The 72,089-nt window shown below is 37.0% G+C and overlaps 5 protein-coding genes across 5 annotated transcripts; 1 reads left to right on the top strand and 4 right to left on the bottom strand.

The window, feature by feature from the left end:
• Positions 1-17,260: 17,260 nt before the first annotated feature.
• On the bottom strand, positions 17,261-17,826 carry LOC110892940 (uncharacterized mitochondrial protein AtMg00810-like). The gene is made up of 2 exons (XM_035981276.1): positions 17,324-17,826; positions 17,261-17,267 (listed from the first exon to the last, which is right to left on the bottom strand). The coding sequence occupies exons 1-2, from the start codon at positions 17,824-17,826 to the stop codon at positions 17,261-17,263; spliced, it is 510 nt and encodes a 169-aa protein (XP_035837169.1).
• A 19,241-nt stretch (positions 17,827-37,067) lies between these two features.
• Positions 37,068-38,260, top strand: LOC118485049 (nuclear receptor corepressor 1-like). The gene is made up of 3 exons (XM_035981275.1): positions 37,068-37,341; positions 37,523-37,768; positions 37,857-38,260. Exons 2-3 carry the CDS (start codon positions 37,564-37,566, stop codon positions 38,258-38,260), a joined length of 609 nt encoding a protein of 202 aa, XP_035837168.1. The 5' UTR covers positions 37,068-37,341; positions 37,523-37,563.
• Positions 38,261-44,301: 6,041 nt separating this feature from the next.
• LOC110895046 (polygalacturonase At1g48100) lies at positions 44,302-50,914 on the bottom strand. The gene is made up of 7 exons (XM_022142305.2): positions 50,244-50,914; positions 48,498-48,629; positions 48,172-48,396; positions 47,742-47,786; positions 47,441-47,648; positions 45,849-46,039; positions 44,302-45,205 (listed from the first exon to the last, which is right to left on the bottom strand). The coding sequence occupies exons 1-7, from the start codon at positions 50,574-50,576 to the stop codon at positions 44,810-44,812; spliced, it is 1,530 nt and encodes a 509-aa protein (XP_021997997.1). The 5' UTR covers positions 50,577-50,914; the 3' UTR covers positions 44,302-44,809.
• Positions 50,915-58,195: 7,281 nt separating this feature from the next.
• LOC118485048 lies at positions 58,196-60,603 on the bottom strand. Its single transcript, XM_035981274.1, has 6 exons — positions 60,304-60,603; positions 59,868-60,210; positions 59,576-59,674; positions 59,027-59,498; positions 58,756-58,939; positions 58,196-58,456 (listed from the first exon to the last, which is right to left on the bottom strand). The coding sequence occupies exons 1-6, from the start codon at positions 60,475-60,477 to the stop codon at positions 58,196-58,198; spliced, it is 1,533 nt and encodes a 510-aa protein (XP_035837167.1). The 5' UTR covers positions 60,478-60,603.
• A 3,035-nt stretch (positions 60,604-63,638) lies between these two features.
• Positions 63,639-67,959, bottom strand: LOC118484717 (microtubule-associated protein 70-3-like). The gene is made up of 4 exons (XM_035980583.1): positions 67,370-67,959; positions 67,227-67,247; positions 63,863-64,052; positions 63,639-63,783 (listed from the first exon to the last, which is right to left on the bottom strand). The coding sequence occupies exons 1-4, from the start codon at positions 67,505-67,507 to the stop codon at positions 63,749-63,751; spliced, it is 384 nt and encodes a 127-aa protein (XP_035836476.1). The 5' UTR covers positions 67,508-67,959; the 3' UTR covers positions 63,639-63,748.
• Positions 67,960-72,089: the final 4,130 nt, after the last annotated feature.

Genomic DNA, 72,089 nt, shown 5'->3' with positions numbered 1-72,089 from the left:
GGGTATTACTGGCCCGGCATGCACCTGGACGCCGTCAAAGAGTTACGCAAGTGCATCGACTGTCAACGTCATGCTCCAAAAACCTTGCGGCCAAAAAACAACTTAGTCCCCGTCACAACCGCATGGCCCTTTCAGAAATGGGCAATTGACGTTGTGGGACCTTTCCCTGACGCTCCAGGTGCGGTTAAATTTATCATAGTGGCGGTTGATTACTTCACCAAATGGGTGGAAGCAAAACCACTCGTCTCAACCACTGCTATGATAACAAGAAAGTTCATTTGGGAACACATCATCTGCCGTTTCGGATTACCAATGTGCATTGTCACCGATAACGGCACCAACTTCGCTGCCGACGAATTTCAAAAATGGCTAGAAGAACTACATATTGAGCACATATTCTCATCAGTCGCACACCCGCAAGGGAACGGCCAAGTCGAGAGTACCAATAAAAGCCTAGTCGAAGGGATCAAGGCACGGTTGGGAACGGCCAGGCGTGGCTGGGTCGATGAACTCCCAAGTATCTTATGGGCTCACCGTACAAGCCCAAAAACAAGCAATGGGGAAACACCCTTCAGCCTAGTCTACGGTTCAGAAGCGGTGATCCCCGCAGAAGTAGGTCTCCCCTCTCCTAGAATGTTGGCTATCGAAAAACTAGACAACAACATGGAACGCAGGATCGATTTGGACCTCTTGGAAGAAAGGCGCGAAAACGCTGCCATCAACGAGGCCAAATATAAATCCAAACTTGAAAAGTACTACAACGCGCGCGTCCGCGTTTGTACTTTCAACCCAGGAGACTACATCCTACGCGACAATGAGGCATCTAATGCCGAGCGCCCAGGCAAACTCGCCCCCAAGTGGGAAGGACCCTACCTCATCAAAGAGGTCTTAGGGAAAGGCGCGTACAGATTGCAAACACTACAAGGCGAACCTATCGCACGCACATGGAATGCACAACAGCTTCGACGCTGTTATATGTAAGCCGTGTTCTCACATTTCTCTATGTAACCTATCGGGCCGCAGGCCATTTGCAAATAAATAAATAAGCAATTTTATACATTATTGTTTGTTATTACTATTACAAATGCGTGTTCCACTTTGCGGTATCCCAAAAACAGATTGGCAAAATCTTCATTCGCGATACCCATACAAAGTGGTAACCACACACAAATATTGTAATAGGCCAGCAAAAGGCAAAAAGACTTGCATGTTCATCCGGCCGGATAAACAAGTTTTTGTTAAACACTTAACACAATTCCTGAGCCCAAAAAGGCAAACAATGGAATTGACGCGGACTCATACGACAAAGGTATGGAGTACACTTGACCCCATTCACAAATGGGTAGAGTTCCGGATATATAAGCTTTTACAAAGCTTAAGAAATTCTAAAACCCTCACACGGTAAATAACAGAATTGATGCATACTCATACAACAAAAGTATGGAGTATACTTGACCCCGTTCATAAATGGGTAAAGTTACGCATACATACGTTCAGACATGCAAGAATTAAAAACACTTGTATAAACTGAACAAAGAAACTTTGTATTCAAAAAATTCAAGCACCTAACATGATGCTTAAATGAATTTACATAAAGTCCCTATCCTATACAAGAGGAATACAAAAAGGAGGCACAATAGCCAACCTAAACCCTATTTTGTACCGCTGGTTCCCGCATCTCCTCCGGCACCACCAGCGGGTTCTTCCTCTCCCGCATTCGGATAAAGCATCCGCAAGCGGTCAACATAGTCCGCAACCTCCAAACAATCGTCCAGTTCCCCTACACAGGCAAGGGGCGTATCATAAAAGGAGGCTACGACCGCTTTCAGGCGACCTTCGGTATCCACATCACGGAACCCGGATGCCTGATCAGTATAACCACCTGCGGATAATACATTGATATGCCCAATGCAGCGGTTATAACCAGCCTTAAAGCCAGCATCGCGCGCACGTTCCTTAACCAGGTCCAAACCAGATGCGGTCTCAGGGGCATTCATGATCGCCTCAACAATCTGCAATAAAAGGATCATAAGTCTTGGATACTAACCCAAGCAAATACAAAGGCAACGGATACTTACACGCGCGATGCCGTGAGTCCGCAACCACTCACGGTCAGCTTCCAGCTGGTTAAAAGAGGACACCAAGGCATCCTTGGCCTCAGCAGCGGCGTCAGCCCGCTTCTCCGCAGCAGACACGCGGGCAGTAAGGTCTGTAACCGCGACCTCCCAGGCCTGAACCTCAGCCTGTTACAAAAACAGCAAACAGTTCACTCGATAAATATTTTCAAAACAATAAAGGACGAAAGTAACAAAGTTAAAGAAACGTACCTGCAGACTGTCAACAACTTTGCCTAAACGAATGCGCTCCGCATTCGCCTCTTCAAGAGCCTTGGAAGAACGGCTCTCCTTCTCTGCGGCCTCTTCAAGGGCCTGTGAGGCACGAGCCCCGGCTTCTTTGGCCTCTCCAAGCGCCTTCAGGGCGTCGGCCTTCGCCTGCAGCGCTTTAACAGAAATGGCCTCAGCCGCAGCCTTCTCCTGGCTCAAGGTAGCGTTCGCTGCCTTGGCATTTGTCAGCTCCTGCCGAGCATGAAACAGAATGTCATTCTGCTTAGCCCACGATGCATTCCACTTCTTGCGCTCATTGGACATTTTTTCATTCCAACTCTTGCGCTCATCAGCAAGAAGTTTAGCAAGGGTACGCACCTGTTTCAGCTGGGCAGCGACAGCCCATTCAGAAGTCTGTTTCTGCTGCTCAAAAGCAGCCTTGTCCTTCTCGAGCTGCTCCGCACCCGCACGAGCAGCCTCAACCAACTTCTCCGCCTCGGCCCGCATGCGAGCAGCTTCTTCTTCGCGGCGGCCCAGCACCTTATAATCTTCCAAAATGGCATTTGCCACAATGGAAGTCCCTACCAGCATTGATGAAAGCTGGTTAATACGCAGCTCTCGGGGCGCGGCACGGGCACGCTCGACTTCAAAAGGGGTGCCCAGACCACCCAGAATCTCCCTACATGCCGCAGGGTCGTTAGAAATATCGTCCCCCTGCATAACAGTCCAGGGGGGTCGGTGATACACCATACTGCGACCCGGGGAGTATGTGCGGTAGTAATACTCCAATTCAGACTCCCCAGGCTGAATTGGAGGCCCGTCATAACCCGCACCACCAGCAGACGAGCCGCTACCCTTCTCCCCAGCAGGAGACTTCTGCGGCTCAGCATCCTGCTGCCGCACCTCAGCATCAGACTTCTGCTTACCGGCATCTGAAAACCTCAAGTTCAATCCATCACCCTCATCAGGAGAGATCAGATTGTCCGAGGAATCCACAGTGTCAAAAATCCGGTCAGCAGTCGTCTCCACCGTCTTCTCCAAGGGGGGATCGCGAACCGGCCCAACAAAAGGGGCCGTAGGCTCCTTGGGCGCGACCGTCTCCTTCGATACACCCGCACCCGCAGCAGCGGTATGCGGAGGAGACGCAGGGAAGTCGAAGAAAGAATACCCCGCATCTCGGGATTCTGCAATACAAAGAGCATTTAATGAGTATTTCCCACCCATTGTACATACAAAACAAGGAAAAGGGATATACTTACCAGCAGCAACTGCAGGTTTCTTCTGCGCCGGAGCAACTCTCCTGGCCTGCAGTCTCCGCCGTTTCGGTTCACCACCACCAGCAGCTTTCTGCTCTGGTCCCCTTTTCTCTCCAACAACGGGGGGAACCACAGCAGTTCCACCCGCAGCCGCACCACTACCTATAACACCCAAACCCTCAAGGGTGTCAGATACTACGACGTAATCGGTATATCCCCGAGAACAAGATTGATAGGTACATGCGGCTTCAAAAACTGAAGAAGGGGCAACTGAGCCTTCAACACTCCCCTTGCCACGACCCCGCACGGTCTTCTTCACCGTTTTCTTCTCCACAGTCTTTTTGGGGACACGTTTCTCAAACTTCCCCAAATTCGCAAGGATACCTGGATTAACACAGTCAACAGAACCAGTCAAAAAGATAAACTGAAAAAACTAATGCCACGTAAGACGTACCTCTTGCGTCTCCCGGAACCGGAGCATCCAGCACCGCTTTCGACGGCACGCGGAAGTTCTTAAGAATTTCAAGGTTGAACCCTTTCTTCAGCTCAACCGCAATCAGTTCAACCTGGCCCTTGAAATCGGGCTCAAACATCCTCCACAAGCCAACCGCATCCGCTGATACATGCATGCAGGTTACTACAAAGACTTGGGAAATAAGGAAAATAACAAGGTGTAAAGAGCTTACCACCACCCTGTTCCCGCAAAACGGGCCTTTCCTTCCTATCCGGTCTGGAGAGCATCATCCGCAATATCCACAGTTGATCATTATCCAACTTCTTGAGTTCAATAGGCCGCAGCCTAGAGAACCAGTCCACGGTCTTCGCGGAAGCAACAGGAATATCTTCATCAGAAACTCCAACGTTGACATTCCTGAAAGACATGCTAGCATAGACCGCACAGGCTTTCACGTAGAAGAACCTTTTCTTCCAGCCTGTCACACCCTTAGGGGGCGTCATCAACTTCAGACTCCCATGCCGTTGAGTAAACGAGAAAAAACCGGTGTTCACCGTCAACTGGTAGAACCGCCGGAAATTCTCCACTGTAATGGGCAGGCCATGGGCACGGAATGTGTATTCAAAATTCCTAATTCGGAACATTCCGAAAGGACTAAGTTGGGAGATATGGAGGTGATAATACTCCAATACCTCCGCAACAAACACCGTCACCGGCAATCTAAGGTTGCCGTCGTTGAAAAAATCAGCCCACAAGGTTATATAACCGGCCGGAGCATCGGCACCGGTGTCCCCCACTTGTGGGTAGGTAGCATTCCAATCTTTGGCCATCTGCACAGTGGCCATCAGGGTTTTAAAACCACCCTTTGACCACTTCAACACCGGTAACCCACCACCGGGAACGTCAACGTCATCATCTTCATCTTCATCAGCCGATACTACCGGCTGTTCAGGGTTTTCACCCTCCACATTGTGTGGATTTGATGGTTCAGCCATCAGAAAATATCAAAAATATGAAGGAACGTGAGTCGAAAAACCAAAACCCTCACTGGAACTTCAAGGAATTTCGTCGGAGAAGACAAAGAACAGGTTTTCTCTCACCGGCAAATTTTTGAAATTTCAAACAAGTGAGGGGAAACCACGAACGGTTTCCCCTTATATACCCATCGCAATTAATGCGGAGGGAGAAAACAAATGATCACGTTCAAAAAGGGCGAATCGTATGGCACCACGTGTCGACCGCCGTTTCCGCTGACGGTTATCACGCGCGCGTGGCCGCCCACGCGCCTGACACAAGAGACGTTTACACTCTTCGCTACAGTGCATTTAATGCCTCGGGCAGTGCAAACGTCCTTTCATTTCAGCACATGCCAGGAAGATCTCACCAACTTCCACCAACTCACACGTGCGTCCAGCCACGTATGCAACATAAAGCGACTACATTATCCAATTATAAGCGGCATGCGGTTTCTCTGGTATACCGCACCATAACCCATACCGCATGTCGTTTTTTAACATACCCCTAAAAATAGGTAAAAATATATATCTCTACACTATAAGGGGGTATAATACCTATCCGCACTACCCACGAGCACACGTGGAATATGCGGACATGACACACACGAGCCCGTTCAGGTGCGTCAGATGCTCAGAACCAGCGCTGGCCGTTGGACTGAACCGCATCTCAGACACAGGGGAACCGCATTGCCTTCATTCTCTTCAAGCTTCAAATCCCTCCTGTCCGGTTCACAACCGCAGAGGGTACATGAACACCTTCTTTAACAAAAGGAAGGAAGGGAATGCACGCGAACGCACATCAGCAACCCTGTCTCCTGAACCTTCAAGAGCTACATCCAAGCCACACCCGCTTCGAGCAAATGTGGTAATGCAAAACCACAGACACTCACGAGGAGCTACGGACATAACCATAGCTTCCGCAGAGTGGTTGCTACGGAAGAGCCAAGCTCACTCCACATCACCGAACAATGCTACTGCAAGGCAAACTCGGTATTGGAGCGGGAAGGTAAGTGGCTCCAAAACGAACGCAGAACAGCGCTCTAAATAAACCCTCATCGAACAACAAGCGTCCGAACAGCGGTAACAAGTCTGCTTATGACTTTGTTAGCCCGACTATGGGCCGCATAGAATAAACAATGGTGGGCATACCCTTGCCTATGACCATGTTTATTTACCCATAGTACGAATATACATTGTTCGACCAAACATGGCCAACAATGACGCAACGAGGTAACCGCAAAGAACGTGCGGTTACTAGAGAGCTATGACGATAAACACGAAAACCCAACAAAAAAGGGATCGTCGTCTCATAACTAGATGCTGAACATAGAGCTTGAGCAAAGCACTTGCAAGCATCAACAACTCTTGATCCCAGTCTCAAAGATTGGTCCAAAAGTTTCTTTTCTTCTTCATGCACCAATTCAACAATTGGTATGAAGAAAAGACCACCTTTAAAGGATGGGAAACCTCCACATACCTCCGAACCACCATCTCAGAGGTTGGTTCGAAGTTTGTGCAGCATTACTAACAAGGTCTCCAAGTGACCTTCGGCACAACAACAGGTGGCAGGCCACCTGGTGACATAAATCGGCTGAGAATCTCGCATCAGACGAGATTCCTTCACCGATACGGAAGAGGCGTCAGATGACCCTTCCGGACCTCCAGCTTGATTTACATACAGAAAAGACCACACATGGTCTAGGATCTTCTCCAGACTCCAAACTACCTTCCAAACACCATAGTCCAGTACTCCTCCCACATACACCTTGTATGTGGCAGCAACACTAGACTGGGGGGACTTGAAGGGGTATGGTCCCAGATCTCGCGTCAGCATCGACCGCGAGTGACCATTACCCTTATCAAAACCCCCACTAACTAACAACCTACTTGTGCCCATGCGGGAACGCGTCGACACAAGGGTTGAATCCAATCTATCTAGTAACAAAGGAGGACTTACATGGAACATGAGAACGGTAGAGTGATGCGACATAGCATCACATCTGGTGTATGAAAACGGAAGTATTCACAGCGATGCGGCATCGCACCGCATCCAGTGAACACTTCTATCAATACAGGAAAGCCTTACCTTAGGCATAGAAGAAGATGAACGTAGCGGTACGGCTGACACCGCACCATACGGACATTTTCGTCACGACAAGGGATGCAGGCAAGACGACGATGCGGCTAGCACCGCATCTCGCGTATTCCTTGATCACAAGTAGGAGACGCGGTAACTTCAGATGTTACCGCACGTAGCGATGCGGCTTGCACCGCATCCTATGCACTAAAGCAAGTGGTACTGACACCACAGTGCAAGTGGCACCAATGGCAGTTACCTGTCAGAGCTACGTAAGCAATGGACTGACGTGGCGTAACCTCCATAACCGACGAGCCTGACACACCTGAAAAGGTGCAGCACGTCGTCAGTCCATCCATCATCATCCTCCTTCACTCCTCGGCTATAAATACCAACCCCAAACCAGGTTTGAGGTATCTTCTCACAACTCTCTCACTACTACTACTATCTTACTTTGCTTCCCAAGCAAACTACTGATTCTCACGCCGGAGAGTGGTAACAAGGAGCACCCCCCACCCCATCCTCCTTGTTACGAGTCACGGCTTGTTTCCTTGTGCAGGAGATCAACCACCGGTGATCCAGCCAGCGATTCTCGAGAGGAAGGGATTAACCCTTCTTGACGAGACCAGTGTGTTAACCCTGCCCGGTTAACCATTGTTTCATCAGAAGTGTTATGCGAAATTAGAGAGAGAGGAAACTGAAGATATTTGAAAAATTTTTGAAATGGGGGTCAGTTAGGAGATATTTATAAAAGATTTTAGATAACCAGCGAAATTTCGCCGCACTAGTTGGATTTTAAAACAATTTTAATTTCGCTCGTTAATTTCAAACTTTCTCGTAAAACGTGCCCAGTTTTGTTTAAAGCATTATAAAATACGCAATATTCACAAACTTGATGAAAATTGGGCCATTTTGACTCCGAACTTCGAATTTTCAGCTCTGGGGAGGGGTTCCATTTGATGCGGACATTCGACGCTCGTCGACTTACCTGCAGAAGATCATATCGCCAACACTTGCCAATTTCTTATTTATTATTATTATTATTATTGTTATTATTATTGTTATTATTATTATTATTATTATTATTATTATTATTATTATTATTATTATTATTATTATTATTATTATTATTTACTAACCAGGGCGTAAGAAAAACTGCCAGTATGTTTGTCCGCTTAAATCCATGCATCCTTCTTTCAACATGCCTTCGGAGAGCGCTTTTATCATGTTTTCGGTAATATTGACAAGTCTTCAATGGCCCCCACACAAGCTATTGAGAATAGAGACATACCCCCGCGATCAAGGTATGCGCAAAGATTCCTCATAACAGGTGAGTATATTGGTTTCATTCTTTTCAACGATAGAGCGGAGATCAAGTCTGTACTTTCATACAACAGAGATCCCAACAACTACCGAGGGCTGAGACAGATAGTTTGGTGAACAGGTCAGTACTTCCGTACAGCAGAGAGACCAAACTAATCTATCTAAAGCTTTGGCCAAATTTGGCACTTATTATGAAAGGGTTTGGCCTACTTTTTTATTTTTTATTTTTTTAGGCACTTATTAGGAAAGGATATCATAGCGTCTAGGTCAGCATGTATCTGGATGCAGCAGAAGAGCAACTATGATATCCCCGAATGAAATACCAATATAAAGACCCGAGATCTCAGACTTTGGCAATCTATCAACGCAAGATTTAAGACCATTAAGCCATATGCCGCAACGTGTTACCCACTGTGATGCGTAATGCTTGAGAAAAGCCAGAATCCTTGTGTAGACATTATGTTTTGCTCCCTAACAACAGTTTACTCGTCGGTGTTGCTGAATCTACCGACACGTCGTTGCTTGGTACCCCGATTTCTTTTTGTTTTCTGTTTTGCAAGAAATGACAAAGTGTTAGCAATTTTCTATCATTTCCTCCAGCAGGGGTCAGACATAAGCATCTGATCTTGGATTTTCTGGAAATATTCTCCCTAAAATCTTTATTTTCGTGAGTCATTTGCCCGAAAATAAAATTTTTTAAACAGAAAATCTTTTTGGTGAGAGACGTTTTTCGATACTTGTTTTACTTTCAACAAACGTTTTTTTAAGATAGAGTATTTACGGACAATTTGGACCACAAGATTCATTTCCATTCAAGGAAATTAACCATTTCCAACCAGGTTTGTTGGTGCACTACATCTGCTGATTACGTCTTGTATCGAGTCATTAGTCTTAAATGTTAGATCTGGGCACAATATACGAGAAATAGTGAGATTGTATAGGTTTATAGGGTTTGGACCGCTCATAGGTACATGGTGATAGTGGGCCGCTTATGTGTCCTAAGGATGTGGACCGCTCATGTGTCAACATGTGGACCGCTTTTATGACATGTATATGGACCGCTTATTGGGCCTGTCCAATAAGCGGTTCCAGTAGTCTATAAATACCCTTAGAGCGATCTCATTTGTAACGATTCCTGATTTTCGTACCGAAGTGCTGCCGGATTGAAAACAGGTTGTACTCATCGTCAAATCAATAGAAAAGGAGTTTAAAGTGATATACTAGCTATTCCTACGTCATTTACTTGTTTTCCGCACCTGTACTTGACGAAAACACCTCTGAACGACTCGTTCGGGTCTGCATACGATCCTACAAGTGGTATCAGAGCTTCAGGAGGAGGAGTTCTACAGGAATTAGCTGGAAATTGCCGAAAATTCTGTCTTCTACTCATTCTTTTCAGTTTCAGATACTTTTCACGGTCAAAACTTACTCAAAATCTCAGGAATTGTGCGCGATGGTATAAAGACAAACCCTTGAAAGTTTGGGGTTGAAATTCAAAGATTTAGTGGGTCAAATTGTTGTCCGAATTTGGATCGCTTTTCTGGAACAAATCTGGATCGCTCATTGGACCGTGGTTGAATCGCTCATCCGTACGTATTTAGGACCGCTCATTCGGTCGGATGACTTGAACCGCTCGAATAGCACACTGTTGAACCGCTTATTCATACATTTTCTGAACCGCTTATTCGGTCGAACAACAAACTTTTGAACCGCTCAAACAACAACACTTGAACCGCTCGAACATCATTATGTTGGATCGCTCATTAGGTTGAATTCTGATTGGATCGCTTTTGAGACATTCTTTGAACCGCTTTTCTGTCAGTGATATTGAATATTGTGCTAAATCATCATGAGTTCTGAATTTTACAACGCCTTTGCTACATCGACTACTCCAGCCGCGATTGCTCAAGCCATGAATCTTGAAAATGAGACGGGAACCACCCAGAAACCCCCGAAACTGTTGAGTATTGAAGAATACTACGGGTGGAAAGATCGTTTTGAAAACTGGGTTCAGGCAAATCATCTCAGATCGTGGGAATGCATATTGGAAAAGTACACATTGCCTCGAACAGAATTGCAAGTCATTAAACAAATTTCTGAATTCTCAGAACAAGAACGTGCAATGTACAGAGCAGAGAAAATGATGATCAGTTTGTTACAGCAGGCGATTAAAGAAGATATATTCATTCTGTTACAACACGACAAAACTGCGAAGTCAATTTGGGATGCTCTTAAAGTGAAATTTAAGGGTAGTGAAAGTATGATCAAAAGCAAGAAGGCATTGCTTAAAAAGGAATTTGATTTGTTTAGCAGTTTGCCGGGAGAGGATACTAAAAAGCTGATTAAGAGATACTGCCACTTAGTGCGTTCGTTATCGATGTTGGGAGTTGAAAAAGGTCGTGAGGAATGGGTTGATAAGTTGGCTGACGCGTTACCTCAGAAAGAGTGGGGAACGTATTTGATGATACTGAAAAACACGGGTGTTTATGAGAAACTTACAATTGGTCAGTTTATTGAGAAAATTGAGAGTCAGGATCTTGAACAGCAAAAGATCGCGAGGATGAATAATCCTAGTGGTCAACAAGATGTTAAAATGTACTATAAAGGTAGTATTCCAGTTTCTGAAGCTGAAAGAAGTCCGAAAATTCAAACCGCTTTCAGTGCTGGTGATTCATCTGAGAAAGTTGATCAGGGTTCAAACAAGAGCAGCAGCGGGTTTTCATCGTTTCCGAGTGTGAATCCGAAAGAGACTAACACAAGCTTTCAGTCTCAGAGTACAAAAACCGGAAATGGATATATAATTCAGTGTAACATAGCTCTCAATCTTCCAGAAGGTCAAAGCTTTTCTGAAGACACTGCTAAAGACCACATGGCACTTCTGGGTTCAGTTCTTTTATCTTATGAAGGTCTTGTTGCTGGTCGGATTGGAAATCCTATGCTCACCAAAGAGGATTACGACCAAATAGATGCCGAGGAAATGGAACTTATGGATATCAAATGGTGTCTTGCAAGTGTTCTTCGTCGGGCTGAGAAATTCAAAACCATTACCGGGAGAAATGACTTTCTTGATGCACATGTTTCTACTTTAGGTTTTGACAAATCTAAAGTTACTTGTTTTCGATGCAGGGAGAAGGGCCATTTCAAGCGGGAGTGCAAAGGAAAAGAAGCTAGCGGAGCACAGAATCCATTCGGGAAAGATGATTACTACCGCAAAGCTATCTATCAACAAGTTGGTCAATCCCAGGAACCTCAGACAGCTCACGGAAGAAAAATTGAAGATCCCAAGAGAGCATGTTTGGTAGATTTCAGCTGGAGTGACTACATATCATCTGAAGCCACAGCAGAACGAGTTATCGATCAAGATGATGAGAAACTACCAGAGGGTTTCAGTTGGGATATGTTCGTAGATGAAAAGGGAGGTTTTAAAGCTTTCATTGCAAAGATCGTCCGAGAGCCAAATTTGTTTGCTACTTGGATGAGATCTATTGGAGAGAATGTGTCAAGTGGAGATGAAAAATCTGTGTCGTCTGATGATAGTTCAGATAGTACTAATGGAATCTTAGAACATTCTGGAGATATTTCAGATAATTCAGATGAAACTGTTCAAAAACAAGATGTTGTATTTGACAAAACACCATCGGATTCTGATGTATCAGATGGTGATTCTGATAAGTCTGTACATTTTGATCGTTCACCTGATCTAAGCAGCAGTGATGATGAGGAAGAGAAACATATAAATATTGCAAAATCTCAATTGTCTCCTAATAGTTTTCATTTCTATTTTGCAGAAAAAATGGAGAAACTAGCGGAGGAACGAGCTGAAAAAGATAAACAATCTGAATTTGAAGGTGAATTTCAGAATGTTGAAAGTGTTGCTGAGAAGATTACTGAAACCGTGAAAGAAGAAAAGGTGATCGAAGTGGAAAAGGTGATCGAAGTCGAGAGAGTGGTAGAAGTTGTGAAAACAGTCGAAGTTGAAAAAATAGTTGAAGTCATCAAGCCCTGTGAGAAGTGTCTAGAAGCTTGCAAAGAGTGTGCAGCAAAAGATGACATCATAGCTGAGTACGAGAAAAAGAAAGAGCAGTTATTGTTCAATCTCAATTATGTGAAGGAATCGTACGATGTGTTGAACAAAACAGTAACTGGTCTCCAAAAGACAAACACAGAAAGAGAACAGGCGCTGACAATGATGAATGCAACTTTAATGTCGAAGCAAAAAGCTATTAATTTCTACATTGAAGAAAGTGCCAAATGGAAGCAAGAGTTGGAGAAAGAAAAGATTGAAAATGAGAGGATTAGGAGGTTATTGTTGAGCTATTCTACCTCTGATTATGTTATTGATCGAGTTTACCCGACTGTTGCAGGTATGGAAGCTTTTCAAGCAGAGAAGCCGAAAGAAAAGAAAGATTGTGGTAAGAAACCGACCGTTAGCTATAACAAGTGTCTGCCTCCAATTTGGGATGGGTATTCACCTAGGAAACCAAATGAGGAACAACTTGCAAAAGCAGTCAATATACAGCTTAAAACCGACACAACTGACGTTTTACCAGAAAATATTGATGTGACGTTTACCTCGTCCGATACTGATCATGAGTCTGTTCTAATCAAAAAGGTGGTCGATCAGGTGTTGGATACTGATGAGGAGACAGAGTCAAAATCTGAGTCTGAAGGGTCAAAGTCGTCAGTCAACAGTCAAAATTCGTTGGTTAAACAGTCTTATAGTAAAGAGTTTTTGTTATCAAAAGCTGATTTGAATGATGAAGCATTCGAAGTTGTTTATACTTTGAATGGTTCTGACAAATTATATTACAACAAAGAGTTTCCAATTTTAAGTGTTAAAACAGATCTAATCAACAAAACTTTTAAACTAATAGAGGTTAATATTCCTGAGTTAAAAGTTTTAAAAAATTTTGAAAAACCTAAAAAATATACTTCCAGAGTTCAACAACGTTTAAACAAGAAAAAGGGTTACAATTCTGGTCCTGGTTTTCCAAAGAAACCTAACCAAAATTGTAGCTACAAAAAGAAAGGTTTAGGCTTTATTCCACCAGAAGATGATAAAAATATGAAAAATTCTAAAAAGAAATCTGAATTTGTGACAGGTGGAAGCTCGGAAGATGAATAGCAGAAACCATTTTGGAGACAAACTAACAAAGAGTTTCTTGCTGAAAAGAGAAAGAATGGAACTGGAGTATTTCATCCGAGAAATGGTCAAACCTGTTTGAAATGCAATGAAGCTGGTCACATTGCATCGGATTGTTCGAAAGATATCAAAGCAAAACAGGGAGCTTCTCAGAAGATGAAAGACAAAGTTGAAGAAAAAGCTGAGAAATCCAAAATGTTTAAGAATTCGAAAAATGAAGTTGGAGAATGCTCAAAGAAAAAGAAAAAGACAACATTTTACAAAAGACAAGGAAATGACAACCAAGTGTGGATTGCGAAGAAAGGTGAAGTGAAAGTCGGCAGTGAATCTGGTTCCACAAAGCCAGAAGAGCCACAAGTTATGGAGAAAAGTTCAGAAAATGATGATGTTCTTCCATCATTGAAGTTTGAGGAGGTTATGAAGGAAATTGGAAAAATTGAAATTTCAAATCAATTTTATGATGATGAAAAGGAATTTGATGTTGAGAAAACATTCAACGGAAATGTTAAGAAGATATTTGAGAAAATGTTGAGTGGAAAAGCTAAAGGGGTGAAATATTTTTACGCAACTAAAAAGGCGACATACAACCCTACAGCTGAAGAGTTGAAAGTCCTCAAGTCTGAGAAGACTTGGAGGGAAGTTTGCTTCCCATAATAGTCAAAGGACTACGCCGGAGATCCCAAGTTTATATCGTGGATCATGAATCGGCATTTTTCTAGTATTTGAGAAGTTTGAATGATTGTGTTTAATGCTTGAATGTTTTGTTTACAGGTTGAAGGACTACGCCGGAGCTTCCAGGTGGGTAATTGCGAAGCAGGAATCGGCATTTTGGTTGAAAAATGGTGATGTAGACGTAATATTCCTACACGTGGTAGTTGTTGGGTATCTACAAGTGGTAATCTTGATCCCACAAGTGGTATTTGTGGTTAAATTTTTTTAGATGCTTGGATACTGTGAAGTGAGTACATTTACAAGTAGTACAGAAGGTTCTTAGAGGCAAATGGTAAATCAGGGACATTAAATTGTACTTGATTTACTATATATGACAAAAGATAGACAAGATGATGAACCACATCCCCGTTTTTAAAATTGATAAACCTACAAGTGGTTGATATCAACACAAATTCATTTTCCGAAAAAATCATTTTGATTAAAACAAACTAAAATGTTTTGAAATCTAAATGAGAAAATGATTTGTGATAGGGGGAGTTCTGATTGTTTATGCCTAGTGAATGGCGAATTGAGGAGATTCGATATCGGTTGTCAAGTTTCTGTATAGTTTGTTTTCCTTTTATGTTTTCAGTAGGTCATATTTTTAGAAGTTTTCAAATTTTCTTTAAAATATGTTTGCATTTTAGGGGGAGTAGGGAAATTTCAGAAAATCCAAAAACATCAGAAAATTTGAAAAAGCCAAAAACATGATAAAATCAAAAATGAGTTTTGTTGCGAAAAAGAGGAAATGATAGTACATCAGTGGACTATCACGGCACGCTAAAGAAATGAAAAGTTAAAAAGTGTTAAACAATCTTACTGCGGATGTGTCAATAGATTTTCACACATTTAGTAAATTGAAACGAGATATAAACCTAAATCAAACTTGCTTAATTCGTGGGTAACTATTCTTGGATATATGGGTAACCCCCGAAATCTTGTTTGAAAGGTCCCGTATTCTGAGATACTAGGTCTTTATACTCAGTGATATCTGGGGTATTATCCCGAGACTTCTGCTGTATGGAAGTACTGACCTAGTCCCCGGATAATACTTTCTGCAAATGCTTGAAAAAGCGCCGCCCTCAGCATGCTGATGAAACAATAAAATTGATAGTCGCTGCTGTTGAAATGCAAAAAGATCCTCTAAAGGGGACCCACCAAAAGTCGAGCCGTCATCTCTCTGCTGAACGGAAGTTCTGACCTGAGCTCTCACGGTTTCGCATCTACCCTTTACAGATATCATCTGTGGTATACTCACCTGTAAGACTGAATATTTGGGATCTGGATACGGGAGTATATTCAAGTGGAGTGATACACAATTAAGTTTAAGTTTCTAAAACATTAAATATCGTATCTCGAATCGATTGAAATTTGTGTTGAGAATTTAAGAGGACAAACATACTGACAATCTAGGTAAATTGTTTAAAGCTTATAATGAAATCAAGCTTAACGGTGTTGGTGATTTGTCTCACAAACTGATATGATCCTCTTGCACAAACTCACAAAAATATTGTTTGTAAATAGTTTATTTCTGCATTTTATGTTCTCTCTTTGAAAAAATCCAAAAAGATTTTGTGTGTGTTTTAGCATAAATTTTTGAAAAATTCAAAAAGATTTTCGACAACTGATGTTGGAAAACTGATTTTCAAAATTCCGTGTGCTAAACATGATGAGCAAAATTTGAGGGGGAGTGTTTGTGTAAATCTAACTGTTTTCGATAAATCTAACCTTCTTCAAGTGGTTCATCATAGATTGGTGAGAGAGAGTCATGGGTTGATGCACAGGTTGTTGATATGTGATGAATCTAGGAAATTTATTTCTGGGTTAAGATTGTGCAGGAATCAAGAGATCTGATCAAGAGAATTAAAGCGTTTTTAGAGCTAGGTTATTTGATTCCGAAAGCCTGTGAAGATCAGACAACGATCCTGAAGATGTTGCCGAAGATCAAAGGTATGCCAGCAAATCGAGAGGGGGAGTCTGTAGAAAGAGAGAGAAAAGCTCGAAGACTGATCAAGACTGAAGATGTGAAGATACAGCATGGTGTGACTCGATAGTCGACTCCATCAACATCTGAGGGGGAGTCTGTTGGTGCACTACATCTGCTGATTACGTCTTGTATCGAGTCATTAGTCTTAAATGTTAGATCTGGGCACAATATACGAGAAATAGTGAGATTGTATAGGTTTATAGGGTTTGGACCGCTCATAGGTACATGGTGATAGTGGGCCGCTTATGTGTCAAGGATGTGGACCGCTCATGTGTCAACATGTGGACCGCTTTTATGACATGTATATGGACCGCTTATTGGGCCTGTCCAATAAGCGGTTCCAGTAGTCTATAAATACCCTTAGAGCGATCTCATTTGTAACGATTCCTGATTTTCGTACCGAAGTGCTGCCGGATTGAAAACAGGTTGTACTCATCGTCAAATCAATAGAAAAGGAGTTTAAAGTGATATACTAGCTATTCCTACGTCATTTACTTGTTTTCCGCACCTGTACTTGACGAAAACACCTCTGAACGACTCGTTCGGGTCTGCATACGATCCTACAAGGTTACCAGCTGGTTGAATCGGGTTTTATCAAAGGCCTTCGTGAAAATGTCGGCCCGCTGTTGTGTTGTATCCACTGGCACCACTTGAATATACCCCTTCTCGTAGGCATCTCGAATTGCGTGAATTCGAATTTCAATATGCTTTGTTCTGGAGTGGTGGATGGGATTCTTCACAATTCCCAGACATGCCTCATTGTCGATGAATATAGGAGTCTTCATGATGTTGATTCCATAATCCAACAACTGATTTTGTATCCAGAGAACTTGTGAACAGCAACTGTAGGCCGCAGTGTACTCTGCTTGAGCGGTTGAGGTGGACACCGTTGTCTGTTTCTTGCTTTGCCATGAGATCAAACGATTTCCCAAGAATTGACATCCTCTTGATACAGACCTGCGATCTACTTTACATCCTGCATGATCACTGTCAGAATAAGCAATAAGATCAAAATTACTATCTTTAGGATACCAAAGACCTAGTTTCGGAGTTCCTTTGAGATAGCGGAAGATGCGTTTCACAGCAGTTTCATGTGATTCTTTGGGATTTGTCTGAAAGCGAGCACAGAGACAGATAGCCCACATAATGTCAGGCCTGCTAGCAGTTAAGTACATCAGAGAGCCGATCATGGAGCGATAAAAGGACTTGTTCACTAGTTTTCCTTGAGGGTCTAGAGTAAGCTCCGTCTGAGAGGCAAACGGGGTGCTGGCAACTTTACAATCGTTCATGTTGTCCTTCGTGAGAATATCCCGAATGTACTTGGCCTGATGAATGAGAATCCCATCCTCTTTTTGCTTCACTTCTAACTCTAAGAAGAACGTTAGCTCTCCCATCATGCTCATTTCAAACTTTGCCTTCATGACGATCTCGAGTTCTCTACACAGCTCCTCGTTGGTTGACCCAAAAATGATATCGTCAACGTAGATTTGAACCAGCATTACATCTTCTCTGATTCGTTTAGTGAAGAGGGTCATGTCAATCGTTCCTCTGGTGTATCCACACTCCAACAGATAAGTTGACAAAGTCTCGTACTAAGCACATGGAGCCTGGTGAAGACCATAGAGGGCTTTGTCCAACTTGAAGTAACGACCTGGAAAATGAGGATCCTCGAACCCTGGAGGCTGACATACATAGACTTCTTCCTTCACCTTCCCGTAGAGGAAAGCACTTTTTACATCCATCTGAAAAACTTTGAAATTTCTGTATGATGCATATGCCAGGAATATTCTGATTGCTTCCAATCTTGCAACTGGAGCAAAAACTTCTTCGTAATCAATCCCTTCCTCTTGACGGAAACCTTGCACCACCAATCTAGCCTTGTTCTTTACAACCACCCCACGATCATCCATCTTGTTCCGAAAGACCCATTTAGTACCAATTGGAAACTTTCCTTCAGGTAAATCTACTAACTCCCAAACTTTGAGTTTGCGAAATTGAGATAACTCTTCCTGCATGGCCTAGACCCAACTGGAGTCTTGAATAGCTTCTTCGATGTCACGTGGTACGGATTGCGAGAGAAAGGCTGCATAAAGACTTTTGTTGATGCTTGACGATTGGCCGCGTGTACGTACTCCTTCTTCAACTGCACCTATGACATTTTCAAGAGGATGATTGCGATTTGTCTTGTATCCTGCATTTGTCTGAGACTCAATCTGCTGCGGAAGGTTGGTGAAGTGTTCGTCCACGTAAATTATTGGTGGGTCATCTTCTTGAGTTGGTTCATCCACATTCGCCTGTGAAGAAGAAGCACCGTTCTCTGGGGTGTTCTTAGGCGAAGTGTCACCAGTTGCTTCATTCACAGAGAGAAGTGGATCAGCAGACGAAGGAGAGAAACGAGTAGTGAACAGAGTAATAGCAATATCTGAGGAGTCAAACAGAGGTTCAACTTGAGCATTTTCAACAGGTTCTGCCTCTGGTGTATTTTCTGGAATTTCGAAGGTGTTGAAAATCACACCCACATCATAGAACCAATCAGGGGTACTTCCAGTGTTGGTATAGTTTCCTTCTTGAAAATCAACATAATATGATTCAATCACCATTTTCGTTCTTTTGTTGTAGACTCTGTAGGCCTTCTGTGTGGATGAATATCCCATGAAGTAGCAGATTTCACCCACTGCTTCGAACTTGATGAGATTTTCTTGAGTGTTTAGAAGAGTGCATGAGCATCCAAATGGTCTGAAGAAGTCAATAAGTGGTTTTCTTTTGAAGAGAAGTTCATATGCTGTTTTTCCATGTGGTTTTACAATGAGAACTCTGTTCAGAACGTAGCATGCTGTATTTACTGCCTCTGCCCAAAAAATGATTGGAAGCTTTGAATCCACCAACATGGTCCTTGCAGCTTCGATCAATGTTCTGTTCTTGCGCTCAGCAACTCCATTTTGTTGAGGAGTTCTAGCTGCACTGTATTAGAGATGAATTCCCTTTTCTGCACAGAAGGATATGAAGGTTTGATTTTTGAACTCGGAACCATTATCACTTCTGATCGACTTCACTTTTAATCTGGTCACATTTTCAATCAATGGAATGAATGATTTGAGAATTTCAGTTGTCTCACTCTTTGCTTCAAGAAAATAGGTCCATGAAAAACGAGAGAAATCATCTGTAATCACCAAACAGTAAGAACTTTTAGCAAGACTTTTAACGCTAATTGGACCAAAAAGATCCATATGCAGCAACTGAAGAGGCGCAGTAATCGTATTCACTGCTTTGGACTTGTGCGATTTCTTATGTTGCTTTCCCTGGGCGCATGCTATACATTTTTCAGAAAAAGGAAATTCTTTTATCGGAAGTCCTCTCACTAAGTTTAACTTAGAGAGTTTATTCATATTTTTGAAATTAACATGCCCCAATCGCCTGTGCCAAAGCAATGACTCCGACTCTGAAGCCTTTGAGATCAAACAGGTCAAGTTGTCATTTGTCTTGGCATTTTTCATGTTGAGCACGTATGTGTCGTTTTGTCTTGGAGCAGTGAGCATGATCATTTCTGCAGGAACGAAATATTCAGGCTTGAGAAACAAGCATTCCATGTCATTGAAAAGCACTGATATTCCTTTATCACAGACTTGTGATACACTCATGAGATTATAGCACAATTCTGGACCATAGTTTACATTTTCCAACGTGAGGGCTTCAGATACCACATCTCCTATTCCAACGATCTTCCCTCCCTTCTCGTCTCCAGCGAAAGACACGAAATCGCCATCAATAAAGCGAAAGTTCTTTAGAAGTTCCTTCAAGCCTGTCATGTGTCTTGAGCATCCGCTGTCGACATGCCAGATTTACTCCATGAGCACACGGAGCCATTTCTGGAGTTTATTCTGAAATACGAGAATATACACAAATTAGTTAGATTTGGGAACCCAGATTTGCTTTACTTTGGATCTATCGTGGTTTTGTCCCACGATATCTTCTTTTTGCTTCCAAAAGTAAGCTGTTGAATTGACCAGATTTTTAACTGATTTCTTAAGATAATCAAGTTGATCTGTGAAGTTCTTAACAAAATCATATTCTGGTTTAGAAAAATTCTTGTTTTTACAATGTTTTGCTGTATGTCCTAAATGACCACAGCAAAAACATCTTTTATGTTTGGGTCTTTTGGTGTTAGAAGATGATGTATGTGATGAGAGTCTTGAGCTTTCTGCTTTCTTCATTTTCTTGTCAACTCTGCTTTCATCTCTGAGCATTCTTCATCACTGTTGGAATCGGATGAACTTTCAGACGATTGTATTCACTTGAGCTTTGCTCTTCACTTGCTTCGTAACTTGAATCATTGCAGCTCTGATCTTCGCTTGAACTTTCTGCGTCTTGGTCTTCAAATGTCTCAGCACTTGAACCTTCGGAGCTTTCATTAAATGTTGTTTGATCTTCACTTGAGGTTTTTGAGGTTTCTTCACTTGAAGACTCGGGGCTTTCACCGTCTGTTGTTCGATCTTCACTTGAGGTTTCTGATTTTTGTTCATCATCAGGACTTGAAGTCTCCTTTTCTTCTTCTGAGGTAGCAATGCTTGAGTCTTCATTGCAGTGATCTTCAATGACTTTCTTTTCTGAATCTGTCATACCTGTTCGAGATGGAATAAATTCTGGAATTTCCTTTGTGAGGAATTTTCCAAAGCTATTCTTTTTCAATTCTGGCACAAATACAGGAGATTCACAAACAATTTTATCATCACAAAATGCAGAATTTAAATCATGACATTCAGACATAACATGTTCATGATCACGGGTCTCAAATGTAGGCACATGGCCCTTACAGTCATCCGAAGATTTAAATTTAGGCACACGGCCATTACAGTCATCCATCCTAATTAAATTATTACATTCATCCCGAATATTGTTTTTCTTAGAACAGTTCTAGGCGAACCAGTTAACAGTGGAATAACTGTCGCCTGAATAACCTATTCCTATTTTTGAACCGCCGCAGTCTCCATCCTCATCGCACACATCTTCTTTACACACAATTGGATCTGCATTACTTTTAGAAAAGTTAGCGGTTGTTTCGTTTTCACTAGAGTCGTTTTGTTCTACAGAGGCCTTTTCATTAATGAGATCATTTTCGGGATGAGGAGTTGGCATAGGCACATAGTTTTTGCTATGTGGTGGAAATAAGAGTTTTCTTTCGTTTCCTTGCCTATCCTTATACCCGATCCCATCTTTCACTTATGTTGGTCGTTGGCAGTTCTTGATGTCAGTAAAGGCCTTTTGACTGACATTCCATTTGTTTATTATAATTTGCAATTTTTTCTTTTCGTTCAAAGCTTTTTCTAGTCGATCTGTGAGATCGTTAATGATAAAGTCTTTTCTAAACACAAATTCTTTTAGAGTTTGCATTTCAGCTAAAGTTGAATTCAACTTTCTCTGATATGCGGCCTCGTTCTGTTTAAGCTCTTTGTTAAATTCTAAAGCTTTGTCTTTTTGTCTCTCAAATTCTAGATTTAGAGACTTGTAATGTGCCACGACATCAACGCATGCTGGTGTACATAACTTTACTTTAAAGCTATGTGGAATACTATTTACCAAGTCTTTGTCAGCTTTTTCTTTTGAAGATTCTGTTTTCATTGCTGCGGCTGAGACTTTTTCTTTGTCTTTCTTCTGGTCAGATGCGTCTTTAGGAATCTGCTCCTTAGCTTCCTCAGACTTCTTTTCTTTCTCAGGCTCCAGGGAGGTGAGAATGCTTTTCAGACCCTTGTCGGCAATGTTGTCACCTTTTGGAATGTTGGTTTCTCAAATTGCTTTGATGAGGACCCGCTTGAGATCTTTGCCATAAGAGCTTTGTTGACTTGTTCCTTGGCTTCAACAATTTCTTCACTCCAATCATAATCTTCAACGACTAAAGCTTTTGGCGTGCTAGGAGACGCGTTGTTTTTGTTTTCTTCGATAGTGATTTGTTTTATAGCAGGAGTTGCTTCAATGTTTCCTTCTTTCAACAAGGGGCAATCACTCTTGAAGTGGCCCAGATTCTTGCAGTTGTAACATCTCAGTTTGGATTTGTCAAAACCAGCCTTTCCAAGACCCAAACGTTTCCCGGTCTTGTCTTGAAATTTCTTCAATCTTAAAGTGATCAAGGCCATCTGCCATTTCAGATCCATTTCCTCCATGTCATCTGGATCAACCTGATACATGTCTTCAGTAGTGAACATCTCCTTCTTGAGCTCTCCAGACATTAAAGCTTCATAGCTACTCAGAAACATGTTAAAAAGTGCCACGTTTTCAGTAGACACCTTCAACGCTTGTATATCACTAACGGTGACAGTCTTCTCACTAGGTTGTGGAGCTTTTGATGTGCTTGTGGAAGCGTTAGCATAGATCAAGTCAGACGCTTGTTGACTGATGCCACCTGAAGTAAGGAATGCCACATTCTTCATTCCAGCAGAACTTTGATTGCTCTTTGGGGTGTAGCCAGCAGTGTTGATTTCTCGTTTGTTCACATCCATTTCAAAAGCTCTTAGAGTGTTAATTAAGTCGGACAGACTGACAGGATTTGGAATATTGAGGAAATCCTTCTTGATCATCATGCATTGCAAACTCCATTCCTTAGGGAATGAATCCAGCAGCTTCTTAATAGCAGCACGGTTAGTGACGAGATTTCCTGCCTTCATCAGTTTGGTCATCATATTCAGAAAGCGACTGATATGATCTGAAAGACTTTCTCCACGCACTCCACAAAACATGTCGTATTGTTTCTGTACCATGTCTCTCTTGCTTTCAATCAGCTCTTCATTTCCCTCATAATACTCAATCAATGCATTCCAGAATGCATTTACAGTTCGGTGTTCTTCAAACATGTTGCAGTCATCAATTGATAGAGCCATGGTTAAGGCAGCATGTGCACGACGATCGCGCTGGATTAGGGCCTTGTCTTCGTCAGTGAAGGTTGTGGCGTCATTGTTAGCAACTACCGCATCTCCTCGAACCACCGTTGGAATGTGGGGTCCAGCAGTGACTGAGAGCCACAGATTGTAGTCCGTGTATTCGAAGAACGACTGGATACGAGTTTTCCATGTACTGAAATCTTCAGCTCCTTTCAACTTTGGTGGCCTAGTAGTGGTTCCGGTCTCAAGTTCAGCCTGAGCAATTGGACTTAGCCGATTCAATGACATCTTGGCTTGATTTTGACAAAGTAAAGCTGATCAGAGGATAATTTCGCTGAAAAGTCTGCTGGAGAGTGTTGGTGCAGTTGTCTGTCGACTACATCTTTGTTTGAGTCTTAGATACAACAAGAGAAGCCCAGAGACTGATTAAGACTGAAAAAGTGCAGATATGAAGTTGCCAAAGACTTGATGAACGACTCCATCAACATCTGAGGGGGAGTCTGTTGGTGCACTACATCTGTTGATTTCGTCTTGGATCAAGTCTTAGTCTTAGAATGTTATATTAGGGCTCATTGTACGGGAAAACAGGAGATTGTAGGTGTTTAGTATAGAGGTTTCGCTTATAGTGACATAGGTAGAGGTTCCGCTTGTATGTCATTATATGGTTCCGCTTGAATGTCACTTGAAGGTTTCGCTTGTATGACATGTACATTGAAGCGAAACCTTCACCCTATAAATAGGGTCTCATAAGCGAAATCAAGGAGAAAGTGTTGTGGTCTTGTATGGTACGGCGAAGCCCTGCCAAATCGTCTCCAGAGCTTGTAATTTGTTATAAAGTGCAATAAACAGAGACAAATTAGTGAAATCAAGCTGAACAAAGACAGAATCAATGAATTCCGCCTCTGATTCTGTCTGAGCACTCTTCTGATCGACTCGTCAGGTCTTTTAACGATCCTACATGTGGTATCAGAGCTCAGGAGGAAGAGTTCTTACCGTTTAGCTCGTTTTTCGCTCAAAATTCTGATTTCTACACCTTCTTTTATCAGTTCAGGAAGTTTTAATGGTCAAAATTGGATCAAAATTTCACAGACTGTGTGTTATTGGACATTAGCAAATCCTGGAAAGTTTCGGACCAAAATATGGATTAAAAATGGACCAAATTGATATGCAAAGTGGTTCCGCTTATTCGGACATAGTGTAGTTTCGCTTTTCTGTACATCATTGTTCCGCTTATTCGGTCAATTTTCAGAAGGTTTCGCTTCTGTGTCACGAAATTCAGAGGTTCCGCTCCAAAATTATCAAGGTTCCGCTTGAAAGGTTCCGCTTCAAGTGCCATTTTTAGTGGTTTCGCTTGTGAAGTCCCGCTTCAAGTGACAATTTAGAGTTCCGCTTGAAAGGTTCGCTTCAAAGGACTTGTTAAGGTTTCGCTTGGTAGTGCAAACACTGGTTTCGCTTATTTGTTCTTTGGAATTTCGCTTATCTGAACATCTAAGGTTCCGCTTCAAGTGCTTAACAGGGTTTCGCTTATCCGGACAAACCCTAGTTTCGCTTCTGTGAACTCATCTAGTTTTGCTTATTTGTCACTAACTTTGAAAAACGCATTACCGAATCATGGATAGTAATTTCTTTAATATGACTAAAGAAACATTTGATAGAATAAATGTATTAAAGAAAGAATTTGACGCGTTTTCAGGTTGTCCAGTAGAAAATACAAAGAGTATCATTGAGAGATATAAACATCTTGTTCGTTCTATGTCCAAAATTGGTATAACTAAAGGACCAGAAGAATGGGTTGAAAAATTTGTCAGTGCTTTACCTCAAGAAGAATGGGAAAATTATATCTTGAACTTGAAGATTTCTGGAGAATTTTCTCGACTGACAATTTGTCCACTCATTAAAAAAATTGAAGAACAGATGATGATCAATGCTGAAAAGAAGAAGAGTCAAAATGATGTCCAAAGAGCAAAGGAAGAAAAAGCTTCAAAAGTTGAAGAATCTGTGAAGAATGAAACTTCAAATTCTGCATCAGTATGCTCCAAATGTGACAACTTTAAAACTGATAATGACAAACTTGTGAAAGTTGCGGAAAGTTTGGCATTGGAGATCAAGAAGTTGAACAATGAGAAGCAATCTGATGCTAAGCAGATTCTTATATTGAAAGAAAATTGTGAGAAGTTGAAACCTGACAATGACAAACTGTTAAGTAATTTGAACAGTTTGACATTTGAAAACAAGAAGTTGAAAGAAAAAGAAAAAGTTTTTGAAGAGAAAATTAACAGTTTTGAAATTGAAAAATCAAGAATTGAAAAAGAATTTCAAAATCAAATGAAAATTCTTGAAGATGGGAGAAATGTTTTTAGTCAAAACAACATTGAAAATCAAAAAATGACATCTTCAGAAAATCATTAAACTTGAAAACGAAGGTGAAAGTGCTCAAAAGAAAATTAAAGAGTTAGAAAAAGACCTTGAAAGCAACAAGAAATTCTTAGAAAATGAAGATTTCTGGATAAAGCTTGAGAACAAGAATTTGAAAGCTAATGAGACAAAATTTCAAGAACATATAAAAGTTTTGGAAAATGAAAAGTCTGTTCTTGAAAACATGAGAAATGATAATGAAAAGTCAATCAAGTCTCATCTTGAAAGGATATCTCAGCTTGAAAATGAAGCTGAAAATTCAAGAAACAAGATTGATGAACTTGAGAAGAAATTGATAGGTTTTGTGACTGCATCAGACAGTTTGAATTTTCCATGTCAAAAACCAATCAATTCAGTTCCAATATGAATTTTCCATGTCAAAAACCAATCAATTCAGTTCCAATAAGTGACAATGTCACAAACTTTGACAATGTCAAAGTTGAATATTGCGTTGAGAAATCTGATGATGTAAAAGAAAAATTTCAGAAAACTGTTTTACAATCGAGTGAAAAGGGAGAATGCTCTAAGCAAAAACCTTTGAAGAAGAAAGTAGAACAGAAACAAAAAGATAAAAATTTAAAAAATGCTCAAAAGATAATAAAAGTTCATCAGATCGATCATCCAATCGAAATGAAAAATTACAAAAAGTAAAAAATGAAAACTCAAAAATTGTTGGTAATAAGTGGTGCAGGTCGGACCACAGTGCTCAAAAGCCAAATCCAGCAAATATGAGGAAGGAATATCACCAAGCCAGACAATGCTATGATCTGAGCGTTTGGTGTAAAGATGGTACATGGTATGATAACAGAGTGTGTTACCGATGCGGTTATCAAGGACACATTGCTGTTAACTGCCAGAATTGGAGTTATGAGACCAGAAGATGCTACAATTGTCAAATCAAAGGTCACATTGCCAGAGATTACCCAAGGAGATCGAATGACAGATTGAGGGCTAATTCTCAGAAATTGGCAAAGATTCCAGTCAAAGTCAAGCCCCATGAACATAATGTTCTAAAACCTAAAGTTCAAGAACAGACAATTCAAGAAAAGAAAGTTAAACTTTCACATGGGCAGAAAGACAGACTGAGGAAAAAGAGGAAGAAGGTGAGAGAGTATCTCGAGAAGATTTTGTCCTCGGATTCACTAAACAGATCGAATAAGAGTTCTGATGAATCGACTCCCTTGATGGTAAAGTCAATCAAGACAAATTCGTCAGATACAAATCTGAGGACGAAAGAGGAAAAGAAGAAGATGAAAAGTGTCGGCGATGAAAATGGTTCATCTAAATCAGACAAGCCACACTCAGGCAATGATTCTGGTTCGTCAAAGCCAGAGGAGCCATTGGTTGAGGTAAAAAAGGAGAATTCAGGTTTAACAATGGATGATGCAAACGTTCCACCATTGTTGAACAAGAATTCGAAATCACCCAAGGATCGTCAGGCTTGGGTGAATCTGTTTAAATAAAAAAACCTGACTTGCCGGAGCTCCCAGGTTGGTAAGCGTGGAGCATGAATCGGCATCTTTCTTAAGTTTTATTCGGTAATGTCAATCATTCAAACGGTAAAAAGGTTTGTTTATGTTTGTTGGTTATAATTACAAGTGGTTAGACGATTTGATTGCATATGGTAAATCAAGGACACTAATTTGTACTTGTATTTTCCTACAACTGGTTGAAAGACAAGATGATGAACCACATCCCCGAACATTGGTTTGATAAACCTACAAGTGATAAAATCAATCAAACTTATTTTCCGGAAAAACCATTTTGATTAAAACAAACTTAAGTGTTTTGAAATCTAAATGGGAAAATAGTTTGTTGAGAGGGGGAGTTCTGATTGTTTATGCCAGGTGGATGGCGAATTGAAGCGATTCGATATCAAGTTGTCAAATTTGTATAGTTTGTTTCAAATTTTCCCAGAAAATCAAAATTGAAACATATTTTGATTTTAGGGGGAGTAAAAATTTTAAAAAAATTAGAAAATTTGAAAATGTCAAAAACATTGAAAAATTAAAAATGAGTTTTAGTGCGAATAGGGGAAATGATAGGACATCAGCTAGACTGGCATAGTACGCTAAAGATTTGTATGGTATAAATGCAATTAAGCAGTCTCGCTAAAGATGTGTCGGTAGGTTTTCTCAGAATTAGTAGATCAATTTGGGATATAAACATAAAATTAACTTGCGTCTACGTGGGGAACACCTCCAAGATATATAGGTAACCCCTGAAATCCTGTTTGAAGGGTGACGTATTCTGAGATACTAGGTCTTTATATTCAGTGATATCTGGGGTATTATCCCGGGACTTCTGCTGTATGGAAGTACTGACCTAGTCCCCGGATAATACTTTCTGCAAAAAGCTTTGAAATACAAGCTCCCCCTCAGCAATTTGATTAAACAATAAAATTGATAATCTTTGCTGTTGTAATCAAAAGATCCTCTAAAGGGGACCCACCAAAAGTCGAAGCCGTCATCTCTCTGCGTATACGGAAGTATCGACCTGAGCTCTCACGGCCCTCGCACATAACCCCTTAACAGATATCAGCTGTGGTATACTCACCTGTAAGACTGAATACTGGGGTCTGGATACAGGAGTATATACTGAGGTGGGACACATGTAGATGTTTAAGTTCTAAAACACTAATTCAGTATCCCGAACAGGTTGAAAGTTTTGTGAGAATTTAAGTGGATCAGAATATCGGCAATCTATGCGAACTGTTTAAAAGCTTAAAATGAAATAACAGCTTAACGGTGCTAGTGTTTAGTCAGCAGCTGATATGATCCTCTTGCACGAACTCACAAAAATATGTTTGTATATTTTTCTTTTCTGCATTTAATTTTTTCATTTATATTTTGAAAATCCAAAAAGATTTTCGACAACTGATGTTGGAAAGCTGAAATTCAAAATCTCAAAGGCTAAACATGATGATCAGAGGTTTGGTTAAATTGGTTTGAAATAATCAGATTTTGAAAAGCTTAATAGATTTTAAATGTGAAAAATTCTTGAATATTCTTAGATAATTAGTTGATTCATTAAGTTGAATCATAATTGTGTTTGTTTGTGACAGAGTGTTTGAGTTTTTGTGTAAATGTTTGAGCTGAACAGAGAAAAAGCCAGGATATAGTTTCAATGGTGATAACAAATACCAGACAGTGATCCCAGCTCGATGATAGGGGGAGTCTGATGAGAGTTAGATCCAGAGAAAGATCCAGGCACATGATTCCAGGAAGAAGTTTCTGAAGTAGATAAGATTCCAGGAAGAGTTCCTGAAGAAGACCAATCAAGATTGAAGAGATGACATGTTGAAGACTCTCACTGAAGATTCCGTCAACATTCAAGGGGGAGTCTGTTGGTGCAGTTGTCTGTCGACTACATCTTTGTTCGAGTCTTAGATACAGCAAGAGAAGCCCAGAGACTGATTAAGACTGAAAAAGTGCAGATATGAAGTTGCCAAAGACTTGATGAACGACTCCATCAACATCTGAGGGGGAGTCAATCTGTTGGTGCACTACATCTGTTGATTTCGTCTTGGCTCAAGTCTTAGTCTTAGAATGTTATATTAGGGCTCATTGTACGGGAAAACAGGAGATTGTAGGTGTTTAGTATAGAGGTTTCGCTTATAGTGACATAGGTAGAGGTTCCGCTTGTATGTCATTATATGGTTCCGCTTGAATGTCACTTGAAGGTTTCGCTTGTATGACATGTACATTGAAGCGAAACCTTCACCCTATAAATAGGTTCTCATAAGCGAAATCAAGGAGAAAGTGTTGTGGTCTTGTATGGTACGGCGAAGCCCTGCCAAATCATCTCCAGAGCTTGTAATTTGTTATAAAGTGCAATAAACAGAGACAAATTAGTGAAATCAAGCTGAACAAAGACAGAATCAATGAATTCCGCCTCTGATTCTGTCTGAGCACTCTTCTGATCGACTCGTCAGGTCGTTTAACGATCCTACAGAGAGACAATTTCGCCGGCAAATGTTGTAAATTCGCCGGAGATCAGACAAGCAATACCAATTTCACCGGAATTCTTCGCTGGTCTTCTATCTTCGCCGGTGCACGGAGATGTCCTGCACGAGCGAACAAGCTAATTCCGCTGATACAAATAGCACACACGTTAGTTTGGCTTATTTCGTCGTATACTGTGATAAGAACGCTGTGGTTCTATATCACAGTTCTCGAAGTCGCCTTCGATAATTTCGCTATAAGGGTCACTTGGCACTATTTCGCCGGCAATCGTTAATTTCGCTCGAGTTTTGGTCGGCGAAATTAACGATTATGCGATGTCCTTCAAAAATTCTTCGCGATATTCGCTATATTCAAAAATGTCGTAGCTATATTCAAAATCAATTTCGCTGTCTTTAAAAATTGTTCGCTGTATTCAAGTTAATTTCGCTGGACAGAGGGTTTAACACGAACTAAAACCCTCTAATCACTCAAAAACAGCTCAAAAACCATGTTTTGATGCATCAAAATGTCCAAAATGACTCTCTAATCATATATTAACAACAACCTATCGATTAAACACACCAAATCAATCCATTTTAAGTCCAAAAATTTGAAAACCTTGAAACTTTGAAAAACCTTCAAAACTTTGAAAAATCTCAACAAGAACACAACAACCAAGAGCACTAAGGCTCTGATACCAAATTGTAGATCCCAATATCAATCCGGATCACAGTGGTTGGTTGTTTTAGTCCAAACACCTATTGATTAAGTGTTTGAACTATGAAAAAGTTAAGAACAATCAAGAATGAAGATGAAGCTAGTGGATTGATGAATACAACAAGTGTTGTATTGAATCCAAACAAGTATATAGATCAATAAAGCACCTTGGAATACAGATTTGAGCACAATATCAAGAGATTTAATGTAAACAACACTTCATTCATCAAAGAGCCAAAAGCTTAGCTAGTGTTATAATGCTTGGGCTATATATAGTGCCTGACTTGCCAGCATAATTATAATTATGCTGGAATCTTAACTACACCAAGTCAGGAATTCTAGTATCATGAAATTAGAAAATAAGCCCCTATACTATTAAATTAGCTACAAACAACTATAAAACTAATCCAGTACAAGTATGAACGATCTCAAAAGTTCCAACAGAAAGCGTTGATTTCGTTTGTAAAGCAGTGCTTGTGAAACTTGTTACCGAAACATGGAAACTGAAGAAAAGGTGGCATATTATTACTATGTATATCAAGAAGAGATTCCTTTGAAGATCAAAGAAGAACTAGTTTCGGAAGAACTAGTTTCAAAAGAACCGGTTTCAAAAGAAAAAGTTTTAGATGTTGGTTTAGAAAAATCTGAAAAGAATTCAGAAGTTGTTTCAGAAAAAGCTCCAGTTTTTTATCACTCATCAGATGAAGAGAGTGATTATGACAGTGAGGAAATTGAAAAACTCGAATATTATAAAAAAAATGTTTTCACCTGAATTGTATAATATATTTTATGCAGGTACACTGGAAAAGCTTAAAAATAAACAAGCTGCGAAAAAGAAGAATTGCAAAGCAGCTAATGTTGAAGAAAATGACAAATGCGAGAAGAAACAGGTTGACAGTGTTCATCAAGAAAAATCTAAACAAGATGAGACAACTGAGTTGTCACAGTACGATGAAATCAAACCTGAAGAAAATGTTCAAGTGGTAAAAGAACAGGTTAAAGATATTCCAGCTTTCAAGACTGAGAAGAAAGCTGAGGTTGAAAAGTTGCCTGAAACTGTGTGCTCAAAGTGTGATCAATCTGTATCAGATAATGTCAAACTCTTGAAGGATGTGGAGAGTTTGACATTAGAAAACAAAATTTTGAGAGAAAATGAAAAAGTATTTCAAAATAAAATAAAATCTTCAGAAAATGAAGATTTTTGGATAAAATTGGAAAATAAACATTTAAAAGAAAAAGAAACAAAATTTCAAGATCAAATAAAAGTTTTAGAAAATGAAAAATTTGTTCTTGAAGAAAATAAAATTGAAACTGAAAAAGCAATAAATTTTCATCTTAAGAAAATCACTCAACTTGAAAGTGAAGTTGAGTGTGCTAGAAATAAAATTGCTGAGTTAGACGAAAGGTTTTGTGATCTCGTCTGCATTACTAGATCATATATGTCCAAAACCGATCAATGAAATTCCAATAAGTGACAATGTCACAAATTTTGACAAAGTCAAAATTGAAGATTGTGATGATAAAACTGATGATGAAGATGAGAAAAAGAAAATATTTTTGAAATTAAAAGAAAATTTTCAAGAAAGTGTTTTGCAATCTACAGAAAAAGGTGAATGTTCATCACAGAAACCTTTGAAAAAGAATGCAGAACAAAAACAAAATGTGAAAAATTCAGAAAATCTTCAAAACAAAGTTAAAAGATCATCAGTTAAATCATCCAATCAAAAATCACAAAAATTGAAAAATCAAAACTCACAAAAAGTTGGTAATAAGTGGTGCAGGTTTGACCAATGCTCAAAGGACAAATCTAGCTTACAAGAGAAGAAATGACTACCACAAAGCTAAGCAATGTCACGATCTTAGTGTTTTGTTTAAAGGTGGTGAATGGTACAATAACAGAGTATTTTACAAATGTGGTTATTAAGGACACATTGCTGTTAACTGCCAAAGTCAGAGTTTTGAGACAAGAAGATGCTTTGAATGCCATATCAAAGGTCACATTGCCAGAGATTGCCCGATGAGATCTAAGGGAAGATCGAGGGCTGAATCTCATGGAAAGATGAAAAATTCAGTCAAAGTCGACGAAAAGCCCAAAGAACAGAAAGTGAAGCTTTCACAAGGGCAGAAAGACAGACTGAGGAAGAAAAGGAAGAAAGCGAGGGAATATCTCGAAAGGATTTTGTCCTCAGATACAACCAGAAAATCAGATAACAGTTCTGATAAATCGTTTTGCTCTCCAAAGATTGATCAATCAAGTGAAACAAATTCATCAGATACAAATCTGAGGACGAAAGGGATAATAAAGAAAGAAAAAGTGGTTAATCAAACGATTAACAAACCAAAGAAAGTGAAGTTTTCACTTCCTGGCGATGAATTTGTTTTTGCGGAAACAAAGGAGCCATGTTCAGGCGATGAATCTGGTTCGTCAAAGCCAGAAGAGCCATGTGTTGAGGTAAAAGGTGATAATTCCGTTAAGACAATGGATGATGTAAGTTTTCCATCATTGTCAAACGGAAATTTAAAACAAAAAATTGAAAAGAAACCGAGTGATGATCACTCGAAAACACCCAAGGTTCGTCAGGCTTGGGTGGATCTCTTTAAATAAAAAACCTGACTTGCCGGAACTCCCAGGTTGGTAATTGGGGAGTAGGAATCGGCATCTTTCTTGAGAAATGTTTTATCAAGGACATTAAGTTGTACTTGATTTAACTTTCATACAAATGGTTGAAAAAGAGAAACAAAGTGATGAGATCCCCTATCTTACAAGTGGTAACAACAAAACTTTTTTTTTCCGGAAAAACCATTTTGATTAAAACAAACTTAAGTGTTTTGAAATCATAATGGGAAAATAGTTTGTTGTCAGGGGGGGTTCTGATAGTTTACGCCAAGTGGATGGCGAATTGAAGCGATTCGAATCAGTTGTCATTTTATTTGTACAGGTTGTTTTTCAAATTTTCCCAGAAAATCAAAATTGAAAGATATTTTGATTTTAGGGGGAGTAAAATTTTTAAAAATTCGAAAATTTGAAAAATTCAAAAACATTGTAAAATTCAAAACGAGTTTTGTTGTGAAGCAGAGGAAATGATAGTACATCAGTGGACTATCACAACATGCTAAAGAAATGAAAAGTTAAAATGATTTTAAACAAGTCTTACTAATGATGTGTCAGTAGGCTTCACACAGTTAGTAAATTGTATTCGAGATATAAACCTGAATATCAAAACTTGCTTATCTCGTGGGGAACATCTCTCGGATATATGGGTAACCCCCGAAATCTTGTTTGAGAGATTGCCTGATTCTGAGATACTAGGTCTTTAAGTTGTTTGATATCTGGGGCATTATACTAGGACTTCTGATTTTGCGGGAGCAATAGCCTAGTCCTCGTATAATACTTTAATGCGCTTTCAAAGCTCTCCCTCTGCTAAAAATTGAGAAAATATCGAAAGATAGAAATCAATAGTAGTTGAAGAAAAGATTCCCTAAAGGGAATACACCTAAAGTCGAGCCTTCATCTCTTTGATCGAATGATAGTTCGTACCTGAGCTCTCAAGGTCTCGCACTAACCTGAATACAGATATCAGATTGGTATACTCACCTGTAAGACTGAATCTAGGGAATTTTGATACAGGAGTATATTCTGAGGTGGAACACATGAGTAAGTTAGTTCTTAAAACACTAAATCATATCTCAAATCAATTGAAACTTGTGTAGAAGTTTAAGTGGACAACAATACTGACAATCAAAAGTGAATTTGTTTAAAATTTAATGATTAATCAAGATCAACGGTGTTGGTGATATGTCTCAAAAACTGATATGATCCTCTTACACAAACTCACAAAAATATTGTTTGTATATATTTCTTTGTTTTAGTTCATTAAAATCAAAAATCCAAAAATATTGTGTTTTTAGCATAAATACTTGAAAATCCAAAAAGATTTTTCGACAACTGATGTTGGAAAGCTGATTTTCAAAATTCCAAGTGCTAAACATGATGGAAAAATGGTTTGGGAGAGTTTGTTTGAGATATGAAATAATTTTGAAAAGATTAAATGGTTTATTAAGTTGAAACCAAGCTGGAAGTGTTGTAATTGCAAGTGGTAATAAAAGATTCTAAAATTGTTAAATCTTAAATAAATATGAATCTTATGTTCTGGGTAAAGGATATGCAGGTTATAGCCAGGTTCCTGAATCTGAGTATTACAGAGAGCCAGGCTACAATTATTGAACCTGTGAAGGATGATAGATTGAGCTGAATATGAGCCAGGATTCAATCTCAAGGCGATAGCTAATTCCAGATTGCGATCCCAGCTTGATGAAAGGGGGAGTCTGACGAGGTTAGAGCCAGATATATATCCTGAAGAAAAGAAGATAGAGATTGAAAGATTCTTACAATGGAGAACATTTTTGAAAAGTATATGAAGACCGATCAAGACTGAAGAGTTGACATGCTAAAGACTCGTACCGAAGACTTCGTCAACATCCGAGGGGGAGTCTGTTGGTGCATACGTCTGTCGACTTCGTCTTCGTTCGAGTCTTGTACTTAGAAATGATAGATCATGGCACAATGTATGAGAAAATAAGTGTTTAGGTTAAACAGGCTATTTCGCACGAAATAGATTAGGCTATTTCGTACGAAATGACCAGGTGTCTATTTCGCACGAAATAGCAAGTGTCACTTTCGTGCGAAACCAGCTAGCCTATAAATACCTGAAGTGTCTCTGACCTGTAAAAAGCTTTCAGATCAATAAACTAGACAATTAATGTGTATATCAAGCTGATACAAAGTCAATACGTCTGTTTCCGCCTTTCGTATTGATCGAGAACTCTTCTGAACGACTCGTTTGGTCGTGAAAACGATCCTACATAACCAAATCTCCAAAAGTTGGGGAGATCATGCAGATCTCCTATTCTCGGATACAATCCCATTACAACTGTAATTCCCTAAAAAAGGAAACTTGAAAACCACCGAACACCATCAATAGAGGAGACCAAACCCAAGGTATGCCATTTACTCTCTCAATACTTTCTCTCTATACGACTTACTCCTCACACCGAATACCTATTCTCATGTCGGATAGTGGTCACATGGATAACTTCATTCCTGTGACGAGTTCTAACGGTGTTCTGTCTTGTAGGCAACAATTCTGATTGTTAATTCTGATTGTTAATGTAGAAGTGATTTACAAAAGATACACCCCCCTCAAACACTTGTTTTTTCACCTATATAATTTTTAAACTCATGAACCTATTTAAAATCATTTTTTTATTTAAACTAACTAATCATACCTAACTAGCAATAAGACCCCGCACATGTTGTGGCGCAGGTCCATTGCAAATACCGAATGGATTAGTCAAAGCGTTATGTGTATTCGATTGAACTCAATGTAACCTATATAAGCATTGCAATTGGATTAAAACGTAAAGTAAATCGAAATTTGTACCATTAAATCATAATGTATTATATGTGACCCGACTCATTCATAGAAAACGTAAAGGTATAAAGGAAAATTTGACATGTGTAATCAAAAAGGATTAATTGGAGGTTTTAAAAAAGAAAAAAAATGAAACCAAAATTTGACTCCACTCGATTGAGTACAACATTTATGAAACAAACATAAAATAAGCACAAAAATGTATTATATTTTACGTTAAAACGTAAACCAAACCAAATCAAATTTATATTAACACATACATAAAAAATATATACATAAAAATTAGTATTTTTCACTCACTCAAGGTAATAATGTAAATATAAAGCTAGAAGTGTATGGAGCAATGGTATATGTATTCTCTCTTAATGTATTAAAATTATTATTATTATTATTAGAATTTAAAAGTAACACAGAGAAACCTTACTTATTATTTACTTTTGTAGCTTTGTTTGTTATTTACTTTTGTAGTCAAATTACGTAGTCAAGTTGTTGAGATGAAGCTGAAGCAAACAAATATGAAACTTGAAGAGCCAATGGAAAAAAAAGTAGAAGGGCCGAGGGCATAAGATGTAAATTTCACCAATATTTACCTTTATAAGTTATATAAGACTGGGAGGGTATGGGGGCTGTCCCATGCCCGTCCCCATCTCGCCGCCCCGTCCTTCCCCACCCCTTGCTTCGACGCCGGGCCAGGGCCGTCATGTCCGTCCTCCACAAGCCGGGTTCGACGCCCCTCTCTCCCACACAAACACCTATACATACATACATACATACACACACACACACATATATATATATATTTGTTTATAATTTACACATCTAGTCGTAAAAAAAATCGTGGTGAACGCCCACCCGTGGGGTGTAGTTCTCGCGGTTCTTACAACTCGAGGTGGTTTTCATTCTAGCGGCTCCCTATATATATATATATATATATATATATATAGGGAGAAGATCATGCGAGAACCACCTTTTATTGCGAGAACCGCGAGAACCAATGTGAACACATGGCAAATTTGTAATTAAGTGACATTTAATCAAAAAAACACGCTCTCCTCTTATTTCAGCCCCTGCTCTCCTCTTATTTCATCACCTGTTCACCATCGTCATTCAAATCTAGGGTTTCGCTGGAGATTTTGCTTAATCGGCGACGGAGAACTACGACGGTGAGTTTCATGGCGGCGATCTTACAGGGGATTCGATTGGGATACTGATTACGGCGTTAGGATACTGATTTCGGCTACACATGGCTTCGCCTGATTCATCTCGTGTTGGAGTTGAACCTACGGCATCTGAAGGTTTTAGTTTTCGAATCCAATTCAGATGTTTATGCTATGATTTCAATTTTTGATTTGCCCTTGATTCGAATCTCGTTTTGAAAGATTATTTGGTTGTTCTGGAATCGAAACAAGTTGCAATGACAGGACGATGGCTGCTGTAAGTAATTCAATTTTACATATAGCATACTCTAGCATAAAGACACAATTGCAGGGATGGTAGTCAGGTCTCAACAGGCAGTATTTGTACAGTTTTGGTTGGTAGTGCTGTATATTTAGGTAGAGATGGTAAGTTATATGATTCGATATTGGCCACAAACAAAGTTATAGCAAGTAGATCATCCGATGAGCTTAGTAAGTTATTACCAAAAACAAATTCGTGTACTGATATAGTGAGATCTATGTCTACCGATGATTCACTGATTAAGTACAGTTTCGGTTGGTAGTGCTGTATATTTAGGTAGAGATGGTAAGTTATATGATTCTATATTGGCCACAAACAAAGTTATAGCAAGTAGATCATCCGATGAGCTTAGTAAGTTATTACCAAAAACAAATTCGTGTACTAATTTAGTGAGATCTACGTCTACCGATGATTCACTGATTAAGAAAAGAATCTCTATGAGGAAGCGTTTCTTAAAGTTCAAAGAACGGGCCATCACTCTTAAGTTTAAAGAATTTCAGTATTCCTGGAAGGAATCTCTCCGCTTGCTCCCCGTAAGATCCGGTGCAAAGTCGCAGAAGAAGTTTGAATCGATCTCTCGCTTGGGATATATCGATTCTCAAAAGCACCGCATATCTAACCATTCTCGTTCATCTACTCCTGGTAAGAAATGATTGATATACGGATATACCAATTTCAGGTTATTATAATATTAAGTTTTGCAAGTTCTAAAATTTTACTTTATATGTAGGTGGATGTTTGCGTCTGGTTCCAACGAAAGAGGTAGTTGAGTATGTGAACAAGATGCTTTTAGATTCACGTGTCAAGACCTACAGGAACATACAGAAGATGCCGACGTTTATATTAGACAAGAGGGAACGAATGGGCTCTAGGTTTATTTCGGATAATGGATTAGTGGAGGACCCTATTGAGGTTGAAAAGCAAAGGGCCGTTGTTAATCTATGGACCGAAGAAGATAGACAAATGTTCTTAGATAATTATGCTTTGTTTGGCAAAAACTTCAAAAAGATTGCATCTTTTTTTCAACACAAAACAGTTGCTGAATGTGTTGAGTTCTATTACAAGAATCACAAGTCTGAGAGTTTCCAAAAAACAAAGAAGAATTCAAAATTTTGCGAAAGGGAAGTCGTGTGATGTTAATACTAACAGTACGTATTTGGTGACTCATGGGAAAAGACCAAATCGGGAAACGGGGGCCACTTCTCTCGACATGCGACATGCTCGGTGCTGCTTCAGCAATGGTTGCTAATGTGAATGAACGGTCGAATGATTTTACTATCTATTGTAACGAGCAGGAAACCGTTGCAGCCGATGTGTTGGCTGGGATTTGCGGGTTGATATCATCAGAAGCTTTGGGTTATTGCATTACCAGTTCAGTTGACCACCCGAAATTGGGTCGTTCTTCGCTAAACGATGTTGATGAGGAGACTCGTTCGGATGACAGTTGTGGGGAAGATACGAATGTTGGAGTTGAACCTACGGCATCATCCTAATTTGTTATCAATTATATATTACATGTAATTATTTGTGATTTTATTATTACCCACTTAACATAATGCAATTTTATTACTACCCATTTAACTTACAATATTAATATTAATGCCTAACTTACAATATGCACATGTGCATACATATCGACCAGTTGTATCTAACAGTTGAATCATCTTGTTTATTGATATACCATTGTTTATTATTATACATGTTACTAATATTAATATAAAACCGTTTGTTATGCCTTATATATAACTATACCCATTTGTAATACATTACATACTACACTGTACGTTATATAACTTTATGCACATGTGCATACCCATCATTTAATTTATTAACCAACATAATATAACATATTTTAACAATCGTGCACATCTATAACACATTATATATTACTGACACACATTTAATCATTACTAACATTTATTACCAACCATCTTGTTAGTTTAACCATTTTAATGCACATGTGCATAAACGACAATAACCAATACGAACTCCAAACATCGATTACTATATCAGCTAAAATACCAACTAATTACGATATCAACTACTATACCAGCTGTTGTCAACCAAATGTATTAGTGTCATAATAGACCACTTCCAACCACATTTAACCAAAACTATAAACGACATGATAACAAAGTACCATCTGACGTGTTAAAACAAACAAAACAAAACAAAAAGTACTAGTTTCATTAACATAAATCACCAACAAAACAGAAATACTATATGTTCCTAAAGTTAATAACCTGTTGTGTTAACTCATACCCTCAAACTTATCCTCATTCTTCCATTTATCAAGCATATTCCAACATTTTTCTTGTTTCATCGCCTCTTTGTCTATCGTTTTCCGCATTTTTTCATCTCTCAAACCACGTGTTTTCTCTTTTGCAAGTTCCATAACAGTTTCCTTGTACATGTTTGCCTCTGATAATAACAGTTTTGTTGATATCTTCATCCTCAAGTTTTTCAGCTGCATGTCTTGAATATCTTTCCGCGTACTAAGACCGCTTTCAAACTTGACATCGCTCCATTTGTACATCTCCATGTGTCGCATAGCGAACACACCGCAATCGTTGAAATTATCACTCGTTTCCCATTCCAATTTTTTATGTTTAACCTATTTCCAAACACATTAATACATGTATGAAAGTTTGTACACACTAATGCTCATGTGCATTTTGAATATTGATTAAAAATTCTAAATAACACATACCATCAACAACATTGTCATCTTTATCACCAACTTTAGATGTTGATGACCTTCTGTTCTTTACCATGTGCACCTCACCAACACCTTTGTTTGGTGTTTCCACCTGTTTCCGTTTATTATTCCTCACCTTCATGTCCTTTTTTACAACTTTTTTCACATCTGCATTCATAAACTCAATATGTTTATACAAATTATATTAATACAAAACAACATTAATGTAATGATGCACATGTGCATGAAATAACTTTTAATTAATGAACATCCAAAATATTAATTATAAATAATCAAATATTCTAACGTTTTTGTTTACCATGCATATACTTTTCCGTTGTGATTGCGTCTTACAATGATGACCCTTCGTCTCTCGACTTTAATACCAATATAACTTTTTTCATTTTCTTTTCCAACTTTCTTTCCATTGCAATTCTGCAATGAACATGTGCATATACGTTAAATACCTTAATAATCTAGTATGACAAATTATGCGCATGCGCATAGTCACATGTTTTGTCAGATTATGCACATGTGCATATATGTATATATCACACCACACTATCTTGTTACCACATTCTAACATAAAATAATCAAATATTCTAACCTTTTTGTTTACCATGCATATACTTTTCCGTTGTGAATGTGTCTTACAATGATGACCCTTCGTCCCTCGACTTTAATACAAATATAACTTTTTTCATTTTCTTTTCCAACTTTCTTTCCATTGCAATTCTGCAATGAACATGTGCATATACGTTAAATACCTTAATAGTCTAGTATGACAAATTATGCGCATGCGCATAGTAACATGTTTTGTCAGTTTATGCACATGTGCATATATGTATATATCACACCACAATATCTTGTTACCACATTCTAACATGAAATAATCAAATATTCTAACCTTTTTGTTTACCATGCATATACTTTTCCGTTATGCATATACTTTTCCGTTGTGACTGCGTCTTACAATGATGACCCTTCGTCCCTCGACTTTAATACAAATATAACTTTTTTTCATTTTCTTTTCCAACTTTCTTTCCATTGCAATTCTGCAATGAACATGTGCATATACGTTAAATACCTTAATAATCTAGTATGACAAATTATGCGCATGCGCATAGTAACATGTTTTATCAGTTTATGCACATGTGCATATATGTATATATCACACCACAATATCTTGTTACCACATTCTAACATAAAATACATTTGTGCATAACTATTCACATGTTACTACAAAATATGCACACGTGCATATTAAATTAATATCACAATCTTTGCACATGTTCATAACTATATATCACACAAACTTACCTTAATAACATATTCTGTTAAACATCTGATGTAAACATATGCACATGTGCATGACAATATTTCTCATAATACACACCAAAGTTTGAATTAACAAATTATATGTAATATAAAGAAGTACGAACGAATTGTTTAAACTTGCAAATTGTCACGCGAACTATGCACATGTGCATATTGAACTATTATGAATATATGCACATGTGCATAACTATATATCACACAAACTTACCTTAATAACATATTCTATTAAACCTAGTTAACTCTATGATGTAAACATATGCACATGTGCATATATTACCAACTGCATCGTCGACTAATAACCAACCTTTTTTTTGGCTTTTCACTTAACACTTTTGTATTCACATTCCTTATCATCTGGCAGTTTTGTTGCCCCTTTGTCATTCGATCTCAACAAACGTTTTATTTTTTCTTTGCTTTTTCCATTTTTTTTGCCTACAATAATAATTGAAACATAATATAATCAAACATGCAATTTCAATTAGTATGTGCATTAAACAAACTTTTTCATCACTGTAACGATATGAACTTGTGCATCAATATACACATCTGCATCACATATTCTTATAGTGATGCTTAAAATCAATCCATATGTAATGTTCAATGTTATGTGCTCAAATTCAATATGCACATATGCATCAATTTAAACAACAACATCAACAAAATCTAATTACACAGAATCATATACACGTATATTAAACAAAGTTGCTTATGTTTGCTATGCACATGTGAATCACATGAAACAATAACACCATCATATCCTAATTACACAAAATCACAATAACACCATCATATCCTAATTACACAAAACCATGTATCTTACACAAAACTTCTCAAGTTCACTATGCACATGTGCATTACCTAAAACAACAACACCAGCATTTTCTAATTACCCAAAATCATATACACGTATCCTAATCAAACCTGCTCAAATTCACTATGCACATGAATGATATTATTAACTTTATTTGGTTCACATATACATACTAGGTCGGCTATGGCACTTTATAAGATCTGTGTGATAACATAACAAGCACAGTTAACAGATCAACGAGTTGAATCACATTCATATAAATCATTGATGGAAATCAAAATTACTGATAAAAACAGATACCTAAAGAACAGTATATATATCTACTGGTAATAATCAGATCCTTACCGAGTGTTAGATGGCGTGATTGGCGACTAATTGAGATTTGGCAGGGATAGTCGATCAGCGATTAATAAACGGACACGATTTCTGATTTCTAGGGCATGTCGAGCAATGGTAATCGGTGATTTTGTAATCAATTACTGAATGTAATAACAATCAGTAACCGATGATGAATGATTTTGTTCAATTTGTGCCCTGAATCGACACGATTTCTGATTTCTAGGGCATGTCGAGCAATGGTAATCGATGATCTTGTAATCAATTACTGAATGTAATAACAATCAGTAACTGATGATGAATGATTTTGTTCAATTTGTGCCCTGAATCGTGCCCTAATTTGTACAATGATACGGTGATGTTGACAATGGAACTCGATGGGCAGATATTGTAGACACCGGGAAATCGAATTGCAGAGATTGTAGACACCGTGTTATAACATTCAATATTTAATTACAATAATACCCCCTGTTCACACTGGTTCTCGCGGTTCTCGCAATAAGGGTGGTTCTCGCATGAACCTTACCCTATATATATATATATATATATATATATATATATATATATATATATATAAAGGGGTTCATCCCCCACCCCCTAGGTCCATCCCTTTAGTCCCCACTTACGTGGCGGTCCATCCCCTTGAGGATGAGGCTCTCCATACCCTCCAGTCTAACAACAACAACAACAATAATTGATTCTGACCCATCTAAACTCATTATTTTCATTTAACCTAACTAATTATAGGCATTGCATGCCCTAATAAAAACTTAAAACTTTAAACCCAACTACTCCAGTCTAACAACAACAACAACAATAATTGATTCTGACCCATCTAAACTCATTATTTTCATTTAACCTAACTAATTATAGGCATTGCATGACCTAATAAAAACTTAAAACTTTAAACCCAATTAAAGTTTTGATGGGTGCAAATGTGAAAGGCCATTGCAAAACGCATACCATAGGACCTCTGTGAGAGCCATGCTACAAAGTTGAGAATGGATATTTTTAAATTACCGGTGACAAAAAAGATGGATATTTTCACCTTCACAAACGGAACGAAACAGAATTGATTCAGTTTTACCATTTACAGCGCACAATTCGATCCTTCCCACAGGCCACAGGTATTGTGCCTATCGATTTACTTTTTTCAATATTCGAGTCGATTAATCAATACAACCGTGATGATAAATGTTCAAATCGATCATTCTTACAACCAAACGATCACCGTTAATTCCTAGAATTGTGTACGGATTTAGTTAACCTAACGCGTGTTGTATTCATCCAATCAAGTGTATTTAGTTTGACTGAATTATCTATTTATGAGTTAAATTATTTGGTGGTAATATATACAACTGCTGTGTTATTGTTATTGAACCAGATTTGGTTATTTAGTTAGCTTTATCTAAGTTTTGTATATATAAACATAGATGGCTACTCGCACTAAAAAAGCGAGCAAGGGCTTTTTAGGCGAGGAGTATGGTACAAATATACCATTTTTACGGGTTTTAGACAGGGCTAGTTTAAATTGATTCCAGGCTTGTTTAGAGCTGTTATAAGTGATACAAAATCTAATTCTGAAGAATGTGTCTATGAAAGTTGCAATTGAAAAAAAAAGACTTAAGAAAACTTTAAACAGAAAACCTCATTCATGGTTATTATATTGTTGTGATCTAGCTTTATTTTTTATGTTCATGCAATTGCATTTCTGTCTTAGTTGTAATATGACTGAGAACAAAATTGGCATTACTTGCTTCAATTATATATGTTAAGGAGGTCTTTACTATTTAGATTGCTTATTATTACTGTTTATCTGCATATGGTGTTTCAAACAAGCTGCTTATCTAATTATTAAAGTGAGCGAAATAAGTTTGCTTATTTTTTAAAAGCAATAAGCAGATCAACAGTTTTAATTAGCAATACGATTCTCCCTACTGGTGCGATGTGCAACCCAACTGTATAACGAATGTTACTTGTATTTCACAAAAGTAACTAAGCATAACAATGAAATGATAATGAAAACGAAGACAACTTTTTTGTGGTGTTTACACTGACATAATAAGAATCAAGAATCCCTATAATACAACCAGTCCCGTATAGTAATATTACCTATATATATAATCGCCTTCGAGCACCTGTATAATGTGAAAAGGGGCCAGCAACTACACCGACCTCACTAATTGATGCACGAAATCATATAGGGTTGATTTTACATAAATACCCACCTACTTTCACTTTCTTCCTGTTTTAGCCATTGTACTTCGTTTTGTACATTCGCGTCATTAAAAGATGATCTTTCATCTCATTTCGGCTGGTATGCCGTTTTTTTGTACCACTTGGATCATTATCCACATAATGACCCAAATGGTAAAATATTAAAATCCATCTTCTAGTGTCTTATATGTACAAAAAAGGTACAGTGACTACGACAGGACAAAAACGAATCGACATCGGTATGATATGCGAAAAAAAACCCAATCATGTTTAGGCTACGCGCCTACAGCGCACATCCAGTTTCATCGGGATCCCAGCTGCTTGACGGTGTGCCTTGCTGCAAACAACCGATCTCTGGGATAGTAGGAGCGTATAATTCCCCAAAAGCTTGCCAGCAATACGGGTCATACATGTGGTAGCCTTTAGGCATAGGTTTTAGTTCAATATCGGTCAACCTTACATCCATACAAGGTTTGCTGTCACTACATGAGACATGAACTGGTTTAACTGTATATGTTCCTCGTATATTTTCGTATGCAATGTTTGAGAGAGCCACTGCAGACGTGTGGTTCGTGCAGCTGCTGTGGTCACAGTAGTATTGATCAATCATGATCGGAAATTGGACTTCGGAAACTTGAATGTTCGAGAATAACACTCCTTGTACTGACCCTACCCCTCCCTGCACAAAAACATTTCGAGATCGTTATGTTGTGTGCTAAGTTACAATAAAATGTATCTAAAGTACATATATTTTTTTGAGTAAAATGCCATTTTCGTCCCTGAGGTTTGGCCAGTTTTGCGACTTTCGTCCAAATGTATGTTTTTCCACATCTAGATCCAAAAGGTTTGAAATCTTGCCATTTTCATCCGGCTAGTTAACTCCGTCCATTTTTCTCCGTTAAGTCAGGGGTATTTTCGTTTTTTTTTTGTTAACTTAAAAGGTCAATTCGGTCTTTTTCACTTTATGTAAAAAGACCGAATACCCTTGAAAAGACTGAATTGCCTTTTAAGTTAACAAAAAAGACAGAAATACCCCTAACTTAACGTTAAAAAATGGATAGAGTTAACGAGCCGGATGAAAATGGCAAGATTCAAACCTTTTGGATCCAGATGCGGAAAAACATACCTTTGGACGAAAGTCGCAAAACTGGCCAAACCACAGGGACGAAAATGACATTTTTTAACGTTTTAGTTTCTTCTGAACTGCTTATCCCATTCTAATATACTATTTGAGTAATTTGAAATGTTACTATTATTTTCAACTTGTTTCGTGTAACATTACTATTTTAGTTCAACAGTAACGGGTACTTTCTAATTTGTACCTGCCAAGTCTTGATCCGAACACCAGTCATTGTGTTATGAATGTTAATGTCCCGAACAGTGATGTTGGAAACACACGCAGTTGTGCCATCTTTTCCTAAACTTCCAATGCTTATTCCATGCCCGGGCCCACAATTTACATCGTGTACAAATACGTTTGTGCATCCCGTTTGTATCGATATGCAGTCATCACCTACACGAAAGCGCTAACTGATTATTTATACGGTGATAGAAACCCACAGTTCATGTTTACAGTAGTAAATTGATTTTACTTTTGTATGTGTGTGCATAAATTTTGGATAAGGTGATAGAAGGTGAAGTATGTGCCAAGATACATTTGCTGTCTGTTGTGTGTGTGGTGCTACATTTTTTAATTAGGATTTATTTTTGTTCCTATGCAAGCATTATTTGTCACATTTGTGAGGTTTTTGTGGATAATAAGAATGGGTGGTTGCCATGAATTTGAATATACCAAGGAAGAACATGGGATATGGTTGTCTCATGATATATCCTTTTCCCTCCAACATAAGTAAATTCATTTTAATTTTTAAAATTTGGGAAAGTTGAGGAAGTTGGGCAAGTGGCACAAAACAGAACTGAATTTTACACTTTAACTAGTATTTTAATCACGCACATTGCGGTGAGAATTTAGTTGGGATTGGTTCTTTTCATCACAGTATTAATACGTAACCGGTACTCGGTATAGCAACAAAAAGAGATAGCCATGAAAACAAATAACGTCAAATCGTCAACACACGTAACTTTATATAAGAAAAACGAAACCTGGACGTTGTTGATAGACATTATGTCTAATGGGGATGGATATGATCGGGTGGTTCCACTGGTGACACGATGATACTCCAGTGGTCCGTCAGTGATCCAAATTTACCGTTAAAAAAAAAAAACATTTTGTTACATGCTGTTAAAGAAATAAAGACCTACAATGTCATTTTCTTGCTATATATCTAAAAAGATCATGACAATGACATGTATTTGTTATTTTGTTGTATATGTATATCATGGCACATGGTGTCAGACTTAACATTTAGTAAGGAAGTATACAGCAACAACAACCATATCCACTATATCCCGTAAATCTCGCAGTTAGCAAAGCTAATGACAGGGTTTGGGAAGGGTTAGATGTAGGCAAACCTTAACATTTAATAAGTACGAGCACTTAAGTTATTAAGGAGTAAAATGTCTTTTTTTTCGTCTATCAGGTTTGGCCAGTTTTGCGACTTTCGTCTAAAGGTTTGTTTTTCTGTATTTGGATTCAAAAGGCTTGAAATCTTGTCATTTTCGTTCGGCTCGTTAACTCCATCCACTTTTCTCCGTTAAGTCAGGGGTATTTCCGTCTTTTCTGCTAACTTAAAAGGGCAATTTGGTCTTTTAAAGGGGTATTCGGTCTTTTTACATAAAGTGATAAAAATGGATGGAGTTAACGAGCCAGATGAAAATGACAAAATTTCAAACCTTTTGGATTCAGAAGCAGAAAAACAAACCTTTAGACGAAAGTCGCAAAACTAGGCAACCTCATGGATGAAAATGACATTTTACAACTCTTTAGTAAATTTTGTAAAATAACATTACTTACCACATGCAAGATCAGTAGTGTGGATTAACACATTCTTGGAGTTCTGCAAGTGAATTCCATCAGTATTGGGGCTGTCACCGGGAGACGAAACGCTTAGACTGTACACTAAAACTCCGTCACAGTTGTCAAACTTGAGATGACACTGAGGACTGTTTTGTATTGTTATGCCTGTGACTGTCACATTAAAACTCCCATAAAACCTTAACGCCTGCGTGTAACAAAGTAGGTGTCATGTAAAAAACATCAGTCAATAGTATATTCATAAATTATTAGTATTTATTTTTCTATACATGATACTTACAGTTGGCTTTATACTAGGCATTTTCCCCTCCAGTGAGCTGCCTACCTATCACAACCAAATTCTAATAAATAACATTTTCAGATAAAATTAGAAGAACAATTTTTTTTTTTGTTATTAATTAGTGTTCATATGGATAAGCTATTTTTGTATATATACTTTATGTTTTAATATCATCATAATTGTCTTGTAATATAAAAGTAATACTTTGGTCAAGTGACAACTTTATTTTCTATTATCTAATTTATTTTCTTATTAAGCGGATCATGTTTGCACATTCCAAGACATTTATAAAAATACACGAGAAATTTGTTCTCGTGGCTAATGACTATAGAGGTAAAAATGATTATTCTTGCGATTTTCTCAATAATATGAAAAACAATTAGGGCAGATTTTAAATAAAAATTAAAAGAGTAGGAAGGATTTAAATTACTTGTGGATTTTGTGTAACTGTAGTGTTGTCTAATGAAATAATTTGTTGTTCTTCATTATCAATAGGATCATCAACTATAGAATTTGTCCACCAAACTGAACCTCTTCCATCAATGGTGCCTTTTCCTCTAATTGTGAGCCCTACAAGTTTTGTAAATTCAAGCCATTGTAGGAGACCTTTACCCCATGCTTGTGCATCTGTTGGAGCTATGATTGTACCATCAAGCTGCAATAGTTTATGCATTTCTTAAATATCTTTTATTAATACATTGACGGACCCTTATCTTTAAGTAAATGAGTCAAAATCGACACTCTGTTGTAACAAACCTGAAATAGAATGTTTCTTTGACAATATGGACCGGAGAAAGAAATGGGTCCCACGAGAAACTCATAATCCGATGGCACAATCATCGTTGACGCTTCCACTTTACAAGCATCCGCCCACGCCGCTTGAAATGCCTACACACGTCTCAGATGACGTTAGTTTCAAAGCCAAAATCTATATTACCTAATTTAGAATTATGGCAGTTTCCAAATGTTAACGGATTTTTGGTTATTTTGACAGTTATGGTTAAAATATGAGTACACGTATTTGTCATACAGTTGGTAGTTTGCATTTGACAGTATACAATTATTGTTGGGAATCTAGACCATACAAAACAAACTGCCGTATGAGAGAGAGTATTGTGAGTGGTCCCACCTAATTTTTTTTTTTTTGAACGGCCAACGAATCCTCCAAATGGGCTACTGGCGAAATTCACCACATCGGGATACACTCGCCTTCCGAACCGGGGAAAACCCTCACCTAGGGCCGAAGCCTGTGAACACTCGCCCGAAGGCACGACAGTGCGGTGAGGTAAAACCCGCTCAGTTCAAGGATCGAACTAGCGATCGCCGCCTACTCGCCTAGTCTCCCATCATCACCAGGTGCCGCAGAAACTAAATGCTAGGGGCAGGAATTGAACTTGGGTCACTTGGAACACAAGGTCTCTCCCTTACCACTCCACCACTAGCTCATTGGCGTCCCACCTAATTTTGTTCTCTTTTATCATCCAATTCCTATTATCTTTTTGCTTTGATTTTATACGCCCATACAATTCCTGTTATCTTTTTGCTTTGATTTTATACGCCCATTAATAAAGAAACATACAACAAAAAGTGAACTGCCATCTGTCTTTTTCTAGAAACGACACAAGTTGCAACAAATGGATGTCCTTATGTAAAATGTTGTAAGACCGGGACCGCTAGCGATCATTCGATTCAGATGGTTCACTGGTTTAACTGGTCTGCCCGGACTAAAAGTTGGGTTGCCACTGATTTTGTACGGTTTGCTAAAACCGGCGGGTTTATTTGTGCCTGGTTCAGTAGGTTCTGTCGGGCAGGCTGGTCTGGTTCTGAAAACAATGGTTTTTTTAGTACATGCTAATTTTGTAGAATTATGTATTTCCTTTATTCCAATTTTTTGTGTTATGTTTAGTTCGGGTGGTTATTTGTTAGTTTTTAGGTAGAAACGAAATTGGTCGAAAGCCACAAAAAATAAACTTTAGCGCTTACAACCTTTTAAAGTGTTTTACACGGATAGTTATCTTGTAATCATAATAATGCATTAAATATCTATAAAGTAATTTAAAAAAAAAAGACATAAAAGTGTTTATGGGCCAAACTCATAAGATGCGTCCTGTATTAGCCGGTACTGAAAAATGACCCATTCCAACCCAAACGTTTCTTAACCCGTTATCCAACCCGGCTGACTCGCTCACCCACACACCCACCTTGACATATTAGGGATGATATTTTCAAATGAGAGTAAAAATCATCTCAGTTAGTCCAAATATGGGTACCCTAAGAGTTCTACATGCATTGCGTGTTGAGACTCCGTTCTTTAACTCCTTTCTCATTTTCACCTCGGGTCCTATTTTCACTAGTACCTCGTATTATGGAAATGGGACCCGCAGATAAGAAAATGATTCCTAGCAGATTTTGGTCTTCTAAGCATGGATTCTAAACATTCTATGTAGAACTTATTAAAACAAAAGGTCCTAACAAGATTATAAAGATGAAAATATAGCTCACCAGTGTATCATCAGAAGCACCATCCCCTTTAGCTCCATAGTCAAGGACATTAAATTTTGAACCTTTTTGTGGAGGAGCTATCGGTTCTTCTGGGGTTGGAAGTGGATGTTTTTGTTTCGGTTTTGGTTTTGATTTTGATTTCGATTTCGGCTTTTCAACAATGATTTGGTGTCCATGATTGTTTCCTTTCTTCTTGTACAAAGAACTTAAAGTATCTCTGCTATGCCTCCAATGCTTACCCCTTCTACCATTGCAAGTTTCAATGCTTGAAGCCCATACTAAAATTGCAACCACAAATGCAAATGTAAGTTTCTTGAAACTAAAACAACCCATGTGATTGGCAAGTGTGTACTAGTGTGTGTTTATCTTTGTGTGTTTTATGTGATTGGTGGATTTCAGATGGCCAAAATGAGGAGTTTGTTTGGTGTTTATATAGGCAGAGGACTTTAAGAGTAATGTAGGTCTGCAAAGGAAGAGATTGTTTGATAGCGCCTGACATTCCATTTTTTATTCTCAATACCTTTACATGTTACTTCTTTCCTTTGTGTGAATTATAGTTGGGGTTTTGAACATATGGTCCCATTAATGGACCCCATTTGCTCAAATGGCTATATGTTATTGTAGGTTAGTTGGCCAATGGTTGAGCAGAATGCCATGTGATCTCTCTTTTTCTCCAAGGTGATGGCTATTGCTTGATCATCCTTAATAACTTGCGCCACGTAAGGAGATAACGAACATGGGTGAGGCTTCGTTCATGTTCGTTTGTAAAGGAAATGAAGTTGTTCAAGTTTGTTTATATTTACCTATACGCTAAATGAACATTTCACACATGACACACGTGAAGTTGCGTGTGGATACACACACATAGAGAAGGGCAAATTCAATACATAACTAATTATAAGGAGAGAAATGTGAAAATCGCATAATATGCCTGTACGTAGTGCTAACCAAATATAACGTGAAAGAGAGGCTAGCAGTTGCATAACCAAATGAACATAATAAACAAACGTTCATAAGTGTAAGCGAACACACAAGACATGTTTTCATATTTGTTTGTCGAGTTAAATTAACAAAAAAATTATTCCCCTTCTTGTACATTTACTGAACGTTTGGTTCATTTGCGTAAATTTGACTGGTGCTCTAGATAAACAATTGCATAAGAAAGTAACAAACTCTGATGTGTTCTAGTAGAAAAGATAATTTTTTGTTTGAACGGCCAACAAATATTATTTATTAATCAAAGGGCCAACAACGTGTTAGCCCACACCAAGTTACAACCAACCAACTTTAAACATGCCAAACTAGATACATTTTCTTGATACATCAAAATTACACCACTCCTCCCAAGTTATTTCTTTTAGTGCCGAGCGGCTACCAATCCACAAGAAACCCAGTTGCTTGATTTCGTACGTCATCCGATCAAGCTTCACTTGTTTGTCATTGAATACCAAGTCATTCCTGCTTCGCCAAACTACCCATAGTGCCACCTGCATGATTGCGTACACTAATTTCCTCCATTTTACACACCCCTGAACGTGTTTGTGCCAGTCTAGTAGAAAAGATAATTACTTTAGTTTTGATTTATGTTGACCAACTTTCAAACTTTTAATTTATGGTAATATCACCGGTCCCAAATTATGTAGGCAACCATGATAATTAGTTGGAATCAGAACTTTAACAAAAACTAAATCATTTTTACTTTCACTGTACCGGTAACAATTTAGCGATTATAAAACTATAAAAAAGAAAAGTTTAACCGGATTGAGCAAAACAGAAAATGAAAAGGATATGTATGAAAAAAACATAAACAAAACCATTGATGGTTTTATTAACGGACCACATTAATTGATTCATGTGTAATTAACGAAAACCGACAGATACCAAGTACCCCACAAATCTCTCATATCTGCATATATGTAGCAACGTATTGCTGTAATGACAACTCCAAGTGTATATTAATTACCATTACCAAGTTAGTTTAATTAGGTTTAAGTGGGAATAGAATAATCAATAATAGTTAAGATATTGCAGGTCCCCATGAATATGCCTTCTGGTTGATTGTGTGTTTCTCAATTATTGGTGTTTTTGTTTTTTAATATTTGTTGCATGCTGAATTAATTATTTGTCTTTCATAGACTTTATTTAATTTCAAGTATGATAGTGTACAATTATCCTATATGAGTCGATATAAATAATTTAAGGGGATTTTATGGGTGGTAATAATTGTGAGAATTTAGAAATAGCAAATTTGATTTTGTGTAGAAAGACAAAGAAGGACACGTGAGTAAGTAGGACCTTGTGTGTATAGATAATTAGTTGTCAAAACCAAACACAGAAAGAAAGAAAGATGAGATAACAGCCCTTCAATTAGGGATCACATGCATTCACGGGCTATACAGTTGAACCCCTTCTATCTCTTTGTTTGTTAGCAACATAAGGCCTCTATCATTTGAGCCTTAGCCTCTCACACATTATCATTCCATATTATATTCAATCCCTTCTCTGTCCAGATAGTTTATGAGCCTACGTACGTGGTTCTGTTTCCCTGGGCTAAGGGAAAACTTATTGACCAGTGCCTTTCTTACAAACCAACAAAATTGCGGTAAATCGTTTAAAAAACCTATTTGAACAAGAATGCGTGTTGTAAATAATGTGAATTTGATCATCTAAGGGATAACTTCTCGTATTTGTATTCCCGAGTATTGTATGCCATTTCCATCACCGTTGTCTTCACTTTTAGTTATCTCTAAAAAAATCTCGTAAGCATCATGTAACATCTGACCACTCATACCAATCAAAATTATTTATTTTGTCTTATACGAATAGGTAAGGATATTATGTTAATTATGTTATGAAGTGTTTCATTTTTAGTATGATGATGTGTTTGTTACGTAGAGCGTGAGAGTGAAATGTTGGTTTGAATGTTTGATTGAGTTGCATATTTAATGGTTCCCGTGAGTGTGTTTTGGATGTTGTTTATTATACATCTAATTCTAATCATAAAAAGCAGACGGTTGGTAGAATATTTTAGTCACTCAATACAAGGGATTTGCAACCCTCTCACCCATGGTTTTCGTTAATTTGTCTTTGTGTGCAAATCCAACCCAACTAACTAATCATTTAGACGTCATTATGCTTTAAATCCTGGAATATGCAGGTTGTTTTGACTTAGTTTACTTTAGGCTAATGCGAAGTCAACATCACCTATGCGCCACCTCATATGAGGGCTTTAAAGCCCATTTCTTTAACATCATTTCAATGGTTTAAAGCCACCATCATTATTATTTAAATTAAGTATATTAATTTAAATTCAAATAACATGAATAAACTATAAAAAAAAACACAAAAAAACATGTATATTAATTTCTTTAACATCATTTCAATGGTTTAAAGTCACCTAATCGATCTCGTTCAAGAAGCGCTTGTCTGATACGCTTTGTAGACGATTTGACTTCTTCTCGCAAATATTGAATCACCTCCTGAGTCACTGCGATAAGCATATCGTCGTCAATCCATCGGATGAAGAGCTGGATGAATCGGATGCAAAGTGGGATGACATCTTTTATAAAAATGATTGGAGAGAGTTTGCATGTTTTAGTGAGTTAATTTGTGATTGTGATGTGTAAAATATATGTATATAAATAATAAAGTTTTAATTTTTTTTAATTCGAGTGTTGATGAACGGTCTTATTTGAACAAAACCTCGAAAACAACAAATGACGCCCGTTAACAGCTTGGCGAAGAGAACAATGGCGCCCCTCCCCCCTCATAGCGCCTAGGAAGTGGGGGCGGGGCGCAATAGGGCACCAAAATGGGAAATTTGGCAGGGGGCGCTAAGCCACACCATGTGGTCTTACATGTTCGTGGTAAGGCCAGTGGATATGGGATGGCGCCACCCCGCCACATCTGCATCGATAGCACCCCGGGGGCGCCACCGGCCACGCCGCGCAAGTTATCGGGGGGGGGGGGGGCGCCATGGAGGTCTCGCCAGCATGTTAACGGTGAGTTTTGGAGTTGATCGAGGCAAGTTGGTCAAACTTTACTGTTGGCCAACGTTTGAATTAAAAAAAAGTTTATTTTTATTCAGATATATATACAAACCTATCCTAAACTAAAACATATATCAATCACAAACTAAAACACACATCGGTCACAAAAAAAAACACAAAAATTCTACCCAATCATTTTTAAGAATGTCATCCGATTCGTCGAGCTCTTCATCCGACGGTGTTCTTGACGATATGATTATCACAATTACGCAGGAGACGATTAATTATTTGTGAGAAGAAGCCCAATCCTCTACATCGCGTACCAGACAACCGACTCTTGAACGAGATCGGTTAGGTGCTCATGAACGTTTAATGCAAGATTATTTTTGTGAAAATCCATTGTACAATGATGTCCAGCTTAGGCGTAGGTTTCGTATGAGTCGTCGTCTTTTCCTAAAAATTTCTAATGATGTTGTGGGCGAATTCCCTCTTTTCACACGAAGAGAAAGTGATAGTTACAAAGTTGATTTCTCTGGAATACAAAAGTGTATTGCGGCAATTAGGCAACTAGTGTATGGCACAGCGAGTGATGAGTGGGATAAATATTTAAGAATGTCATCCAGAATGTGTCGTGATTCTCTTGAAAATTTCTGTGAAGGTATTTTTTATTTGTTGTTATTATTATTATTTTTTTAATTTACAATTTATTATTGAGTGTGTGGTGAACTTCCAGGAAAAACCTTTCAAACCCAACTGGAATTGCATTTTTTCGACGAAAAATGAACGTTTTATGAATTTTTCCGTATCGAAGGTTTAGGCTGCGTTTTCTGGCATAATTTGCATCCCATTACAAATGTCATAACTCAATTTATGAATTGAGTTATGATCTCAAATTTTTACTGTAGATAGCTTCAGGAGGTTAAGAAAATCTCCAACTGGAATTATGTCAATCGGATAATCGAGGATTTTTAAATGAATTTTTCTGTGGACTGCAGTCACAAAGTGATGAATCTGATTGCTGCTTAGTAAATGATTTTTTATAAATTTTTGGTAGAGAGTTAGACTCTAAAAATTTAACACAAGGATAAACCCTCTGCGGGGCACATCCCATAAAAAGATCGTAATTTTTGCAAGCTCGTAAGTACAGTAAACGGATGTCCCAAAACAGCCTATTTTCAGTGAATTGAGCTATGCATGTTAGTGAATGAATTGACTAATGAAAGTCAGATGTGGAATTCGAATTTGATATGATCGTTAACATGCACAATTGTGTATGCTAACAAGAATGTGATTTTGATGGCATGAAAGTATTGGGATCATGTGAAGATGGACTCAAGCACGAAAGGCTAACGGGTCAAGGGGAGGCAATGAAGCGGATACAAACACGGATGCATAACGTAAGTGATTTCCGGAATCACTTCTTAATTTGTTTAAGTAAAGTTATGTACCAGCTATTTAATTTAAGCATGATAATCGAAGTCAAATAAGGTTTGGTTGTACAAAATCGATGATTTTCGCTAGTAGACCGAACGGGTCAAAATGAGGTCTTATTGCTATACCGGAATGGTTGCATAAGTAATGATTACGGTATTATAATCGGGTAATTGGTAGAATTGCGTATAAGCACGCTAACCAAGAAACGAAGACGCGGGTTAATAGTCAAAGGACTCGGTTGTGAGTTATGATTAAATGGATAAACAATTCCACGTATGGAAATTGTACTACAAAGTTCAATCACGTATAATTGAATGGGATGAATGAGTTGAACGTATACCGGGTATCGGGTGCATAAACCCCAAGTACGAAACTCCGGATAATGTAAAGCTTTTATAGTTATAATGCTCATGTAAGGCTTGGGTTAAAACAAATGTGTTATTTGATGAAAATATGAACGGGTCGAATAATCCGTAAAAGAATATTAAGCTGGAAACTCATAAGTTAAGAATTTCCTTAATCCGGATGTTTGATTTCAATTTCACATGATAGAAAATCGAATTATGAACATGTGGGAAGAAACGGGAGGTTAAACGGGTAAACGGTTTAAAAGTTACGCAAGTTTTAGCGTTAATGGACGACGAAACAAAATAGCAGAAAAACGAGGGACAGAGGGGGCATCGACGACGCCAAGAGGGGCGTTGTAATATACGAAAAAAAATTAAGTATTTTAAAAAGATATATATATATATATATATACACACACACACATATATATAGGTAAAGAGTATGGTACAAATCTCCTTATCGTACGTTATGTACGCGCTATCCACAGCCATACACGTGTCCTGATTCAATTTAATTAAATAAGGGTATATCAGACATTCTATTCCATGGAATCCCGTCAATTATATGCAGATACGGAGTTTGTTTCGTAACTGTCCCATTTAATTATTCTTCGCTTTAATTCGATTGTAGGGTTTTTTATTGATTCCACACAGAACAGGCATTTCCGAAAATGCTTGATTCGTCATTTAGGATTCTTCAATAGGTATATTAGTTTTGAGTTCTGTGTTTGTTTTTTTATTTTTTTTAGATTTTGTAATCAGGGGTTGAAGATAAGTGTTTCTGGGGGTTACTTGTTGTGTTCCTATATCGCATGTGTTATTTTGATATATCGCATATGATGTTTTAACATAATGCAACTAGTTAAGAATGGTTCTGTTGTATAATTTCGCATATTAGAAATATTCATTTCGCACACAATAAAGTTTAATATATAATTTCGCATGTTTAATTCTGGACTTCGCAAACCATAAAGTATTTATCAGTTGTAGCTATTTATTTCGCAATCTTTATTAGTAATTATTTTTATTTTCGCACAATGTGTTTCAATTATTGAAATCAAATAATTCAGTTCAATAATTGATTTCAATAATTCATATCAATAATTTTTATTTTTATTATATAATTTATGTTTCATCACTATTGCAAACATCCATGTAAAAAATGGCAGATCTACCAACATCCTCTTCTTCTGAACCAAGTATCAAGCAGGTTTTGAGGAAAAGGATTCAGCAACAAATTCAAGAGGATCAATCATGTCAAGAGATGTTGGAGGCCAACATTTCTCGTGTAACAGAAAACATGAAGAGAAGACAAGAAATTCTTAACTTGCTATCGCAGATGCAAGTGAGTAGTCTTAAAGAAATTGCTGTTATGTTTATGGTGGATTTGGGTGAGAGGGATGAGAAACAGTTGAAAGAGTTGGCTGGTGCAATAACTGTTTTAAGATGCTCGATGAAGATGAAAATGGAGTTTCTTTCATCTTTTGAATGAACCTTTGTTTATTTTGTGGTGCATGTTTTGTTATGTAATGGACTTGTATTTCGCAAATTTAATAATTCAATGTGAAACATGCGATTTCAAACATAACACATGCGAAATATAAACACAAATGCCAATTTAGAAACACCAATATATGCGAAATTAACAACACTAACAAGTTTAAACATGTAACATAAATACATCATCAAATGAAGTTTACTTTCCCTTCCCAAAATATGTACTCATCCTTTCTGGGATTATCTTATCCAGATCTTTCATATACCTCTCTTTGTCTGGCCTTTTGTCGAAAGCATTGGCCATTTTAATTATTTTTTGACGATGCATGTTGTGTTCTAATAGAACGATTTTGCTGAGATATCTTGTCCTTAGGAGATGAAGTTGTGCTTTCTGTCTGTTGTTTACTTCATTTTCATTCACAAATCCTGTCACCCATGGTTTTGGTCTCCTTTGTACGTTTCCATGTGACGCATCGTAAACACTCCACAGTCTACGCCGTTATTCTTCGTCCTCCAATCCATTTTTTTTTCTTTCTATTACTGAGCTTCCAAGTTCTTGTATAGCCGGTGTTAGTTTTAAAGCCTTTTCTAGGTATAAAACCAATACCCTTCTCTGTAACATAGCAACATTGTGTTAGTAGCTTTTTTACATAAAACATAACATGTTTATGAATATTTTTTTCTATTACAGTGTGTCTGGAAGCCCTTTGTATCTATCCTTGAAGTTTTGTTCAGCTGCTGAATTGTCAATCAGCTCAATTTTGTCGGATTTCAAGTTGAAGCACAAGACATAGAAGTGGTCACCTTGAAGTACCGGAATAAACACCAGGTCAACCGAATCAAGTTTTTTTACCTCATATCTCAGTAACATGTCTTTAAAATTTGAGGCAAATATTTTTAGTCGTTGGTTGTCTGTGTATTTCTCCTCGTCGTAAAAGATATCCGGCTGTATGTTTATGTAACCAGAGTCAAAGCCATGCAAACAATGGTTTTTTTTTTCCACATGCGAAGAGTGTATATAACAAATGCGAAATTAAAACAGGATGAGAAATGCAAACAGTGGATTTTTTTCACATGTGAATAGTATATATGACACATGCGAAATTTTGAACAGTATGAGAATGTTTCAAAAGGAAAAATTCTGCCATAATACATGCGATTTTTAGATATAACTAGTGTGCGAAATCATTTAATATGCATTTACTTTTAGAAATCCGAATGACAAAAATTTATATGAAAACATACCATCATTGTGGAATACAAGAAGAATCTGTGTGGTGATGATTTTCTATCCCTTTTCTTCTCTTCAAGGTTTAGAATATCTACAAATGCATATATTCCGTTCGATGCTACGTATTGTTCCCTGTAGAAGCTTTCAAACACAGCTTTGAATGTTGCAACCTCAGTTTTTGATCGGTAAAATTCTTCTCTGCAAGTCATAAAATAAATAATTAGTTTTTGTTTTGTGTATATTTTTTTTAGATGTTTGTTTGTTGATATATGTTTTTTTACTTACTGCAAGTCTGCAAATGTCGCAAATGTGAAGCGGATCACACTCAATTCTTGGTTCAAGAGTGCTTCATGCATGTTTACCACTCTATTGCAGTAAGGGGAACAATATTTGTCTCCAAGATCTGCACATCTTTTCTCATCTCTTGTTTTTGCTTGTTCTATTGTCTTGTAAAGCAGTTCATTTAACCCTTTTGGGATAACTTGTTTTGGAACTTGCTTTGGCTTTGTGGTTTTTCTCCCCTTAGTTTGTTTTTTTCCTTTATCTTCTTCCAATGTTGGTCCTATGCTCAAAACCAACTCAACTGAATGCAATTCTTCAGCAGTTACCTGAGGGCATTCAGGTTCCTTTTCCTTTTCAACTTCAACGTCCGTATCGAGTTGTTGAGGGTCTTTTTCTGGCACTTCTTCCTGGACTTTTTGTGTAGATTCTGCCAAGTTCACTGTCTCTTCGACAACAGTTTCGTTTTCACCAGTTTCTGCATGCCTGAGTAATTTAAGATATACAATAATTTATGATGTTTAATTTTTCTCCTAAAGTAAAGGGTTTTATTACCCTTGGCAGTTGTTTGGTAAGCATATACACCCGGTTTCACAGTTTGAATGTTTGCAATAAGGGTGTCTGTGACTCCTCCATCATCTGGTTGCAGTATACCTATAGATACAAAATATTTAACTTAATACAGTAGAATCAAAATCGCAGGGTTATACATGACATATTTGTGCGAAATCAAACTTTGAAGTTTTTTAACAAATCGCATGTGTTTTTGTAGGGTTTCGCATGTGCATAAATGTAGTGAATTTTTACATGATATCGCATGTGTTAATATTGAGTTTGCATGTTTTACCTTCTGATGCCATTTGTACCAAAACTGTTGATATTACTTTTTGAGCTTCTTCATCCTCTCTACCTTCTTCGTTTGTAGTAACTTCATGATGAACTTCACAAGCTGGGGTTTCAGGTTCTTGATGAACAGGAGAGGCTGCAGTTTCATGCTCTTGAACCGGATCAGGTGGCACACAAATGGGATTATTCTGAAGCGTCTGATCCCACTCCTTACAAGCCTTCATAACCTCTGGTTCCCAAAAACACTTAGTTTTTGCTTCTGACACTAAGTTGTTCATCTCTTGAACATCTTTAACCATTTTAAGGTATTTTTTGACATTTGCTTTCATCTTTTTCAACAGATTCTGTAATATTTTTCAAGTTAAGATACTATCAATCTAGAAGTTAAATATAATTGATTAAGTTAAATAAGTTAAATTAATATTTTTTACGCTTACCTTTTTGTTTGCTCTCGAAGCCTCTAGTTGTTGTTCGTGGGCTGTGTCGTAGAATACCGATGGTGAAAGTTGAGCAGGAGTGTTGCAATAATCCATCATTTTCTGTGTCTGCGTTCCAACTTCAAAGTCAATGTTCATCTGAGACATTTCATGAATTTCAAAACTGAAATCCATGAAATCATCAATGATCTCGTCATCTTTTGGCTCTGCCCCGGTTTCTTCGTTTTGTACTGCGCGCAGTCCTTCTTTTGTAGCTTATCGTTGTGTCAACCGGTGGTCGTAGTGTATAATCATCCTCCGGAGGACCCTCTTCTTCTTCATTTTTTTCTTCATTTTCTTCTTCATTTTCTTCTTCATTTTCTTCTTCTTCTTCACTCTCACTTGATATCCATAGAGGTCCGTTATCCGAAATATGATCTTCGACTTTATCAATCTCTGAAGATGTTATATAACGAATAACCGGTATCTCCACGGCTTTCTCAAACAGGTTAAGCTTTTTGTTGTACTCATGCGTGTATAGAAGCTGTATAAATCGCAAGATCATTTAGTTATATAAAAGAACAAACTAGTATTTTAAAGATGTTATTAAATGTAGTTATGTATATCGTAAGAAAGGCAACAGGTCCCACGAACTGTATCTTATAGTTCTTCCAGCCCGCTCGTGTCCGGCGCAAGGTTTCAAGTAGATATGAGCACCAATCTAGATTTTTTATTTCCTCAACATCTTCTACACCGAGCAAACGTCTATCATTTGCAAGTGTTGCCTTTGTAATTTCTGCAAAGAAGGTCATCCAGTATACAAGGAAATTTAATTTAAACAAACTCCCTCCGTCTCTTTGATTTTCCATTGTATTTGCAATTAAGCCATGGGTAATTCTCGCGTTTTGCCCCCACTGGCGGATGAATCTATCCCGGACAGCATTTCCCGGTTCTTGACTTTTTTCAATTTTCTCTTGCTTTTTGACTTTTCTCTTATCGGCTATTATTTCAACCTTCTTTGGACCTTTTGGTGTTCCAAATACCTCGTAAACTGTGTCCGATGTTATTTTTATTTGGTGTTTTCCTACGTTTAGCTTATCGAACTTCTCATCAAAGTTTCTCGCTAGCCAATATGCCAATCTTGTCGAAATATGGTTGATGTTGATATCCAGAATAGCTCCAAACCCCATATCCCTCACATCATCAATCTGTTTTTTTGAAAATCTTCTAACAGTATCCATATATGAGTTAGGTTGGCATCTCAGCAGTATTGCTTCATTGCTGTATTTGAAGAACTCTCTATGTTCTGTTTTAGGTTGTTGCACCTTTTTTTGAATGTTTTTTTTGTGTGTATCTTTGATTTCCTCTTATCTTCTTTCTTCTCATGTTTTTTCTTTTTTTGGGGTGGCTTAACAAAGTCATCATCTTCTGAACTTTCTTCAATCACCAATCTCTTTCTATTCTTGTTAATTTTTATCAGAGTTGATATTGGTCCTTCAAAGTCATCATCAGATTCTATTTCTACAAAATCGCATGCTATAGTTAAAAACACTTACAAAATCGCATTTATCAGTTAATCATGTACAACAAGTCATCAATTCGCATGTGTTAGGTATCAATTCACATGTGTTATTTAACAATTCGCATATATGAGTTATGATTTTGCATTTGTTACATAAGCATTACCAAAACTATCAATCATTATAAATCATAAACAATACAACTAAGTTATGATATAAAATCGCATGTGCATTTATATCAATTCGCAAGTTTAATCTAACCTAAAACAAAAAACCTTCGACATACTATTTTTTTATCATATGAAATCGCAAATGTCATAAAAACCACCACAAAACCCTATATGATATCGCACATCTATCAGTATCATTAAGAAAACTGCATAAAAAATGCAAAACCTAATAAATAAACATACCAGTAATAAACCCTAGCAAAATTGAAGTTGTTATCAATATGTAATGTTATAAAACTATATGTTTCAGTTAAAACGTTAATAAACAAACAAAATAGCATTTGATTTTAAAGCTCCTGTATATTCCACTATTAAATCGCAAATGTAAATAGATACCTGGATTCATCTTCTTCGCTTGTGGTCTGTCGTTGTTTGCTTTGCTTCTTTTCTCAATATTCATGGAATCTTAGTTGAAATCGCAATGGAGAGTAGCAGGGAACGTTTTGGAGAAGGAGAATGCAATGTTTTGATTTTGGGTTTACGGTATGATTTTGAGTTATTGTGTGCTGATTATCAGGGGTTTTGTTCTCGCTATGGACGATTTTAACCTTGGCGGTTTCTTTTATTAATTTTAATTTGATTAATTTAATTGTTAAACACGCGCTTTTAATGAGATGATCGGACGGTTGTTGTTGTAGCGTACATAATGTACGATTAGTGTATTTGTATGTTAACCGGCCTCTATATATATATATATATATATATATTAATTAATAATAGTGGTAATAAAAAAATAGATAAAAATCTTTTTTTTGTGTTAATTAAATATGTTAACATATATGCATGCCTTTTCTTTTGGTTTTACGTAAAGAAAGAAAAGTAAAATATGTTATAGATATAATAATAATAATAAAAGGATAGTTCAAGCATATTTCAAATTCATTTATTGCCGCAAACTGTTTACTATGTCTTTGGCCATATTTTCTTTATAACTTTAAACTAGGTTATAGCCCGGAAATTTTTCGGGTAGAAAAATTTAATTTACAACAAATAAAAGTATAAAAATAATACTTTTAACATCTAAAGTATCATCTTTCCATTTTCTCCACCATAAATTTTTAATTCGGTTTCTTAAACTTTTTCTTGTTGTAAAGAGCCATAAAAACATACAAAAGCAAGAATGTATATTAATCATGTATAGTTTTTTAGTATAATGGATTATTTTTTAAAAATTTATATACACGTATAGACAATACCTCACTGTCACTCTACACTCTAAATCAAACTATTTTGACCCGACTCATACCTATTCCCAACCTTGCCCCACTCACATCAGCTACAACAAAAAAAATCAACAAAAAAATACATGTTTGGATTCTTATATTATGATACAATGACACCTACATCAGCTACAACAAAAAAGAAAACCAACTAACACTAATATATTAACATGGAAAAATGTAAACTATAAATCCAACCCAGATGGCTCAGTTCGTTAAAAAAAATCGGTGAAACATTAATATAAATTACTCAATGGAAAATACATGAGAATTTGTTGGTGGAGGTAAGATAGTTGGTGGCTATATAAATTAACAATCTAAATTCTATATAATCCATTTCGTCTATAATATGAAGTATATAAATCAAATAATGTATTCAACACGTGAACACCTATGCAACCATCAACTAATTAAATGAGCAGTTAACCCACAATGACATTAAAGTTATAGTTTTCAATCATTTTTTTCTTATGTAGACATTTAATTTAAGATCTATCTAAGATTGTGATTCGCTCGGTTCTCGATCATAATCTGCAGAAGAACAAAAAATATCAACATTCAAATACAAAAAAGATTCAATTAATCCAACAAATCATTTTGCATTAATCACCTGTGACTTCAATTTCCAATCGATTAAGCTTGAGTTTCAATGAATCCAAACTGTGGAACAACTTTATAAGATTGTTCGTTTCTAAACTTGGCCTCACTGTAGACCCCCTACAACTTGTAGTACCCGAACCCCTACCTCCTCCACTTCCTCGGTCCTTGTACGATCCCGAAAATGTCAACGGCGTCGTATACTACAATAGAAACACAAATTAAGATAGAAAACACAAAACAATTTATGTCGAGGGCAAAAGCTATTTATATGAATAATTTTCTTATGAGTGACAATTTGGGACCTGTGGAAATTTCAAGAAGTTTGGAATCATTTACTTATACACTAACACTAAGATTAATGAAAGGGGCAAGTTGTAATCCTATCACAAAACCGCACTAACCTTGCCAAACAAAATTGCTCCACCATTTATTTATAGAAAAAGATACCTTAATTTAGGAAAACCATATAATACTAAAATTTAAGGAAATAACGAAATCTTTGATGGACTGTAATTAATACATATTAAAACAGTACAAAATTTATTAGAAACAACCCAAATATCCAAATTTTAAAAAATATCATAGTTAGATTTGCAATATATATATATATATATATATATATATATATATATATATATATATATATATATATATATATATATTTTACGAAATTATACACATCAGCATAAACAATGAAACCTAAAATTATACCAAAAAAATAAATAAATAATTAAATAAAGCAAATTCCTTGTAAACAATGAATCATAGTTAGATTCCTTGTAAGGTGGTTGTTCTCCCCACATTAATAAAGCAAATTCATTAGGTATTTCCTATCAGTGAAAACAAAAAAAAAATAAAAAATTAAATACATAAGTCTAAATACAATATGTTTAGTAATCATAAAACCAATAAACATACCAAAAAAATAGGATCATCGTCCTCAATCAGCTTTAAGAATGAAGGACTGTTGTTACTCAAATCAAAAATAAATCACTAACGAAATTTAAAATTGCACAAAATTTTAAATTTAAAATTTGAATTCCGAAAATAGAAATAGAAACCTTAATTCCGGAAAATTATCATACTAAAAATAAACCACTAACAAAATTTGAAATTGCTAAAAATTTTAAATTTAAAATTTGAATTCCGGAAATAGAAATAGGAACCTTAAAATTTTAAATTTGAGGTTTCAAAAAACGTAACACCATTTATTTATAGAAATAGAAACCTTAATTCCGGAAAATTATCATACTAAAAATAAATCACTAAAGAAATTTAAAATTGCACAAAATTTAAAATTTAAAATAGAAACCTCAGAATTTAAAATTTATAATTTGAATTCTGAAAATTAAATCACTAACATCCAATCCCGTAGATTATCATACTAAAAATTATCATACTAAAAATAAATCACCATTTATTTATAGAAATAAAAACCTTAATTCCGGAAAATTATCATACTAAAAATAAATCACTAAAATTTAAATTTGAGGTTTCAAAAATAAATCACTAACGAAATTTAAAATTACTCAAAATTTTAAATTTAAAATTTGAATTCCGGAAATAGAAACCTTAATTCCGGAAAATTATCATACTAAAAATAAATCACTAACGAAATTTAAAATTGCTCAAAATTTTAAATTTAAAATTTGAATTCCGGAAATAGAAATAGAAACCTTAAAATTTTATATGTGTGGTTTCAAAAAACGTAACACCATTTATTTACAGAAATAGAAACCTTAATTCCGGAAAGTTATCATACTAAAAATAAATCACTAACGAAATTTAAAATTGCTCAAAATTTAAAATTTAAAATAGAAACCTCAAAATTTAAAATTTAAAATTTGAATTCTGAAAATTAAATCACTAACATCCAATCCCGTAAATTATCATACTAAAAATTATCATACTAAAAATAAATCACCATTTATTTATAGAAATAGAAACTTTAATTCCGGAAAATTATCATACTAAAAATAAATCACTAAAATTTAATTTGAGGTTTCAAAAATAAATCACTAACGAAATTTAAAATTGCTCAAAATTTAAAATTTAAAATTTGAATTCCGGAAATAGAAATAGAAACCTTAAAATTTTAAATTTGAGGTTTCAAAAAACGTAACACCATTTATTTATAGAAATAGAAACCTTAATTCCGGAAAATTATCTTACTAAAAATAAATCACTAACGAAGTTTAAAATTGCTCAAAATTTTAAATTTAAACTAGAAACCTCAAAATTTAAAATTTAAAATTTGAATTCTAAAAATTAAATCACTAACATCCAATCCCATAAATTATCATACTAAAAATTATAATACTAAAAATAAAGCACCATTTATTTATAGAAATAGAAACCTTAATTCCGGAAAATTATCATACTAAAAATAAATCACTAAAATTTAAATTTGAGGTTTCAAAAAAAAATCACTAACGAAATTTAAATTGCTCAAAATTCTAAATTTAAAATTTGAATCACGGAAATAGAAATAGAAACCTTAATTCCGAAAAATTATCATACTAAAAGTAAATCACTAACGAAATTTAAAATTGCTCAAAATTTAAAATTTAAATTTCGGAAATAGAAATAGAAACCTTAAAATTTTAAATTTGAGGTTTCAAAAAACGTAACACAATTTATTTATATAAATAGAAACCTTAATTCCGGAAAATTATCATACTAAAAATAAATCACTAACGAAATTTAAAATTGCTCAAAATTTTAAATTTAAAATAGAAACCTCAAAATTTAAAATTTAAAATTTAAAATTTAAAATTTGAATTCTAAAAATTAAATCACTAACAACCAATTCCGTAAATTATCATACTAAAAATTATCATACTAAAAATAAATCACCATTTATTTATAGAAATAGAAACCTTAATTCCGGAAAATTATCATACTAAAAATAAAGGAAATAACAAAATCTTTAATGGATTGATAATTAATACAATACAAAATTTATTACTAAGAAAACAAAGATATTCAAATTTTAAAAAATATCATAGTTAGATTTTCAAAAATAAAAAATAATAAAAATAACTAAAAAATTATACAGATTAGCATAAACGATTTAACCTATAACAATTATCGGATCAAAAAACACCAAAACAACCATAAAATTAAACTTATCTCTTCTGTTCGACGAAGATTTAGAGTCCGGCAGTTGCATAAAATTTCGGGTTTCTCATGAAAAACCAAAATAAAAAAATAACTAACAACATCACTCTTTGAAGACATCAAGAATAGATCCATTCGTAAGATTAGAATAGGAGAATTAAAATCATCATCAACAACACAAAAATACAGAAAAATGATAAAAAAAGTGCGATTAAGCATTTACAATACATAACAATCTAATATAATTTACATACCTGCAGAATAAGTGGAATGATCTACAAAAAAAAAGAACAACAATAATCATTAGCATTTTCCGAATGGGTTTTGACCAAAAACAACCTACTTATCGATCGAAGAACAAAAATAAAGAGTATTTCGCTGCGATCATGTAGTTTACCTTTGATTTGTGAAGGATTCTTGCTTTAAGTTTATGATAGGAGAAGGTAGGTAGAAGAGAGAGAACAGAGAGAAAGAACTTGTTTGTAAGAAGATGTTTATGAAGAATAATTGAGTCAAAATAACAAATAGGATCCATATTCAAAATGGGTTTTTTAGAAAACTGGAATAAACCGACCCAAACAATTCGGATCCCGCGTGGAAGTAAGTTTTGGTTTGTGTTTTGTGAATTTGGTTTATTTATAGAGAATTCCCTCCCAAAATCACTCTCTACTCAACCAATGGTTGCCACATCATCAAAATGGCTTCACCATTCAAAGACATATAGCCCACATCATCTCATTTATTAATATATATAGATGTTAGATCTTAAACTAATCTGCGAGGGATTTGAGATGTGATATAGTCTTTGTTAAACCCTTTCGTAATCACTTCAAAATTCGATCTTCATACCGTTCATAACTCCGCCGCTGCACCACCGTAACACTCCGTTCCGTTCCGTCGTGCCGCACGCCATCGAAAGTTGCCGCTGGTTCGAACTTCAATCAGCTATACAACCGCCGGAAGCTCGCTGTCGCACTCTGCTGTGACGACCGCCGCCCTTTGACTAACGATTCAGGTACCGTTTACGATTGCGTCTTTCTTTTCAATTCGGTTTCAGTGCCATTTTATTTTAGTGTTTGTAATCTTGTTCCGGTAAACCAACCGAGATTTAACACTCATCTTTATAAGTCATGCGTAGTCGACAATATTCAATCACCAATTTGTTTTTTTTTATTCAATGCTGGCCACCGGATGGTTTGGCATGGTTATGGCCGTTTCCAAGTTCTTGCTCCCATTTTTTAAAATATTTAGTGGAGGTCTCGTGTAAAATATTATGTATATCTTGGTTCATTATTTTAAAATATCGTGGTGATACAAGTTTCTAAAGTCAAACTTCATATTTTGATACTTGCATCGGTTTCTTTTGTCAAGTAGGCAAATAATGCCTTGAATTTTGTGAAGCAATTATAATATTAGTATTATGTATACAACAAATTTATTTACAAACATATGTTATATTATCAGTAGGTTAATAATATTAATAAAGTAGTTATAAAAGTAAAGTTAAACTTTATATTAATGGAAAAAGATGCTCATACATTTTTTATCAATAAACTAAAAACAAGATATGCCAATTAAATTTAGCAACAGAGGTTTATGATTTAGTTTTGGTTGTTGGGAATCTCTTGGCAAATGAATTGAGTAAACTGAATAAAATTATCATGAAACTGATTCTGGTTGTAACGGGATTATAGGTTTTTGATTTTCGAGGTCGACTTGATTAATTGGGTTTTGTTTTGTTTGCTAATAAGGTACGGATTCTGTTTCTTTTCATCGTAGTATACTTTTATTTTTGGTTACTCGTTAGTACGGATTCTGTTACCTTTTCATTATAGTATTTTATTCAAGTCCGTTACTTTGTAGTACTGATGTTTTCGCAAGTTGTTTCTGTTTCGTAATTAGTATATATTGTAGCATGCAATAGACATTATACTTTGTGCTCATTATTGCATGTTCCCTTTTCGACTTATGTCAAGATACATTTATTTTTATACCGCTTTGTACTCTGTCACCCGAGCAATTATAAGTTACTTGTCGTTGGGGCGTCAACGACATGGCACTCATCGTGACGGTGCGTAACTAAAGTTCACAGCTGTCACACCCCCAAAATCCACTAAGCGGAGTACCACCGCTTGGAGGCGTGACGTGACCAGGATCGAGCCACCAATCATATTGAACATCTTAATTGAGTAAACAAAACCAACTACAATATAATTGGTGACTAAAAGCTAGTTTACCAAGTTCAAAATAAACAGCGGAAGCATAACACGTGATACCAAAATAAAAGTTCATAGTCCATAAGTTTAAAATCCAAAACGTAGATTTAATAAGTTCATAAGAATTAAGTGTTTATTACGGAACATGACAATCCGTATCCCACAACAACCTCCTCCCCGTGCAAGCTCCATAAGCATCTAGCGACCTGTAAGGCATGTAACAACGAGTCAACAACAAAGTTGAGTGAGTTCACGGTTGGTTGATTAGTTTTAAGTTGTTTCCGAAAACGTGGTTTGTCTTTCGTTGGCGTAATTGCCGTGGGGGTTACCCCGTAGTTGAAAGTATGTTTAACCCATTCATTCCTTATTACCCAAACCATGTTCATGATTAGTGGGGGCTTCCCCATGTGAACCACTAGACTGTACCATATCGACCACTAACGCAAATAAGTTGTGCCCTACATCAGTGTCTATCATCACTGACGGTTTGCCATAGTCCATTAGTACACGCCCGTCCGACTGGCACGGTGTGAGGTTTGTTAAACCTAATAGCGCTATTAACTAATGACCGGCTCGCCATTGGCCTCGACGATTAAGTCGATATAAAAATGAGGGACTTATGATAGAGTTTTGTCTAGTAAGTTTTAAGGTTGTTGTCCTACCCAAGGAGGACGAACGTACGCAGTTCTACCCAAGGAGAATACGCAGGAGTAATATTGGCATCCTACCCAAGGAGGATGGCCGTACATATCCTACCCAAGGAGGATATGTAGATTCAGTTTTAAATTCTTTAACCCAATCCCAAACCACCGGGAATCCCATGCCTTAGAAAGTGTGTGAACTCACCTCGGTTTGCTCGGTTAGATTCTCAAAGATAGCTAACAGTCAAGGTCGGTCAATCACGTCCTAGTATGATTACCACTTAATTTATTAGTGACTTCAAATAAGCACAAAATCCCTATACGCATCTAACACATAACATGCATCACTTCAACGGTTTATGCCCATATAAACTTCCCATCTATTCCCCACTCATAAACAAACATACGACATTGCACATAACACTTTTATAGACATATAACATGTTATATTACTCTCGGATAACCTACCCGACATTTAGACACGCAAATCACTACTTATGTCGTTTCAGCTTTTATACTCAGAACTGGGCTGTTTTCGGGGATTTTAATAAAATAGTTATCTTATTTCAAAAATTCCCAACTTTTTACAGAAAATGCTAAACGACCCAAATATTATTGTGTAAAAATCTCGGGATCCAATTCATTACCAATATTTTATAAAAATTTATTTACTCGACTGCAATCAGATTTGTTACTTTCTGATTGCAGTTTATGGAATAATTCACTAAAAATTAACCGTAAGTCCGATTGACGAAATTCCAGTTGGAGGATCATCCTGACAACGGTCACCATCTCCTGTAAAAATTCCATGAGTTGATTCTACTCAGGTTTCAAGTTATGACTCCGAAAACAACACACTTTTTCTGCAGTAAAAATGCAGCTTAAGCTGCTGTCCAAAAACAGTCTTTTAAAAATAGTAAACGACCTTGAAAAATTACGATTCCAGTGCCATTTATTTGGTTATTCCAAAATGCACATTTTAGGCTTCAGAAAATCAGTTTTTCGATTTAAAACAGTCCAGTTACAGCTTGTTGAAGTCTGCTGGAAATACAGCTCAGCAAGCTGTTTTCATTGTAGAAGTTACTAAAAACGCATCAACAAAGACCCTAACCATGGTTTATCGATGATTTGATGTTCAAACCTCAATCATGCTTTAACCAACCCTAAACCAACCAGATTTCATCTTCATACAAACTTTTTATATAGGGGTTTTATGCAGAATTTCATGTTCATCTTTTTAGGGTTCATTTTCTGGTGTTACTTGATTATCATCATTCTACTAAATATGCTAACAAAGAACAAGATGAAACAATGGTGTGAAGGGACTTACTACTAGCACAAGGCTAGGGTAGAAATCTAAAATAAAGATGAAGAGGAAAGATGGTGATAAAGACTTGAACAAGGCTTTCTTGAGAGCTCTTCAACTTGCACTTCTATGGAGGAACTTCAAAGCTTGAAATGAGGACTTGTATTGAAGAAGATGGAGAGTGTGCAAGTGATGGAGGTGGTTTCGGTTTGGGGGAGCCGAAATAGGGAGGGAGGGGTGAGGGTTGGAGTGTGGTTTTAGAAGAAATGATGAGAGGCCTTGGAACTTGTAAGATTTCTTACATGATTTGGCAAGTCCCACAAGCAACACTCTAATTTTTTTCAGCCAATAGAACAAGGAGGCATGATGAAGATGATTAGGGTGGGTCCCCATGGCTGGAAATCGGTTAGGGGGGGGGGTAAATTGTAAAAATTGGTAATTAGTAGGTATATATTTAGAAGGTTAAGGGTATTTTCAAGTATAGTGGGTGTATGTCATGTTTATATGGTGTATGGGGATTTTTGTGACCATAACTAATTAAAAATGATAAAATAATATTCCTGACAATATTTTGGTGTTCCGGGTAATGTCTGGTTGTTCGGTTACGTATCATTCCGTTAAAGCATTTAATTATTCTGTAAGGTGTCTAATATATATATTTTTGTAACACAACTAATTCCTAACACTCAGGAAAACATACCGGACTATTTAGTAACTTTTCTGTATACTACTAGTATGTTAACACGCACATGTAAGTATGACACAGTAACAGGAAAAAGTTAAGTAGTTCAACACAGTCACTAAGCACTTTAATTATCATAAATAAATTGTACGGAATACATGGAATTTTGAGGGTTGTCACAACGGCATTTCTAGTTTGTGCTTGTGTAGCACATGGCCCCTAGAGGCGAATAGATCGATCTTAGATCTGACTCCTGACTCCTGACTCCTGTT

The sequence above is a fragment of the Helianthus annuus genome, chromosome 12, assembly GCF_002127325.2.
Source record: "Helianthus annuus cultivar XRQ/B chromosome 12, HanXRQr2.0-SUNRISE, whole genome shotgun sequence".
Lineage (NCBI taxonomy): Eukaryota > Viridiplantae > Streptophyta > Magnoliopsida > Asterales > Asteraceae > Helianthus > Helianthus annuus.
The sequence above is the reverse complement of the archived record's forward strand: the minus strand, read 5'-3'. Positions and strand labels throughout refer to the sequence as shown.

Coding starts and splice junctions, on each gene's coding strand:
- LOC110892940 (XM_035981276.1), bottom strand. CDS start 17,826: ATGACCCTCTTCACTAAACGAATCAGAGAAGATGTAATGCTGGTTCAA.
- LOC118485049 (XM_035981275.1), top strand. CDS start 37,564: ATGAGGAAGCGTTTCTTAAAGTTCAAAGAACGGGCCATCACTCTTAAG. Junction 37,769..37,856: donor TTCTCGTTCATCTACTCCTG/GTAAGAAATGAT, acceptor CTTTATATGTAG/GTGGATGTTTGCGTCTGGTT.
- LOC110895046 (XM_022142305.2), bottom strand. CDS start 50,576: ATGGGTTGTTTTAGTTTCAAGAAACTTACATTTGCATTTGTGGTTGCA. Junction 47,787..48,171: donor CAGTTACACAAAATCCACAA/GTAATTTAAATC, acceptor TGGTTGTGATAG/GTAGGCAGCTCACTGGAGGG. Junction 47,649..47,741: donor TGCCTAGTATAAAGCCAACT/GTAAGTATCATG, acceptor TGTTACACGCAG/GCGTTAAGGTTTTATGGGAG.
- LOC118485048 (XM_035981274.1), bottom strand. CDS start 60,477: ATGGATTTCAGTTTTGAAATTCATGAAATGTCTCAGATGAACATTGAC. Junction 60,211..60,303: donor CTTCGAGAGCAAACAAAAAG/GTAAGCGTAAAA, acceptor AAAATATTACAG/AATCTGTTGAAAAAGATGAA. Junction 59,499..59,575: donor TTACCAAACAACTGCCAAGG/GTAATAAAACCC, acceptor TCAGGCATGCAG/AAACTGGTGAAAACGAAACT.
- LOC118484717 (XM_035980583.1), bottom strand. CDS start 67,507: ATGGATCCTATTTGTTATTTTGACTCAATTATTCTTCATAAACATCTT. Junction 67,248..67,369: donor GAATCCTTCACAAATCAAAG/GTAAACTACATG, acceptor TTTTTTTTGTAG/ATCATTCCACTTATTCTGCA. Junction 63,784..63,862: donor ATTGGAAATTGAAGTCACAG/GTGATTAATGCA, acceptor GTTCTTCTGCAG/ATTATGATCGAGAACCGAGC.